The sequence below is a fragment of the Tachyglossus aculeatus genome, chromosome 16, assembly GCF_015852505.1.
Source record: "Tachyglossus aculeatus isolate mTacAcu1 chromosome 16, mTacAcu1.pri, whole genome shotgun sequence".
Lineage (NCBI taxonomy): Eukaryota > Metazoa > Chordata > Mammalia > Monotremata > Tachyglossidae > Tachyglossus > Tachyglossus aculeatus.
In genome coordinates, this window is record NC_052081.1 from 44695282 (window position 1) to 44765854 (window position 70573).

The following is a 70573-nucleotide window of genomic DNA, read 5'->3' on the forward strand; positions in this document are numbered from 1 at the left end:
GTAGACGCTCAATAAATATGATTGATGATGATGATGCTGTGGGACAATCCGATCACCTTGTATCCTCCCCAGCGCTTAGAACGGTGCTTTGCACATAGTAAGTGCTCAGTTCCCTCAGCTGTAAAATGGGGATGAAGACTGCGAGCCCCATGTGGGACAACCTGATCACCTTGTATCCTCCCTAGCGCTTAGAACGGTGCTTTGCACATAGTAAGTGCTTAATAAATACGACTGATGATGATGATGTGGGACAATCTGATCACCTTGTATCCTTCCTAGCGCTTAGAACGGTGCTTTGCACATAGTAAGTGCTCAGTTCCCTCAGCTGTAAAATGGGGATGAAGACTGCGAGCCCCATGTGGGACAACCTGATCACCTTGTATCCTCCCTAGCGCTTAGAACGGTGCTTTGCACATAGTAAGTGCTTAATAAATGCCATTGTTATGATGATTATAGAGGTTGCGCCCCTTTCCCCGAGCTTCCAGGACGGTGCCATCCCGACACTTGGGACACGAGGTGGAGAGGCCGAGGAGGGCCGGTGGGCTGCCGGGGGGAAGGGGCGGGGAGGAGGGAGGAGACAGGGAGGGGGTGGGCTCAGCCTCGGAGACCCTCCCCCTACCTCCCCCCCACCCCCGCCCCGAGGTGCCGAGCCCCGCAGCAGCCCGGCCCGTCGAGGCTCCGCTAGAAACCCGGGCCCGGGGCGGAGCGCACCGCACAGCCCAGACCCGGGGGGCCAGGGGGGCGGGGGGAGCCGGGACGGGAGGCGCCTCGCCTCTGCTTTGGGCAGTGCCCACCTGCCCCGGGGGCACAGCCAGCGGCTCCAGCCCCAGGTGGGTAGGGGGGCGAGGGGGTGAGGGGGCGGGCCCGGGGGGCCACAAGTTGCCCAGCGGCGGGGGAGGGGGCCGGGCCCCGGGCGGCACCGGCTCCACGCGGGTCCTTCCCTTTGGGGTTGGAGTGGGTGGGAAGGGATGGATGGAGCTGGCGGGGGTCCATCTCAGGAGTGGGGGTCCCGGGGCTCTGCCCCTGCCCGCCCCCGCCGCCCTGCCCGGGAGCTAGCTGCGGGGGGGCTGGGGATGCTTGGGGTGAGGGGCGCTGGGGATGCTCCGGTTGCCGGGGGCTGGAGATGCTCGGGATGCGGAGGTTGGAGATGCTCGGGATGCGGGCGTCTGGGGATGCTCGGGATGAGGGGGTCTGGGGATGCTCCCGTTGCGGAGAAGTGGGGATGCTCGGGGTGCGGGGGTGTGGGGATGCTCGGGATGCGGGGGGCTGGGGATGCTCGGGATGAGGGGGTCTGGGGATGCTTGGGATGCGGGGGGCTGAGGATGCTCGGGTTGCGGGGGACTGGAGATGCTCGGCATGCGGAGGTTGGAGATGCTCGGCATGCGGGGGTCTGGGGATGCTTGGGATGCGGGGGTCTGCGGGTGCTCGAGATGAGGGGGTCTGGGGATGCTTCGGTTGCGGGGAGCTGGGGATGCTCGGGATGCGGAGGTTAGAGATGCCCGGGGTGCGGGGGACTGGGGATGCTCGGGATGACGGGGGCTGGGGATGCTCGGGATGCGGAGGTTGGAGATGCTCGGGTTGCAGGGGGCTGGAGATGCTCGGGATGAGGGGGGTCTGGGGATGCTCCGGTTGCGGGGGTCTGGGAATCTGGGGATGCTCGGGATGAGGGGGTTTGGGGATGCTCGGGATGAGGGGGTTTGGGGATGCTCGGGATGCGGGGGGCTGAGGATGCTCGGCTGCGGAGGCTGAGGATGCTCGTGTTGCGGGGGGCGGGGGGCGCCCAGAAAGGGGCTTCCCCGTCTCCCGCGGCCCCTCCCTCTCTCTCGGTCCCCACCGCCCCTCTCACCCTCTCTCCTTCCCCCTGCCCCCTTCTGCTCTGCCTCAGGAGCGCGGGGAAGGACCGGAGCGGACCCCGGTGTCCCCCTCCGCCCGAGGCGGGGAGCGTGCGGGAGGAGACGGGGGAGTCCTCGGAGGGACCCCGCCCAGGGGAAGACGAGGGCGAGGGGGAGCGGGGGAAGCGGGGGGAGGGGGTCTCCCCTGGGCGGGGGGCGTCTCCCTCCTTCCTCCCGGGGCCTCGGGCTCCCCCCCGTCCCGCCCCTCCGGCCGTCCTCACCCGCCCGCCTTTCTCTTCGCAGCGCCTGCTGTCTCTGCGCAGTGTCTGCTCGCGCCTGGGTGAGTGGGGCCGCGCTCCGGGGGGGGCTGGGGGCTCCCACGGAGGAAGGGGCTTCCCGGATCCCGGGGGGGGGGGGAAGAGGCTCAGGCCCCCCGCAGCCTCCTAGCCCAAGCTCCGACTGGAGCCCGTGTCCCCTGTCGGGGCCGGGTCCCGGGCGCAGGGGGCTGCGGGATGGCTGGGCAGGTGGCGCCTGGGTGGGCGCGCATCCCGCCCCGGGGCTGGGGGCGACCCGCCTTGGGCAACCCCAAGATGCCCGGGGGGCTCTCCAAGATCCTAAGGGGAAGACCTTGGGGACGGGGGACAACGAGACCCGCGGTAGAAGTCGGATACAGCCCCCTCAAGACTCAGCATTGCGAGGACCAGTGGTGGGGGGCGGATCCTGAGGGGTTCCAGAGGGGCAAAGTTTGGGGGGCTGGGGGCTGAGCCCCCTTCCCTATCCCCACAGGGAGGGATGAAATCAAATCCTGCCGAGGAGGGAATGCTAGGGAGAGCCCCTGGGCCCCGTAGGGACCCCTCAGGTGTCCCTCTCATGCTCCCCATCGTTGTCCAACCAGTTCGCATCCTCAAGCGCAGGGAGACCCTTCCTTCCCTCCCTCCCTCCACGCCTCCTCTCCCGGAGAGGTTCAATCCCCTTACTGCCCAGCGGTTCCTGCCCCTCGATGGGCTGACCCAATTTGAGGGAGCCTGGCACGAGGCGCTCCTCGGAAGGGAAGGGGGGAGGCACTCTGCCTCCCACCCTTTAGCTGCAGCCTCATTCGACCCCTCCCCGCTTCTCCCAGGGGCTCCAGGCGGTGCCCACCCGCCCTCCCCCTTTCCTCTCCACCCCCGCTCCCGCCTGCGCTGCCCCGTTCAAATTTGTGCCCCCCTCGCCCTCCTCCGGGGGTACCCAGATACCAGGAGATTCTCCCCCAGGGAGAGGAGGAGCAAGGGAAAAGATTTCTGTAGCCCTCTGGCCCTTCCCGGTGGGCCCATAGCCATGGCTTTCCCAGAATCTAACTCTCCCAGATTGTCCTGTAAGGGACGTGGGCAGGGAGGGGGTCATTCATTCAATCGTATTGACTGAGCGCTCAACTGTGTGCAGAGCACTGTACTAAGCGCTTGGGAAGTACATAAAGAAGCTCCTCCAACTGTCAGCTATGTGACTTTGAGCAAATCAATTCACTTCTCTGTGCCTCAGTTCCCTCATCTGTAAACTGGGGATTAAGACTGTGAGCCCCCCGTGGGACAACCTGATCACCTTGTAACCTCCCCAGTGCTTAGAACGGTGCTTTGCACAGAGTAAGCGCTTAATAAATGCTACCATTATTGTTATTATTACACGTTGGCAACATATAGAGATGGTCCCTACTTATTATTATTACAACTTGGCAACATATAGGGATGGTCCCTACCCAACAACGGGCTCACAGTCTAGAAGGGGGAGACAGACAACAAAACAAAACGTGTGGACAGGTGTCAAGTCGTCAGAACAAATAGAATTAAAGCTAACTGCACGTCATTAACAAAATTACTAGAATAGTGAATATGTACAAGAAAATAGAGTAATAAATCTGCACAAGCGTATATACAGGTGCTGTGGGGAGGGGAAGGAGGTAGGGCGGAGCGGATGGGGAGGAGGAGAGGAAAAAGGGGGCTCAGTTTGGGTCAGGGTCTGGAGGTAGAGATGAGGGTTAGGAAGTACAGCAGACACTCCAGATACGCTTACTCAGGTTGACACCTGCACACACAACACACACACGCACTACCATGACTACAATAATCACACAGTTAAGCACACAACCTGCCCCCAGTCCCCCAAGCAAGTACACAATTTCATTCACTCCATGGATACACCAACGGCTGCAGACACTCTGCGCCACCCAGGGACACGGAGCCATGTTCAGGGAATCTCACACCCAGAATTATTCTTTCTGGAGTTCCAGATAATGTTGAAATGTGGCCTTTCTCACATGGGGAAACTGAGGCTCTAGGAGCTAGGCAGCTCTGGCTCCTCACGATGCCACACACATACACACACTCTCACACACATATTCCCATGTATGTGTGCTAACAGTCAGTGCTCGGCCCAGTGCAAATAATAGTGATTATTATTATTGTGGTATTTGTTAAGCACTTACTCTGTGTCAGGCACTGTACTAAGCGCTGGGATGGATACAAGAAGATGCGGTAGGAGACAGTCCCTGTCCCATATGGGCTCACAGTCTCAATCTCCATTTTACAGATGAGGTAACTGAGGCACAGGGAAATGAAGTGACTTGCCCAAAATCACACAGCAGACAAGTGGCAGAGTCGGGATTGGAAGCAGCATGGCTCAGTGGAAAGAGCCCGGGCTTGGGAGTCAGAGGTCAGGGGTTCAAATCCCGGCTCCACCGCTTGTCAGGTGGGTGACTTTGGGCAAGTCACTTAATTTCTCTGTGCCTCAGTTCCCTTATCTGTAAAATGAGGATGAAGACTGTGAGCCCCAGGTGGGACAAGCTGATCACCTTGTATCCTCCCCAGCACTTAGAACAGTGCTTTGCACATAGTAAGCGCTTAACAAATGCCATGATTATTATTATTATTAGAACCCATGACCTTCTGATTCCCAGGCCCGGGCTCTAGCCACTCTTCCTCCTCTGGGCCTGACCTCTAGTCACCCCTTCCCCCTGCCCAAATCCCTCTGGGTCCCTCTGGATCAGCAGGGAGAGACTAGGCAGAAAGCGGGGGGAAGAGTATGTCTGGCCACTCCTTGTCCATCTCAGTCCCTCAGGCCACTCGGCCCCACCCTGGACCCGGGGAGCGGCTTCCTGCCTTGGGAGAGACTTCCTGCCCTGGGAGTCCCCGGGACGGGCAGGAATTGGCCGTGGGGGGTGACAAGAGGCTGAACCGGAGTGGACGGGAGAAGGCAGAAGGGTGGAAGTCGGCAGGGAGGCTGGACACCACTGGTCCCACTGGGGCCTAGCCAGTCTCCCCTCTCTGAGATCCTGTCCCCCACCCGGGAAAGAGGGAGAGATTCCCAGAAAGGAGGCAGAGAGGCCGGGGGCGCCTTCTGTCCGTTTCCCTCATCCACCCACCCACCCTCGCCTCTCCTTGGGCAGCAGGCCGGGACTCTGGACCGACCATGGGGAAACAGAACAGCAAGCTGCGCCCGGAGATGCTGCAGGACCTGCGGGAGAACACGGAGTTCTCCGACCTGGAGCTTCAGGAGTGGTACAAGGGCTTCCTGAAGGACTGCCCCACGGGCATCCTCAACGTGGAGGAGTTCAAGAAGATCTACGCCAACTTCTTCCCCTACGGCGACGCCTCCAAGTTCGCCGAGCACGTCTTCCGCACCTTCGACACCAACGGGGATGGCACCATCGACTTCCGGGAGTTCATCATCGCCCTCAGCGTCACCTCCCGCGGCAAACTGGAGCAGAAACTCATGTGGGCCTTCAGCATGTACGACCTGGACGGCAACGGCTACATCAGCCGCGAGGAGATGCTAGAAATTGTGCAGGTGCCGGGCCCCACCCCCGACCTCTGACCTCCTCCGGTTACCTCCCCTGTCCACCCCCACCTTCATTCATTCCATCGTGCTTATTGAGCGCTTACTGTGTGCAGAGCACTGGACTAAGCGCTTGGGAAGTACTCTGAAACCTCCCTCCCCCGGCCACTCCTCGTTATCTCCATCTTCCTCAGCCTCCGTCTGCTACCTCCCTCCTCGGCGCTGCCAGCCTCTCGCCCAAAAGTGCCCAAGCTGTTGACTTAAAAGCAGATGCTCGTTTGCATTTCGCTCTTGCATATATTTGCATGCCATTCACGGACTGTCCAAAATCTTGGGTGTCCCGTCCCCCCCCAGTCCCCACCATCTCCCCCCACCAGCTCCTTCCCTCCTCTCATGGTCTCCCAGCTGGGTTGTGAGGCCGAGACATCCACCGTCCTTCGGACTCCCCGCTTTCTCTTCCCATTCCGTCATTCATTCAATCGTATTTATTGAGAGCTTACTGTGTGCAGAGCACTGTACTAGGCGCTTGGGAAGTCCAAGTCGGCAACATAGAGAGACGCTCCCTACCCAACAACTGGATCACAGTCTAGAAGGGGGAGACAGACAACAAAAGAGAACATGGAGACAGGTGTCAAAATCTGTAGATAGGTGTCAAACCGAACCCCCAACTTCCTGGGCCCCAAGAGCTCCTCCCCACCAAAGCCTTTAGGCTCCAAATCTCCCCAACGCCCTCCAGTCCTCGTCCTTTCCCGAGGGCAGAGCCGGGAATTGGGAAGGCCAACTGGGAATTCCGCCGCCCCCTTCTGGTGGCGGGCGGTACTGCAGGCTCCCATCCCGACCTCCCTGAGGTTTTCCCGCTCACTGCGGGTGTCCGAAAGAGGATGGGGAAGTGTCGGGGAATCAGGAGTCCAAAATCTGGGGCAGCCCCCTGTGCCTGCTGCAGGGGTGGGCGGGAGGGGCTCCGGGACAGACAGAACCGCCGCTAATCAGGTCAACGCCGCTGGCGCTTCACCTGCGGCTGGTCCGGAAAACGCCTGGGGACCCAACCCAGAGCTATTTTAAGGATGCTCTACCCTCCCCCAGGCCTCCAGACCCTTCCCCGCCCCCCGGGACTTTTCCCGGAATGACTCCGGGCTCCCTCCGTCTCCCTCCGGCAGCCCTGTCAGTTGGCTGACCTCCCCCAACTCTTTTTCTCCTTCCCACCCTTATCCCCCCCACTTAGGCCATTTACAAGATGGTCTCCTCCGTGATGAAGATGCCCGAAGATGAGTCGACCCCGGAGAAGAGGACGGAGAAAATCTTCCGCCAGATGGACACCAACAACGATGGTGAGAGGGGGAACCCGGGGAGTTGGGGGAGTCCAGGATCCCAGCCCCTTCGCCCCGGTGCGGGGAGAGAGGATGGGCCGAAAGCCGGGAGGAGGGGCTGGGGAAAAGATCTTCCACCGGCTGGAAACTGTGGTGGGGGCTGGGAATAAATAATAAATAAATAATAATGGCATTTATTAAGCGCTTACTATGGGCAAAGCACTGTTCTAAGCGCTGGGGAGTTTACAAGGTAATCAGGTTGTCCCATGGGGGGCTCACAGTCTTAATCCCCATTTTACAGATGAGGGAACTGAGGCCCAGAGAAGTGAAGTGACTTGCCCAAAGTCACACAGCTGACAATTGGCAGAGCCGGGATTTGAACCCATGAACTCTGACTCCAAAGCCCGTGCTCTTTCCAGTGAGCCGCGCAAGAGGGGGACGGGAGTGGGGAAGGCGTTTGAATGGGGAAGTTGGGCTCTGTCAGCTCACTGTGGTGCAGAGAACAACTGTGTTAATAGTATAATAATTATTATGGTATTTGTTAAATGCTTATTCTGTGCCAAGAACTGTTCTAAGGGCTGGGGTAGATACAAGGTGATCAGGTTGTCCCGCATGGGGCTCACAGTCTCAATCCCTATTTTACAGATGAGGTAACTGAGGCACAGAGAAGTAAGTGACTTGCCCAAGGTCACAGCAGACAAGTGGTGGAGGTTGCATTAGAACCCACGACCTCTGACTCCCAAGCCTGTGCTCTCGCCACTAGGCCTTGCTGCTCCACCACTTGTCTGTTCTGTGACCTCGGGCAAGCCACCTAACTTTTCTGTGCCTCAGTGACCTCATCTGTAAAATGGGGATAAAGACTGTGAGCCCCGTGTGGGACAACCTGATTCCCTTGTATCTACCCCAGGGCTTAGAACAGTGCTTGGCACATAGTAAGCGCTTAAACAAATACCATCCTTATCATTAGTGCTCTGCACACAGTAAGCGCTCAATAAATATGATTGATTGATTGAGATTGATTTTCCAAGGGCTTAGTGCACACAGTAAACGCTTATTAAGTATGATTGACTGATTGGTGCAGGAAATTGGAGGGGCTAAAAGTCATTAGTGAATGACATCCCCCTTCTCCCTCCCCTCCGAATTCCCAGAACGGACCCAGGCTGCAGATAGCGGGGTCGGGGTTGGGTTGGGGGGAGGGGGGTCTTGTTTGCGGGTGCAAGGGGAGGCTTAGCTGAGATCTGCTCTCCTTCTCCCACCCAGGCAAACTGTCCCTGGAGGAGTTCATCAAAGGCGCCAAGAGCGACCCGTCCATAGTCCGGCTGCTCCAGTGTGACCCCAGCAGTGCTTCCCAGTTCTGAGCCTCAGGGGGAGGGGTGGAGTGGGAATCCTCCCCCCTCCCCCCGCCGCCCCCCCCACGCCCCCTCCCCCCGCACTCCCCCGCCCCCCCGTCTTTGCTTCCCCTTTGCTCCCGGGGTCGCACGGCCCTGCAGCCGCCCCCCACGCCCCCCACCCCGTGGCTGTGATCGTGTCTCCCCCCCCCAACCCCCACCCCGGGGAGCAGGGGCCCGGATCACCAGGGAGAGGCCTGGGTGGGGGTCCAGCTGCCCCCCGGCTGGCTGCAGTAGGGAGGGGATCCAGGGTCCCACCTGAGGGGCCCACCCTGGGGGCGGGGAGAACCGGGGGTTGCACCTGGGCTCAGCTGGTTTGGGTCAGGCATCTGACAGAGAGACCCCCGCCCCCCGCCCCTTATTCCTCCATCCTGCAGTAGGCAAGGGGAAGGTGAAGAAGCACGGAGCTGGGCACCTCGGGCACAGTCTTCGGGGAGGACCATGGTGGGGAGAGGCAGGGGGGATCGGATCCTCGGGGCTATCAGGCTCCCCCCAGGCCAGGCCTCCACCTCGGAGCTGAGGAAGGGTAGGCGGGGTGGAGAGGAAGGGCAGAGCCGTGTCCATTGCAGAGGCCCGCCTACTCCTGTGTCCCTCAAGGCCCGGGTGTCCCATTTTGCACACACAAATACACAAACTCTCTCTCTCTCTCTCTCTCTCTCTCTCTCTCTCTCTCTCACACACACACACACACACACACACACACACACACACACACACACACACTTCCTTCCAGGACCCGGGGCCAGAAGGGAAGCAGGAAGAGAGCTACCACTGGTGGCTGAAGAGTCCGGCATTCCCAGTTAGACAGGATTCACCTCTTTGGCTTCCCGTCCACCCCCGCCCCTTGGTCGGAGGAGGGAGGGAAGCTCCCTGCAGGTCGCCCCCCCGCCCCCTTCCCCCCGACTCTGGGGGGCTAGGACACCCTGGAGCCCCGGAGGAGGGAGCGATGGGCGGCGGGGGGCGGGTGGGGGGCAGCCTCTAACCCAAATCCAGGCCTATGCCCACCCCTCTTCCCCCCACCCCACCGGGGCCTCCTTCTCCCCACCTGCCTTGTCAAGTCCCAAAGCTGCTTTTGCAGGGGAAGGTGGATTGGGGTGGGGGTGGGGGGCGAAGATAGTGTAAAAAGGGGAATAAAAGCCCACCAAGGAACTTGCGCTCCATCAGGGGGGACAGGAGAGTTGGGGGGGGGGGGGGACTCACTCAGGACAGCCCCTCCCCACCACCTCTGAGCACTTTGGCGCACGCACACAGACACACACACATGAAGATACACACACTCCCCAGCCCCAGTGTGTCTTGAGAACACACCCTCCCTAATCCCCCCGACCCGGCGTCCCTTTCTCCGTCCCCGGCCTCTGATTCCTCGTCTCTTTCCCCGGAGGAGCGGGGAGGCAGGCGAGCCCCCAGCCCCTTCCACGCCGCGCGCGTGCATGTCGACTCGGAATTTCTTTGTTCTTTTTAATAACTTCAGAATTAAAGTCTTGTTTCAGTGCAGCTGGCTGGGCGACCGTCTCTGGGGGCTCTGGGGGTCCAGACCAGTGGCCGGGCTGGGTCAGGAGGGCTGCGGGGCGGGATCCTGGGGGGAGAGGGGCCAGGGACCGGGGGAGCTGGCCGGTCAGTGCGGTGGGGTCATGGGGGAGCCTGGGGGTGGGGTGGGGGGCGAGGGAGGACCCTCAGAGGGCCAGTGGCTCTGAGCTGGAGCAGCTCAGCAGGTTTCGGCCTTCGCTGAGCTCCGGGCTATCCCCCACCTGCAGGTGATAAGAGTCCAGCCCCCCACCCCCGGCCGCCTGGACCTGAGCACGGGGCTCCCCCCAACCTGCAGGCCATTGCCTGGAAACCCATCCCTGCCCCATCACTTCTCCTTTTCCCACACTCTCCCCCGCCTTCCCACCCGCTCCCCGAGACCCTCCAGGGAGAACAGCAAGAGATGAAGGAGGGAGGGGGCTGCCCTCGGGGCCTCCGTCACCCCTAAGGGGTCCCCTGGGGTCAGACCCCAGGAAGGGGCCTACGACCTCACAGCCAGGATGGCTCCCGTCTCGGCTTCACCCATCCATCCCGGTGCCAACTCCAAAGCACCGAAAGCACCCACCCTGTCTCTCCTCTTTCCTTCGAGGGGTCGGGGCTGCCTCTCTCCATTTGGTACCGTCCAGGGGTGAGGCCTAAGAGCCAGGGGATCTGGGCTTAAGTCCCGGGGGGATCCATCACTGCCATTGCCGTGTGGCCTTGGGAAAGCGGCTTAACCTCTCTGAGCCTCAGTTTCCCCTGAGGAGTCTGGGTGCTGCAAACAGGCCGGGGAAATGATCAAAAATGGGGGCAACAGGGGCCTAGTGGGTGGTGAGGGCTTGGACGGGGCTGGCGGGGGGTGGAAGGGGAGGAGGTCTGAGGGGAGGGCTTTCTTACCATCTTGGTGCTTCTTTTGCCCCACCAGGGCTTCAGCTCCAGTAGCTGGTGGGTGAGCTGGGCACAGCGGACGCTGAAGACACTCTCCGCCACCTCGAGAACCAAGGAGATGCCCCACAGGCACAGCGTGGAGCTCTGTAGGAGCACACGGGGGGTGGATGGGGGGGGGGGGGTAAGGAGGGAGCTGCCAAATCCCCCATCAGCCTGTTGTTGGGTAGGGACCATCTCTATATGTTGCCAACTTGTACTTCCCAAGTGCTTAGTACAGTGCTCTGCACACAGTGAGCACTCAATAAATACGATTGAATGAATGAATGAAAGCTCAACAGCTCCCTGGAGCACAGCTCAGCAAGGACACCCAGTCTTGAAGGCCTGGTCCTGGTCCTGAGAAGTAGGGTGGCTTAGTGGATAAGAGCCCGGGCCTGGGAGTTCGAAGGACCTGGGTTCTAATCCCGGCTCTGCCACGTGTCTGCTGTGTGACCTTGGACAAGTCACTTTACTTCTCTGGGCCTCAGTTATCTCATCTGTAAAATGGGGATGAGTGTGAGCCCCATGTGGGACCTGATTAACTTGTGTCTACCCAGAGCTTAGAACAGTGCTTGGCATGTAGTAAGTGCTTAACAATTATCATAATTATTATTATTATCGTCCCTCCTCCTTCTCCACTCACCAGGCTCCCCACCTCTGGGGGCGGGAGGTGCCAGAAAGGTGGATGATGTCTAGGTGCTTCTGGGGCATGATGTCCACCTCCTGGCAGTGGACGCCTCTCCTGGCCTCCCTCCCAGCCTCTCTTCCTCCTCTTCCCCTCCTTCCTGGCCTCCCTCCCGGCCTCCCTTCCTCCGGTCCTCCCTCCCCTGCATCGCCGGGCACTGACATAGATGCGCGTGGGGTCGAAGGGGCAGTCGGGCGAGAACTGTGCCAGCTCTGGGCTGCTGAAGGAGCAGGTGGCCAGCAGGGATCGGCCCTCGTTGGCGAAGGTGATGGCGATGGAAGCCAGGAGCCCTAGGGCGCAGGTCACCGAGAAGAGGGCACTGGTGAGGCTCATGATGAACACCGCCCATCGCTGGGGGTAGAGGGGCAGGGAGACAAGGGGTGAGGAGAGGAGACTGGTCAACAGGGCTCCACCCTGCAGCTCACCGAAGCCCGAGCTTTCCTTCTTGGAGAGACCCCCCCCCCCCCCCATCCCTGATCCCACCCCTCAGGGGAGCTCCCTCCTGCAAACTCTAGACTGTAAGCTCATTGTAGGAAGGGAATGTGTCTGTTTATTGTTGTACCGTACTCTTCCAAGTGCTTAGTACAGTGCTCTGTGCACAGTAAGTGCTCAATAAATCTGACTGACTGACTGAATGAATGAATGCAAGCCCAGCCCAGGGCCCGAGGCCTGCAAGGATCCAAGCCACAGGGGCTCCATCATGAGACCTTGCCATTCCTGACACTTTACACCCTCCCCACAGCCCCTCCTTCCTTCCCCTGCCCAGCAAGTAGCAGAAATACCCTCAGACCCCACCCTCGCCCCCCAGCCCTCACCCTGATCCCAGGTCTGACATCACCATTGTCTGCAAGAACTTTAAAGCAAAGCTCCCTCCTGTTCTCCACCAGATCCACAGGCTCATGCAAGCTCGGCCCCGACCCGCCACCCCCTCGTAGGGGCCCAGCCCGCCCCTAGTCCACCAGAATCCCTCGGACAAAGCCACCGCCCATGCCCCAAGCCCTATCCATACCAGGGGGGAGCGGGAGAGGTAGCGGGACAGGACGATGGCTGTGATGCCACAGGAGATGATCTGCAAAGGAAGCCCATAGTGGGGTCTTCTCTGGGGTGAGATGAGCACCAGAGGCAAACCCAGTTCTCCCATCCCATAAGGGGCTCCTCACTCACCCCCTGGGGCCCAGTGGTTGGAGGGCCAGTAACCCCCTTCCCCATCCTCCTTACATTTCCCTAAACCCTTCCCAAGGGATATCGGGCTTCAACACCAAAGACGACCCTCTCCCCCTAACCCAAGACCCCCTCCTGGAGATGGTACCTTCCCACCCCAAAATAAAAATTATATTCGTGGCCCCTTGCCCAGTGCTTACTCTGGGTCACGAGCTGGGTTAGATACAGGGTAATCGGATCGGACCCAGTCACTGTCCCGCTTGGGGCTCACGGTCTAAAATGGGAGAAGATCTGGTATCTTAGCTCCATTTCCTAGACGAGGAAACCGTGGCCCAGAGGAGATCGAACCCTGATTTCGCAACTCCCAGTCCTATGCTCTTTCCCTTAGGCCGCGCTGCATCTCAGCCAGGGCCCCCTGACCAGCCTCCCCAGCCCCAGATGGGCGGGTACCAAGAGGGCAGAGGTCACGGCGAGGATATTGGAGATGCAGTACTGCAGCGTGACGGCGTCATGCGCATCCGTCATGTAGCGTAGCACCATCCCGTGGACCAGGGTCCCCGCGATGAAGCTGATGTGGCCGAGGACGATGAGCACCAGCCCCGTCTTCATCAGGACCTTCTGGTAGCCCCCGAGGCTCAGCCCGCCTGCGGGGGGGAGACAAGAACAGGGCTGGAAGGAAGGAGGGGTCCTGAGGCCAAGGGGGTTCTCCCATCCCGGATTGGGGGATGCGTATGAGGGAGGGAAGGGTCGCTCGGCCATCAGAGCCTCCCTGCATGGTGTGGGGGTGTGGGGCAGAGGGTTGAAGCAGGTGATGCGGACGGGAAGATGGGGGTGTCAGGCGGGGAGGCCATGTGCAGCTGGACATTGTGCAAGCAGCAGATTCTTTCAAAGATTAACCAGTCCTCAAACAGCAGGGCGCTCTCTCCCCCGGCCTGCCCCCACTCCCACATTCCAGCACCCCAACGTTCCCGCCACCTCCTTCCCCACTGACCAGAGCACTGCCCATCCTCGGGCCCCCCGGACCCTTGTCGCTCGCAGGTCCGGCCTGCTCCTCAGCAGGGCTGGGTCGGCCCACTTGGGTTGCCAGGGTGGCACCCACCCCGCACCCATCGCTTTTTCCTGCCGCGGCTGTCAATCGAGGGTGCAGCGGTGACAGCGACGTGGGAGAGAGGCAATGAAGGGAACGGCAGCTTTGTGTCACTTCCCCACGGTGCACACGCTCCCTCCTTCTCGGCCACTGCCACAGCTCCCAGCTCAAAGGCGGCATCGGCAGGGGGAGGGCAGAGGGAGCTGACAGCAGCTGAGATCTGCAACCCCCCCCAGCCCCCCAGCACTGATCGCTTCACGCAACGCCTCCCCCTCACAGCAGCCAGGTTCGGGGGGGGCCCGTGACTGCACCCCCACACCCAGGGTGTGCTCCTGGTAAGCCCCATTGTTGCTTCCGCACCCCTCCTCTCCACAGGATCCTCTCCCACTTCCTCCCTCCCTGGATTCTCCTCGTGCCCGCCTTCAAGAGGAAGTGGGGGCCCGGAGACGAGATTCCCAGGGGCCATGTCTCCCCAGGGCGCAGTGCCCTGTCCCCCACAGATTTGCAGGTTGGTGGTGGCACCTGGACCGGCCCTGGGGAAACTGTCCAGGGAGTAGCTCAGAGGGAACATTGCGGAGGATGCCAGGAGGTCACCAGGACGCCTGACCCTCCTGGAACCCCTAAATTCTCCCTCTCCCAACTCCTCCTCCCCAAGTTTCTAGCAGCGCCCACGTCGTCGGCTATTGGTGGGGGGGCTGAGTCAAGTGGGCCTCCCAAGCCCCAGGCTCCCGCTCCCCAACTCTGCCCGCCCTTCCACCGGTCCGCCGGCCAAGCCAGACCCGGCCGGGGGGGAACAGCTCACCCAGACGCAGACACATCCTGACTCGCCCGGCGCCTGTAGGCCGCTGCTCCTCCCAAGAGGGTCCCAGTTAGCAGGCCTCCTCTCTCCCGGGGCCTGTCCGGCCTTCAGCGCCCATCGTCCCCGAATCCCGAGGGCCCAGAGCAGGACTCGGTCTCCCTGGCCCAGCCCGCAGCCCCTGACTCTCCCATACGCCGGGGTCCCCACGGCCCCGGTGGCTCCTCTCCCATGGACCTCCTGCTGCCAAACCCTGGTGGCTCAAAACCTCCTTTGCATCTCGGGTTCCTGTTTGACCAGCTCTGCGGGCCGCGACACAAAGGGCCCGACTCCACCTTCTCCGGCCCCTAGGAGGAATGATTCACGGCTCAAACCCCACCCACGGCGCTTCAGTCACCCTGTTCCAGTTATCTAGGTATGTCAGCCTCTCCCAGCCTTTCCTGGGCTTTCCAGCCTGCGGGCAGCCCACTCCTCTCCCATCCACACTGAAGCAAGTCTCCTCTTTCCCCCAACTTTCCCTTGTGTGTGTACGTGTGTGTGTGTCTATGTGCTAAGCTCCCCCTAGGCCCACCTGTTCCCCATTGCCTTCTGGGCTCCCCAGGATGCCCCGACCAGGAGCCAGAAACAGCACCTCTGAGGGGACACTCTTGTGCATCTTGGGGGTAGAAAGGGAGTCGCCCCAGCCTATCTGAGGTTATCCCTATGGATTCGTGAGAAATATATGGGACCAGGAGCCAGGAGACTTGGGTTCCAGTCCCAGCTCTATCCCCAGCTAGCTGCGTCACCTTGGGCAAATCCCTGAACCTCTCTGGGCTTCCGTGCTCTCACCTGTAAAATGACAAATGAAATACTGGCTCACCTTCTTAGACTGTGAGGGTCATGTGGGGCAGAGAATATGTCAGTCAGTTGAATTAGGGAAGCAGCTTGGTTCAGTGGAAAGAGCACGGGCGGGGAGCCAGAGGTCGTGGGTTCTAATCCCAGCTCTGCCACTTGTCAGCTGTGTGACCTTGGGCAAGTCTCAACTTCTCTGGGCCTCAGTCCCCTCGTCTGTAAAATGGGGATGCAGACTGTGAGCCCCACCTGGGACAATCTGATTACCTTGTATCTACCCTAGCGCTTAGAACAGTGCTTGGCACATAGTAAGCACTTAACAAATGCCAACATTATTATTATATTTATTGAGTGCTTAGGCCAATCTGATTATCTTGTATCGACCCTAGCGCTTGGCACAGTGCTCGGCCCAGTTAGCGGATGTTAAATACCGTAATGGGTGGTGTTGTTGTGCCTATCCCAATGGGGAAGGGACCCAAGGGTCGCAGAGGAGGCCAGGGTGGTCTGCCCCAACACTCTTGCCATGCTTCTCCAGAGTTGGTGTCCTTGTGACATGGCTGGGGTCGGGGGAGACCCCAGGGTGTCCCGGACCGACCCTCAATCTGGGGAACAGAGAGCCAGACCCCCACTTGACTGATGAATCTGGGGCCTTCGGTCCTGGTCTGGATCCCAGGGAACTGCCGCTAATGGACCGGTCCTCTCCGGGGGACTGGCCCCAGAGAGGTCGACACCAACCTCCCGGCTCCCACTTACGTCTCCGGGCTGCATCCCCAGTTCCCCAGCGGGGCTGCATTCAAGCCTGAGAGGAGCCGACCCGAGATGGCCACCTTCTGCCCAGTAACAGGGAGTTGCGGGGTGAGGCAGGAGCCATCGAATCCAGTCCCTCCGGCCTCCAGCCACCCAGTCGCCCAGCTCGGCAATTTGCATTTGGTGCCTGGCGGCTCCAGGACCACTGCTCTGTCCTCTATGGCGCTGCTCCCACGCTACTGTCTACCGCTCAGCTCGGCTCTAATGAGGTTTCACATTTCCCCGGGCCCTTCCTGGAAGGGGTTTGTGAGGAATCAGACCTCAGAAAGAGGGGAGAGGGTGAGGTAGCCCAGTAGATGATCTGGAAAGAACACCCTGGCTCTCTTCCCCCTTCACAATATTTCTACTGTGCTTTCCCCATCTCTACAATCCGTTGATTCTATTGTGCTTTATCCTCCCAAATTCCCAGGGGGAAGCAAGGAAGGGCAGGGATTAAGGTTATGATCCCCATCTTACAGCTCGAGAAACTGAAGCCCAGAGAGGTTAGGTGACTCATTGAAGGTCACGCAGGGAGTCGGGGTTGAAAGTTCTGTGACACTCATCTCTTGGCTCTCAGCTGGATGCTGGGCTCCTCTCGTGTCCTACGCTCGCCCGGCTGGGCTAATCTCTGCCCCTCCCAGCCTGGCCTCCGCTCTCTGCTGGGCTCGCTAAAAGAAGTCTGGAGCCTGACTTCCAAACCCAGTGGTACCCGTGCTGAGTCTGAGCCCATTATTCTGTGTCTGTGTGAGTGTGTGTATGCGTGTCTATGAATGGGGAAGGGGCACCCGGAAGAATCACCTCAGAGAATCAATAGCTAATGGGCCTTAAATCCCTCCCTGTTTCCATCTGGCAGCAGATTTTGACTCTTAAATGTCTGTCTTCCCCTCTAGACTGTAACCTTCTTGAGGGTAGGCATCATGTCTTCTTATTCTAATGTACTTTCCCAAGCGCTCAGTGCAGTGCTCTGTGCACAGTGTTCAATAAATACTATTGATTGACTGAGAGAACTGGAATCAGTAGAGCAGCATGGCCAAATGGAAAGAGCACACACCTAGGAGTCCAAGGACCTGGGTTCTGATTCCGGCCCCGCCATTTACCTGCTGTGACACCCTGGGCAAGTCACTTAAATTCTCCGTGCCTCAATTCCCTCATCTGCAGAGTGGGGATACAATACCTGTTCTCCTTCCTACTTAGACTGTGAGCCCTATGTGGGGACTGATTGGCTTGAATCTGCCCCAGCACCTAATACAGTGCTTGACACAAAGTAAGCGCTTAACTCACTGTGGGCAGGGAATATGGCTGTTATACTTTCCCAAGCACTTACTACAGTGATCTGCACTCACTAAGTGTTCAATAAATATGATTGACTAATTATTATTATTATCGTTATTAGTAGTAGTAGAGCCTGAGTATGGCCACAACCCAGGTCTTGCTGTCTTGGGCCCTGAGACTGAGATGGAGGTAGAAGGGGAGAACAGGGGGACCAGAGTCCAGAGACCCTCCCCATATCGTCCAGCCGAGCCTGGCTCACAGCACTTATGCCCATATCTGTTATTTATTTATTTATATTAACGTATTTATTTATTTCCATTAATGTCTGTCTCCCCTTCTAGCCTGTAAGCTTGTTGTGGCCTGGAATTGTGTCTATTATATTAATCAATCAATCAATCATATTTATTGAGCGCTTACTGTGTGCAGAGCACTGTACTAAGCGCTTGGGAAGTACAAGTTGGCAACATATAGAGACAGTCCCTACCCAACAGTGGGCTCACAGTCTAGAAGGGGGAGACAGAGAACAAAACCAAACATATTAACAAAATAAAATAAATAGAATAGATACGTACAAGATAGAGTAATAAATATGTACAAACATATAAACATATATACATATATACAGGTGCTGTGGGGAAGGGAAGGAGGTAAGATGGGGGGGATGGAGAGGGGGGCGAGGGGGAGAGGAAGGGGCAATATTGCTATATTGTTATGTTGTACTCTCCCAAGAGTTTAGTATAGTGCTCTGCACACAGTAAGCACTCAAAAATACAATTGACTGACTGGGGTCTCAAGTACCTAAACCAGACTGGCAGGGGAGGGGAATTGGGCCGAGGTGGGGGGGATGGCCAAACAACCCCTAAGTTTGGGTCATCTGTAGAACAGGAGCTTGGCCTGGGAAAAGCGCTTAGTCAATGCTCTGCACCAATAGGTGCTCAATAAGTACCTTGGCTGATGGACTGACAAGCCGGCCAGACCCCAGAATTTCTTCCCTCCCAATAACCAGCCCTTTGCTTGAGCAGGCCAGGGGGATTGAATATCACCCAAACATCCGGCAGGCTGGGGCCCACTCTCCTGCTGACCTACTAAATACATCCAAACCGGCTCAAACCCCTATTAGCGAGATCACACCAGCTGCTGTTCCGCCTGGCCACTGCTGGTTCAGACCCGGCTAAATCCGCGGGTTTAGGGTGCTTCTCCCTGCTCCAGGTTTGGCAGGCTACCTCCTCACTTCCTGCACCTTCTGGATCTCAATTCTGGGCCTCAATCCCTGCTTCTCTCCTGCCCCGCTCACCCCTCTCTCCCTAAGACCACCTCACACTTCAGGGGGTGCCACAAACCCTTCTCAATATTATTCATTCAATCGTATTTATTGAGTGCTTACTGTGTGCAGAGCACTGTACTATGCGCTTGGGAAGTCCAAGTTGGCAACATATAGAGACGGTCCCTAACCAACAGCGGGCTCACAGTCTAGGAGGGGGAGACAGACAACAAAACATATTAACAAAATAAAATAAATAGAATAAATATGTACAAACAAAATCAATAAATAGAGTAATAAATACGTACAAACATATATACTAGGAGCTATATTAGGGAGTTGTACACCTCTGGCCTTCCTTGAAAAGGTAGCTCCCACCTTGGAAGGGTCTGTATTATCGCTTAGACTCAGCTGGTGGCCTCTCCGCTTGCCCAACCTCCCGGAATCTGAAGGGAATTAGCAAACATTCCAATCGTTCCTCCAGCCCCTAACTTCTCTCCCACCACTTTCACTCAGGACTGCAACAGTTCCCTCTTGTCTTCTAGCTGTGCCTCACCCCACCTCTCTCCAATGCAGTAGCGGTGGCAGGGTGGAAGAGAGGGGGTAAGATGAGCTCAGAGCTTTGGGGTAGCATAGCAGGCCTCTGGCTCAGCCAGTCCTTTTTTTTCTTTTCTTAAATGGTCTTTACTAAGACTTTGTGCCAGGCCCTGTACTAAGCACTGGGGTAAGCCAAGCCTGTTGTCTCCTGGCCATCTCACCTCTTCGGTCACTCAGAATTGACCATTCAGCACTGGGGCCACGGCATGCTCCTCCCTTTTAATCACCTCCCAGTTAAGCTCTTTCCCGTCTCCCAGCCTCGAGATCCCCTAATCACTAAGCCTAGGCCTTCCACGATAATCTCATTGCTAAATCAAGACTGAGGCTTTCCCCTGATTAAGGGATTTTACTTCGAGTGAAAGTATTCGCTCCACTAGGGAGTCTCAGCCCCTGAAGCCAGCATCCAGTGGGGCCGGAGAACTAATCGGGCTGGAAATGTTTTAAGGAAATTTTCTGTCTTAAAAGCAGTAATGATATCTGGCTCATTAGCTGACTGGTGATAAGGAGATTTGCCGGTGGCTCTTTGCTTTTCAGTTCAGTGGAGTCGGGAGGCTGGAAGCTCAATGGGGGGCTCTCATCTGCCCAACACCATTCATTTTTGACCTACTTCCACCTGCCCACACCAGGGTGGCAATGGGGTGGAGAAGGAGCTCGTTTGAAATCCTACCTCCACCAAAAGAGGAGATACATCTGTCCAGATCTTAGCCGATGTAGACTGTAAGCCCCCGGAAGGCAGGGATCGTGTCTGCCAACTATCCGAAGCACTTAGTACAGTTCTCTGCCCAAAGGGCACAATGAATATCATTGATTTCCTCCCAACTACCACATGAGCACTTCTGTATTCACAATCTAATCAATGGTATTTATCAAATGCTTACTGTGTGCTGACCTTCTAGACTGTAAGCCCACTGTTGGGTAGGGACCGTCTCTATATGTTGCCAACTTGTACTTCCCAAGCGCTTAGTACAGTGCTCTGCACACAGTAAGCGCTCAATAAATACGATTGATTGACCACTGTGCTAAGCACTCAGGAGAGTACAGAGTTGGTAGACACCCACTCTTAGAGCTTCTGTACATGACAACTTACCTATCCTGCTATGAGCAATTACTCATCCACCAATTCATCTTCCCATTCTCTTCTTGTTCCTCCTGTAATCGTCATCATCATCATCATAAGAATAGTGGTATCTGTTAAGCACTGTGTGTCAATCAATGTACAAAGCGTTGGGGTAGATACAAGATAATCAGGTGGGGGTCACAGGGCTCACAGTCTAAGTAGGAGGGAGAAAAATCCTCATTTTGCAGATGAGGAAACAGACGCAGAGGCAGTAAGTGACGTGCCCAAGGTCACGCGGCTGGCAAATGGCAGAGCTGGGATGCAACCCAGGTTCTCTGACTCCTGGGCCCATGCTCTTTCCCCTAGGTCACATCGACTTTGAGCCCATTTCATTTGTTTATGTCGTGTTTTAATGTTTCATCACTCCTGCCGAGTCTGTCTCTAATCTCCTCTCTCCACTTAAAATTTCAGGCTGTGAACCCCACGAGGGGCAAGGAACTGTGTTTAATTCCCACCTGGATATTTTCTCCAAGGGCTTAATCAAGTGCTTTGCACACAGTAGGTGCTTAATAAATACTAATACTACTACTACAACACTGCTTCCCGTAATCTAGTCTGTCTTCCCAGCAGGATTGTTAGCTGGAGCATTTCGTCTAACTCCATTATACTCTTCCAAGCACGTAGAACTTGCCCCAGTGGGATGTCCAAACTATTGACTGATGAACTGGGAGGAGTCTAGATGTGTAAATTAGGCTGCTGATCAGTTGAAGTGTGAATGTCAAGATTCCTAGGCAGGCTCCTTGTTTGCACGGCTCTTCATCCCATGCAAGTTAATCTTGGGCATTAATAATATCGGCCTTGCCCTGTGGCCAAACGAGAATGAAAAAAAAATCTGAAAATCTCTTCAAGTTGCCCATGCTCCACTGCCTGGGACCATTAATATTTGCATGTATTGCCCCTGTCCTCAGCTTTTTATATTCATGGATATATCCTTCGGACCAACTTGCATAAATTATTCATCAGCCTGGGGTTGCCGCATGCTTTTAAATTCCTGTTCTCTTGAAAATTAAATGGCACATTGGTTCTCAGTTTTCCCTTCTCCTGTCAGCCACGCACCCCACAGTCACTGCCCTAGTTTATTCTCTGATAGATTCTATCCTCTTACCCCATCACCCCCCTCAGAGCATGTTCCTAAACACCTGACCACTGCACCCAGTGATTCCAAACTGTCGGTCGGGCAACGGACCTTTCATCACTCTGTACCCATCCAAGTGCAGATGCGGGGGTGATGCAGAACCTCAACTTCTCCTCCAGCTCCGGGATAATGGTAATAATGGTGGTGTTTTTTTAAGCACTCACTATGTGCCCAGTACCATCCTAAGTGCTGAGGTGCATACGTGATAATCAGGTCAGACACAGGCCCTATCCCACATGGGGTCTACAGTCTAAGTGGGAAGGAGTACAAGCATTGGATCCTCATTTTACAGATGAGGAAACTGAGGCAGAGAAACGCAGCAACTTGTCCAAGGTCTCGAGGCAGGCAAATGGCAGAACCGGGTTTGGAATCCAGGTCCTCTGACTCCTAACTCTGTGCTCTTGCCACTAGGCCACGCTGATTTTCAAAAATGGCCAAAATGTACCACCTTGTCCCAGCTGGTGCCATCCACCGCATTGCTTCAATCAATCGCTCGTATTTATTGATTGCTTACTGCGTGTAGCGCACCGTATTAAGCATTTGGGAGAGTATAATACAACAGAGTGGGTAGACTTGTCGTTGCTCATGAGCTTCAAGTCTAGAGAGCGAGACATACATTAAATAAATAATTTATAGTTATGTTCTTAAGTGCTGTAGGGATGAAGGTGGTGTGAATACTCAGCTGTAAATATGGCTAGTCCATCAAGCAGCTCTCTCTTCCACGCAAGCTCTCTTCCGGATCCCTGATTAGCTCGTACCTCCCCCGGCCCTCAGAACAGAGCCTGGCACATCACAAGCATTTAACCAATGCCACAATTATTATTATTATCCCCACGCCCTCTCGCTAAGCGGAAGCCACCCGGTAACTTTCCGGGGGATGCATGTACTTCCCTTGACGACGGCAGACTCTCACTGCAGAGGAATGACATTTTTCTGCTCTTCGGCCTTAGGCGGCATCCCTACCTTTCAGAGGGAGACCAGCTTGGGGGTGGTTTAGGAATGGCTGTGTACGACCCCCTCGCTTCTTCTGGAGAATTCAAGCCAATGTTTTCATGATGACAGGATTCTCTCAGTTGACGGATACACTTCACCAACAGCAGCATCATCTTCAAACACTGAGGATACTGAGCACCGCCCTGCACCTGGGGAGAACGCAGGGATGGGTGTTACTCCTGTTTGACACTCCTTCCGCCCCCCGCCAGCCCACTGGTGAAACCAACCCCTACTTTGCAACTGCCCAGGCAACGTGGGCTCAAAGTGGGGAGACCGAACATCCCAGCGCGCTCCAAACGAGAAGTACCACTCTGGTTTTCACAAACCAGAGGCTCCCCAGTGGTCCCCGAGTAGTGAGACGCCTTCAAATACACGGTTGCAGTTTGTTCGATCCTCCCCTGCTCCTCACCCTCGCTCTGCAAAGTTCCAACCCGGCCGGATGCAGGCGGCATAAATCAACTGGCCCCGCTAACATGAAGGACGCTTGTCCGTTTCCCCGGCTTTGTAAATTTTCCAGACATCAACCGGCCCACCTCGGTGGTCGGCCAGAGGAGGCAGGGGTTCAAATCCCAGAGCAGGACGGAGGAGAAGTGGTGTAGGAAGCAGACTGGATTCCAGGGTGATTCTGGCTTGGTGCCCATTCCGCGTCCAGGCTTCGTGCTTCCTCCCACCAGCAGGGAATGCTTATTTCTCTCCCCCAACTTGCTATTCCTCAATGCGTCCATGCAGGGATCTTCTGCAGAGCTGCACGCCAGAAACCCACCCCCTCCCTCTGGCACACATGATCGTGGTGAGGTGAGGTTCGGCTTCTCTCGGGAAGATCAAAATCCATCTCTAGAGGGCAGGCTATGCCAAGCCTGATTCCTCATCGTTCCTCGGCCGGCCCTGGTGTTTTCCTTCATCTTGGGGTAACCAAATGGCACTATCAAAGCAACGGAGCCAGGTTCACGCCCCCAATTCCATACTCCCAGACATTCCCTTTTCCTTGGGAATCACTCCTTCCCCGGCTCCAATTCGCCCATCTCCCAGATGGCATGGACCTGTGTAGGCACCATGTTTTCCATGAAGCCCTGGGCTCTGCAACCACCGCCGCCGCGGAAAATGCAACGAACAGTCGAAATACGACAGAAATCTTTATTAAAATGTGTCCTTCGGTAATATGTTTGCATACGTACGATACACACACATACATATGTACACTCTTACACACCTTCACGGATCACCACCAGCAGTTAACCAATAAATTAAAAAAAGGGGGGGCTGAGGGGGAGACCGGGGAGGGGGAAGAGGGGGAGGGGGCAGAGGAGAGGGATAAAATTTTCATGTGTGATCTCATCGGCAATAGCATCTTTCTCAGATTCACACCGGGCGGAGCTTGTGACCACAGGATATTTGAAATAAAATAGTATGAACCGTAGCTGGGGGTAGGGACAGGAGAAAAAGTGTCCGAAAGATGCAATTACGATAAGTGTGCTTCTCGGAACGGTGGAGTTCCACTTCATAGTCTGCCTTGGCTCTCCTCTGCCTTGAGCCCTTCTGCCTGGGCACCTTGGGCCCTCGGGCTCTCGGCCCCTCTGGCCTTTGGACTGAGGGGGTGGGCTGCAGTCTGAGAGCGGGGGGAGCCGCATTCGTCGGAGGTGAGGTCGGGCACGTCGTCCGACTGGGTGTCGGAGCTTTCCAGGTCGCTGCGGATGCTCTCGGGCTGGGCCAAGGTGATGTCCCACGTCTTGCTGCCGACACAGTCCTTTCGGTCACAGCTTTGGTGTTTGCAGGCCGGGGGGCCCTCCCCGGCCGCCGCCGCCGCCTCCTCCTCCTCCTCCTCCTCTTCGTTCTCTGCCATCTGGGCCTGAACGTGCAGAGAGTCCTCGGTGCTACTCCCGCTAACTAGCTGGTAGTGACTTGGCTTGGCTTCAATGTCCACTTGGATCTCCATATTGGTGCACTCTCTGAGGAGACAAAACCCACCTTGCTGAGTCAGGAACCGGGGCGTCTGAGTCACGTTTCGGTGCCACCCACACCGGGGGTCAGGGACGGAGCAGACGGTTATTCATAAAGCAGCGCCTTTACTGAAGACGGGAAACGAGGCTGGGTTTCTATTTCAGAAAAAACTTTCACCGTTACAGGATGTAAACACGTGGGCCGACGGAGTCCGACCCCGCACTTGAAAGGAAGGGCGGTGCCTGTGATGAGTGGGGGAGAGCCTGGAGAGGGCTAGACTAGCAGGAGAAACTCACTCAATATCTTAAAGGCTGGAAAGGCCAGCCGAAGGAATCCCAGATGTCTGCCGGGTAGCTCGGAGAGCTCTAAAGGGGAGACCGACATCTGCTCCGTCAAAGGGAAGCAGCGTGGCCTAGTGCAAAAGAGCACAGGCCTGGGTGTCAGAGGACCTAGGTCCTGAGCCCGGTTCTGCCAATTCCTTGCTGGGTGACCGTGGGCAAGTTACTGTACTTCTCTGTGCCTCATTTTCCACAACTGTAAAATGGGCATTAAATCCTCCTCCCTCCAATCTGTGAGCCCCATGTAGAACAGGGATTGTGTCCAACCTGATACACTCGCGTATCTTCCTCTGCGCTTAGAACAATTCTTGACACAAGTAAGCACACAACCAATACGATATACATAAACGGCTCAGTGCAAAGAGCACGGGCTTGGGAGTCGGAGGTCATGGGTTCTAATCCCGGCTCTGCTACTTGTCAGCTGGGTGCCTTTGGGCAGGTCACAACTTCTCTGGGCCTCAATACCTCATTTTTAAAATGGGGATTAAGCCTGTAAGCCCCACGTGGGACAACCTGATTACCTTGTGTCCTCCCCAGTGCTTAGAACAGTGCTTGGCACACAGTAAGCCCTTAACAAATGCATTATTATTATTATAAATAAATAAAAGACGGGGCAGAACCAAGAGATGTGTTCTAACCCCACTGTTTTATTGAACTGCATTCCCTCCTCCCTGGAGAGGAGGGCTATGGACCTGTTATATGAATTCGGGCCTTCTGTTGGCCGGAAGTAAGTAGCCTTGAGCTAAGGCCAATGAGACTCTGACATCCTGGATTTTAATCAATAGTATTTACTGAGTGCTCACTGTGAGCCGAGCACTGGACTAAGCACGATCCCTGCCCGTGAGGAGTTTACAGGGAAACAGCATGGTGTAGTGGATAGCGCATGGGCCTGGGGATCAGAAGATCATGGGTTCTCATCCTGGCTCCTCTACTTGTTTGCTGTGTGACCTCAGGCAAGTCACTTCACTTCTCTGTGCCTCAGTTACCTCATCTGTAAAAGGGGGATTGAGACTGCAAGACAACCTGATATGCGTGTAACCAGCCCAGTGCATAGTAGAGTACCTGATACATAATAAGCACTTAAATACCACATTTATTACTATTATGAGGGGAGGGGAGGGGAACTCAGTGCCTTGAGAACCACGTGGCTAAAACAGCTTTACTTCACTGCCAAATTCTGCTACAAAGCTCCCCCCCCCCCCCCCACCCACCAAAAATACAAGAGCTAATGAGAAAAGCAGAGAAGTCTGAGTCCATGGGACCCCTCTCTGGTGCCCATGACTCCCAGCTCAATTTGGTGAGCAAACCCAGGAGGTTATAAGCAATATTGAGAGTTTCACCCGGGCACCGTCACCGCTCCGCAGGAGCCCAACGGGTGCTGCCCGCTCCCCGATCCGCATACCTGTCCTGCGGGTTGTAGGAACTGATTATGGAACCGGCCATAGCACGAGTGCTCGCGTTGTCACTGATTGCGCCAAGGCTGGCCGTGTCTTTGGGGAACACCTCCTTCTGAACGTCGGCGTGAACTTCTAACCTGGGGAGATGGCGAAAGGACCGAGGTAAGGCCAGAAACGGGAAGCCCGGGCCACGCCACCTCCGAGGCTCCCTCCCCGTTTCCTGCCAACTCTGTTATCCCGGTCTTCCCCTGGCTCTCAGTTGGGGGAGCGGAGCTACTCTTCCCTCCCCGCACCCGCCACCGCTCTGCTGAGCTGGAAAGGTTTGGACAGCCTGACCTCCTCAGCTGCCTCGAGGCAAACACCCACTAGGCAAGTGGAAACCACCCCCTTTCTCGACTCCGGCACCATTTTGTGGAACAATCGACTCCACTGTTGCTATTTCCCCCTGATGGGTTTCACGGTCAAACCCATCTGACTCATCTGCTTCCTCTCCGGGGAGGATTTCCATGCAACTGGAACAGCTGGATTGGCTGAGCCGTACTCCCTCTCCGCCTGGAAGTCGGTCTCCAATTATGCGCCTGTCTGCCGATTTCCAGGGGAGGTTTAAGGAAACCCGGCAGTAGACATTCGCGACTGTGGAGGCGGGCTCCCCTGCCACTAAGAGCTCTCAGCAAGAGGCAGTCGGTGCCGGGAAACACTAGCTGGGTCAGCAGGGGCCCGAGGTACCACGCTCCTGCCGCCTCCAATGGCTTTTCTTCCCCCTGCTTTGGCCACACCCCCCAGCCCCTTTCCTCCCGCTCCTTCCCCTCTGGGTTTCTTTTTAAGGCACTGGGAAATGCACCGATTCCTTTCGGGAGACGAATGCTCTGAGGATGAAGAGCAGAGCAAATTTAGGTCAGCTTAAGGGCCCCGGGGGCCAGGCCCGGCTGCAGTCCCCCTCCCGCTTGCGGCCAGCTCACTCACCTGCTATACTTCCCTTTTCCGCCCGACAGGACCCCGCCACTCAGCGTGCCCCCGGAGAGGGCCACGAAGCTGGCCGTCTCGCTGTAGTTGCCCTGCATGACGCTGAGCCCGTCGGTGGGGCTCCCGCTGGTGCTCAGCACGCTGGTCAGCCCCTCGATGCTGCTCTCCCCGATGCTTGGGTTCTTCAGGGCTCGCCAGGCATCTGCCACTGGGATGGGGACCAAAACATTTCAGAGTTTGCAGTTTAATCTGGGGAGGTGAGAACTTCATCCTGGAGATTCCAGATGGAAGCATCTCTCTCTCTCTCTCTCACCCACACCCCCACATACACACACTTTCTCTGCTAAATTCTATGTGTGGGCACATATACACACAGTGGCTTGAAAGTGCTTTAGGCTCTGTGCATTGCAATTAAAAGGAGGATTCTAGTAACAAGCTTAAAAAAATAAGCTCAGGATCTTCCTAGGCTATAAGCTGCAGGTTATTAGCTTAATTGGTCACACTTTTAACCATTATGTGTTCACACCAGTTTGCTCCTGCCACAATGTAGCAGGTGACAGAGGAATTAACCTACTAACTCTGGCACGTGCTCACACACACACACAATCTCAAAGCTAAAAATACTTTCAACACCCTTTAGAGCTCATTAGCCAGCCCAATTAATCCCACAGAAATTTGTCCAAAGATGGCACTGGATTTTTTAAAAAAATCAAGCAAGTCTGAGTAAAACCAAGCTGTGACAAGGTGATTTCCTTACCTGTGATTGGTCCATCATCCTCATCAAACTCGATTTTCACTCCCTTTCCATTGGCAGTGCTAACGCCACAGCCCCCTCCACGACAGAGAGAAATGGGCACAACCCCATAGACATATGCCAGCATGATAGGGACACCAATACCTAATCAAGAGAGGGTGAAACATCAAAAGGTTACCTGACAGTAGTATAGGTGCGCTTGAACTCATACTCAACTCGAGAGCAGAGACCCCTTTTCTTTCAAACTGCATTAGAAGAGAACCACCATCTCCAAAGGCTATATTACTGAAGGTCACGTAACCTCCCCAGTCACTCGACTGATAGTATTTATTCTGTGCTGGACACTGTACTAAGCGCTTGGGAGAGTACAACAGAGTTAGTAGACACGATCCCTGCTCTCAAGGAGCTGACCGCTGAGTGGGTCTAAGAGAAAAAGCAAGGAACTGGGTCTGCCACTTGCCTGCACACCCTTGGGGAAAAAAAAATCACTCAACTTGCTAGGCCTTAATTTCCTCCTCTGTGAAATGGGGAGGAGATACCTGTTCTCCCTCCTCCTAGACCATGAGCCCCATGTGGGGTGGGCTCTGAGTCCGATCCGATTACCTGGTACTCGCGCCAACACTTTGCACAGTGCTTAGCGGAAAGTAAGCCTTGGATAAATCATCATCATCATCAATAAATTAAACTGCATAATAGTAAATTCAAAGGTGCCCCTCCTTGGGAGATTCTGATCCCATTTTGCCAGAAATTTAGAAAATCGTCGCAGGCCTCATCTTTAAAACTGGAAGAAATGACCTCCCCTGGCCACAATGCAAGCAGTCTCTCGCTTCAAAGAGCTTTGGGTGGCCCTCTGGTACCTGAATTCATTTAAACTAGAGATGAGGCACATGTAATACCCCAAAACCCAGATTACAGGGAAGGGGCATTGCCAAGCAGGGGCAGGTAAGAGAAGGAGCTCACAGGTCCCGCCGGCTTACCGACACTGACAGCAGCAATGACTGGGGACGCAATGACCGACAAGGTCACCCCGCCAGTGATGGCTAAATTCCTCTTGTGTTTGGAGGTTTTCTTTCCCTCATATCTACTGTGGATCTAAGGAGTGAGAAGAAAATCCAGGTCAGGAAATGGATCTTTCTGGGAGAAGAAAGAAGAAGGAACACAGGAAGGGATAGCAGCGCTCGTGCGTGTATTTTTGAGAGGGGCAATGGGACAGGACTCTCCAGATCTGCACTGCTTCCCTGAGATAAGGGCCACACCTCATGTTGGCCCCCGGAAAAAAAGGGACAAGGCATCACTAAGAGGCAGGAGAGCTCAGAGGAATGGCCTCTGCAGCACTGTCTCAAACTTGGCCCAAGCTGTTTAGTAAGCACTTGAAATCCACTTGAGTGTTAACAAAAAAAAAGGGGGGGGGGGGGGAATCCACTTAAGAAATTGGTGTTATTTTTCTTCAAAAACCAGCCAGACTCACAGCTTCCCTGTCACACCTCTCTTAACCCTTTATCCACCAGGCCTCGGGGCCTTTGCTTACCTTCCTGCCCACATAAACGGGGATGCCAATGACCATGGCAGGGATGGCGATGCCAGCAATGAGGGAAATGCCTACTGGAGCGCCGATCAACGTGCCCAGCTGCCAGAGGATCTTCTTCTTTCGGCTCCATGGCTTTTTGCCCCAGAAGGTGCAGCCAGAGGGACTGTGGAGAGATCAAGTGGGGCGATCAATTGAAGGCCAAATATATCAGAGAGGAATCGCTCACCGAACCGCCTATTTTGCCAGTCTTCTGGGCCAAGGCTCAGGGGGAGCAGTGTGGCCTAGGGGAAAAGGGCACAGGCTTGGGAGTCAGAAGACCTGGCTTCTCATCCCAGCTCTGCCAGCTGCCTGCTGCGATCTGGAGCAAGTCGCTTAACGTCTCCAGGATGTAACATTTTACGTAAACTGTAAAATGGAGATTCAATGCCTGTTTTCCCCTCCTACTTAGTGAGCCCATGCGGAACAGGTTCTTTGCCATACCTAATCAACTTGTATCTACCCCACCTTGACATGTAGTAAGCACTTAAATACCACAATAATAAAAAACAACAGTAATAATAATAGCAATGGGAGGTGAACAGAGACCTCCCAAACGGCAGCTTGGACTGCCTCCCCTTCCTGCTCCAGCACAGTGTTTTAATGTCTCAGGGGAATGAGGCCTCCCTGGGCCTCGATTCTACTCTCCCCCTAGTGCCACCCAACCCCACGAGCACAGGGAAAGGAAAAACATCCACGGGGCAATTCTCTGCCATCCCGCTCCCTCTCACCTGAGGTAATGCAGGTCGGAGATCTCTTTCATACACAGCCAACAGAATTCGCAGCCGCACACGGCGCAGGTCATGTGGTTACAGCTCCCATCGTTCATCTTGATGATATAAGCACTGCACCGGGGGCAGGGCTTGATGTCATCTGCTACAGGGAGAGAGAAGAGAAGTGGCAGTCGATGCCCGGAGAAGTCCATGGCCCCTATTCCGGGGGCGAGGGGGCAGGTTCCGGGCAGAGAAACACCCTGCCATGGAGGACTGGCTGGGCCAGGTTTCAGGAAGAGCCGCTCCATTAAAACAAAAAAAAAAAACAGTACTCTGCCACTTCAGACAACGTGAACCGCTCGGGGCCTGGGGACTTTCTTGGAGAGAGTAGGAAAGTCCCTAGAATTGCAGCTTCCTCTTGCAAACGGGCTGGAGAAGATTAGAAGCCCAAAGGAAGAACAAACAGTCTGTTGTATGGAACTGGACTTCCTTGGTTAGGAGAAAGTGTACCTGAAGGGCTTATTTTAATACAATTTCGGCCTCACTCAGCAACAGGATTCTTGTTCGCGGAACAAAGGGTCTTCAGCAGGCCGCCAAGCCGCTATCGATTTCAAATTGCAAACTGAACGGGAGAAACAAAGGGACCATCCACCGAAATGCCACCGGCAGCCAATTCCTGGTGGTTACGTACAGAGCGAGCCAGGAACTAGCACTACAGCAAAGGCTACGGGTGGGATTGCCAGGAAAAAGTGAACGCTGAAATCTTTCCTTTGAGTTTCCCCCAGATGACATCGGTGAAATAAAATCTGTTTTTCTAACCAGCAAGTCCTTTTCAGCCTTTAAATAGACTCCTGCCTCTTACCTGTCAAGGCTAGATTTGGATGCGTGGCATTTTGCATACTAAATTAATAACTAACACTAGGTTAGAGAAAGGAATCAAACTCCCGGCATTCTCTTCACCGCTTCAGAAGTCAAGTGGTACTCTGGACTCCAGCAAGAACAACAGAACCCGGGGTTCAGATTTCGCTTGGGTAAATCCCTTTCTGTTCATCTTGGCAATCAAAAATCAGCTCAGCGGTAGAACCAGAGAGTCCGACCCTCAAAGAATCCGATTAGATGCCAAGCCCTTATGCCAGATGGGGAGAGCCAGTCTTGAGACAAAAAAGCCTCAACTTTTCCCTGGGCTGCACACTACTTGACAGGGGAGTGTGTCGGTATTTAACAGAACTGATTAGCTGACACGGGCTTCGAAGGAGGTGGTGGAGGAAACTGATCCCCGGGGGGCGGGAAATGCATACCCACTTTGATCCCAGGGCATATACTAAGAGATGGGTACTCTTTTCAGGCTTGAAACTAATATTTCTGTATGGCTAACTGGAGGGAGGTAGAGACACACAGAGACGCTGCGGGGGTCCCCACGCCAGTCATACCTGGTCCAGATTCCTGTCCATAACTGAGGCCTGAGGTATGCTTGGTCCGAACGCGGAGAGATTGGGCCCTCTGTTGACGGGCCATGTCGCACGTTTGGTTTGGGTGCCATATTTGCTTGCAGTGGTAACAGAACTCCGTCTGACAGCCTTCCCTCTCACAGGTCAGCTTTGGGCAGCTGGCACAGCCGTAGGCAATAACAGCATAACTGGGGAGGAGAAGAGGAACGGACAGCGGAAGAGTAAGACTGATCTCGTGAGGACAGGCGGCGGGGGGATTCCCGTTGTCGAACCAGATGGCCCCCCACATAGGCAGAGAAGGAAAAACCTTTATCCGACACGTGGGGGCCAACTGTCTAACAGCCGTGCTTTAAGGAGAAGGGCCAAAGACTTCTTCTTACCCCGGCCAGAGTCCCAAACCATTCATTCATTCAATAGTATTTATTGAGCGCTTACTGTGTGCAGAGCACTGTACTAGGCGTTTGGGAAGTACAAGTCGGCAACATATAGAGACGGTCCCTACCGAACAGCGGGCTCACAGTCTAGAAGGGGGAGACGGACAACAAAACACATTAACCACTGAGGATAAATGTTGTATTAAGCCTAGATATTTCCTGACACCTCTCACCCCCTGCCAAAAAATTGTAGTTTTACTTTACTTCAGGAGCACCCTGCTCCACGGGAGTCTCACAAGCTATATCAACAAGGGGAACACTGATTTTCTTCTCCTCGTCATGCTAGGTTTTCCATGGGCTCGAGATTCCGCAGCATGGGATGGAACATCTATTCCCTTAACAGCCACAGGGGAGAACTGAATAAATCACCGCCATCTCAGTCAGCCGCGTTTCCTGGTCTGGGAGGGAAGACCCTGCTAGTCATTACTCGGGGATTGATGGGCGCTACTTCTATCAGAGGAAGCGAAAGCCAGCTAGGTTGCTATCCCAATTATTTCCACCAAAAGAAGTCCCTCCATTTTTTTTTTAATGGTATTTGTTAAGAGCTTACTCTGTACCAGACACAGTACTAAGTGCTGGGATAGATACCCGCTAATCATGTCGGACACAATCCAGGCTCCACATGGGGCTCACAGTCTTAACCCCCATTTTACAGATGAGGGAACTGAGGCACAGAGAAATTAAGTGACGTGCCCAAGGTCATACAGCGGGCAAGTGGTGGAGCCGGGATCAGAATACAGCAGGTCCTTCTGACTCTCACACCCACGATCTATTCGCTAGGTCACGTTGCTTCTCTTCCCTGCTGCCTTTCTCTCAGGGGTGCAGATGGAAATTGGCCACGCCTAGGAGGGGAGGAGTATTTTTTCAGGCACCGGCAATAATAGATTACTGTGATGTTTGTTGAATGCCTCTTATGTACCTAGGATTGCCCTAAGCCCTGGAGTAGACATAAGATAATTCATTTGGACTCTGTCCCTGTCCCACTTGGGACTCTCAGTCTCCGGATGGGGGAAGAGAACAGATATTGACTCCCTATTTTATAGATGGGAAAACTGAGGTGCAGAGAAGGGAGGTGATTGGCCCAAGGCTGCACGGCAGGGACGTGGTGAAGTCAGGATTAGAACTCGGGTCTCCTGACTACCAGCCCTGTAAACCTACCATGGCAGAGAACATCAGTTCATCAAGTCTGAGGTTTTATTCTTTAGATCTATTTTCTGTTCCTGACCTACAAAGATTCTTGGATTGCTCTTAAAACAAACAAACAAAAACCAAAGGAAAAAAAAAATTCAGAACCCACCGGCATGTGTGATTTTCACTTGCCCCTTCCCAATAAAATCAATGGTAAGCACTGAGCACTTACTGCATGCAGAGCACTATACTAAGCCCTTGGGAGAGTACGCTATGACCCAGTTAGTAGATACAATCCTTGCCCACAAAGAGCTTTCAGTTTAGAGTTCTGTACCTAGTACTGCAAAGTATCAAGAATTGTTTCGCAGATCCTCTCTAGTTGATGTTCAATTACTCGGCCCAGTCAGACCCCCCCCTCACCCCCAAAGATCTCCATAACTTCTGAAACATGCTGAACTAAATCCCTCATCAGCAATTTGGGTGCCTCACCTAAGCCAAACTGGTGCTTAAAATCCTAAAATCCAATAAGGATTGTTTGAGGGAAAGGCTAGGAGAAAGAGGAGGAAAAAATGGTAAGATGATGATGGTGGTGATGGCAACTGGTGAGTCTATTTGGCCAAAGTAGGCACCTGGCTCTAATCTTCGGGGCACCTGGGCCATCACTGGTTCAGGTGGCAAGAATCTCAAAGGAAGAATCCTCCATGCTGCTTGGATGCATTTTTTCCATTTTGGTTTCAACACACTGGCACAATTAGGGAGTGTTCTTCCGACCACCCGCACCTATCCGATACGTTGTGACGCACGGGTCGGAAGACCCTGCCGTGCCTGTGGGTGGAAAGAGTTGGAGTCCCACAGCGCACGTGCTCCTCGACCCAGGGAAACCTGCGGGGACCCAAATCCCCGGGTGTTCCAGGGGAACCAGGTGCACCCCCAACCCGCCAGCCAGATCGCGCACGGAAGCTCCTGTCTGGATTCAAGTCAGGGGTTCAGATTCTCGGGTTCAGATTCAGCCTCTTGTTCAAGGGTCTCGGTGGCAGGGCTGAAATGAGAAAGTGTCCTTACGGCTTTATTCGTTTATGGCCACCCCACTGCAGAATTCGGGTTTCTCAAAGGCAGCAGGGTGAGAGTCCTGGGGAATGTGTCACCCTGCAAATGATTCATATCCGGCGGGAGCTTGGGTGCAGCTTCCCCACCTCCGCGCAACACAGTTGCTTAAATCAAACACGGCCACCTTGTGTTGGAAAGGAGGCAGGAGAAACCACCGCAGATACCTGCCCGTTGGAAAACCCGCATCTTTCTTTTTCCTTCTTGTGAGAAGGGAGCAATGGGATGCAAATCAGCGCTGCCCACCTTCGGGACTAGGAATTTTAGGTAGATTTCCCAGCCCCATGGTGCTCCACCATCGGAAGGAAGGAATTCCCAGGGCTCGGCCCATTAGAGAATTTTAAAAAGTGAAGCATGTAGTTTTCTTTTGCTTGTTTGCTTTTTAATGGTATTAGTTAAGGAATTACTATGTGCCAGGCACTGTACTAAGCGTTGGGATAGATACAGTATAATCAGATCGGACATGGTCTGTCCCACAAGGGGCTCACAATCTAAGATGGAAGGATGAAGATTTAGTCCCCATTTTACAGAACAGATAACAGGCACAGAAGTGAAATGACTTGCCTAGGTCACGCGGCAGACAAGTAGTGGAACCAGGATTAGAACTCAAGTCCTCTCTTTCCACTACACCAACATGGTGTGCTGGGTATCAACAGAAGCAGCATAGCTTAGTGGAAAGAGCATGGGTTTGGGAGTCAGAGGTCATGGGTTCTAACTCCGGCCCCGTCACTTATTAGCTGTGTGACTTTGGGCAAGCCACTTAACTTCTCTGTGCCTCGGTTCTTAATGGGGATTAAGACTGTGATCCCTCACGTGGAATAACCTGATTACCCTGTAACTACCCCAGCGCTCAGAACAGTGCTTGGCACATAGTAAGCGCTTAATATTATTATTATTATTATTATTATTATTATTATTATTATTATTATTACCTGAAATGGGGACTTTAGCCTCTGGAGTGTAAGCTCATCTCTAGACTGTAAACCTGTTGTGGGCAGGGAATGTATCTGTTTATTGTTATACTGTCCTCTCTCAAGGGTTTGGTATAGTGCTCTGCACACAGTAAGCACTCAAATACAACTGAATCAATGGGATTAAGACTGTTCGCCCCTTGTGGGTCATGGACTGTGTCCAACCTTGTACCCTAGTGCTTAGTACAGTGCCTGGCACGTAGTAAGGGCTTAGCAAATGCCATTAAACAGCAATAACAAAAAAGTTCTCTGGTAGAAAATGATGTAGATTGACTGCAAAGAAAAGTTGCTGCAGAAGTGCAACATATTACAACTACCCTATCTCTTCTAATCTGACCTGACAACCTGGTGGAATCTGATAAATCTTCTCTGTACAAGATCCCAGCCTGGGCTGAAAAACCAACATATCAATCAGTGGAATTTATTGAGCTCTTACCATGTGCAGAGGACTGTTCTAAGCGCTTGGGAGAGTACAATGCAAGAGAATAAGCAGCTAGGTTCCTGACCCATGACGAACTTACAGTCTAGAGGGTCTGGAGCTAGCGCGCTCTCCCATGTGCCTTGACTTCTAACTTCTTGTCTCAGACAGAGGGGCTATGGAGTTTTAAGTCAGACCCATGTGTGCCTGGAGAACGGCTGAAGCACCAACCCACCCTGCCCGCAAGTTAGCCTGCAGGCCGGGCTGGGCCCAGAGAGGACACCCCAGCTCAAAGAAACACCCATCACCCTCAAACGCCTGCGAAAAACCCTTTCTAAAAATGAACCGACCCTTATCACTGAACTGCCAATACATTTCCCACATGGCCGCTCTTGGAGACCAAATGGACACTGAAGATAAAATAAATGAATGGGGCAATTATTGGCTACCTCAGCCACACTAATCCCCGGCCTTGAAAAACCAAATCCATCAACCACGAGCAATTACTGAGGGCCACACTTCCCCGTGGTACTTAGGCAAGGACAACAGAATTTGGAAGGCACCATCCCTGCCTTCACGGAGCTGGGGAAGACAGGCTCAAAATAATTACAGCTAGACAGAATAAGGGAATGGAAAGGTGACTACGTGGAGAAGAGTCAGAAAAGAACAGGTTCTCAGTGTCCCGCTCGGCTTGGAGAAGCACAGTAGGCTCTTTGGACTGCTCTGCCTCCGTGGCAAAGCATGCTTTGTGGGAAGCCCACATTAGGTCAGAGTAACATGTTTTCCTTTTCAGTGACTGTGTCCAAATCCTGGTAAATCATCAATGAGTCACTGCTTTCCTATTTCCTGTGCTCGCCCCAGCTATTGAACAACAACCGTGGTGCCCCCCCATCGCCCCCCCAAAAAGCTAGGCTTCCTCGCCTCGTCCACTGCTGTTCGAAACCACCTCCCTACATCGCAGACTGGGCCGAGCACCTCGGTCACTTGATTCACGCCCCACCGGTCCACCCTGTCATGGCCAGACAGCTGTCCTGCCTGCCGTCCTCCCACCCTCTTTAGTTCCGTTCTGGCCAATTGTTCGGGTCTGCTGCTCGTCAGGAAGCAGTGAAGGAGGCGAATCCGGAGGAGCGTTGGTGAGAGCCTTGCAACGAATCTCCACACGCATCCATTTTTAGAAAAGACTTCTCTCCCCCCCGTCTCTCCGGTGAAACTGCTAATTTTTCCCTCCTTTTGTGTAGCAATTTTCTAAAGCTCTACGAAGGCTACAACGTGACAGGCACCAAATAGCGGCACTGGCTGGTTTCAGCCCGGTTCAGGGGATGGGGGGGGGGGGCGCGGGAATGGAGAAAGTCAGAATTAGTAGGAAGATCTCCATTATGCACCAAAGGACTGCCGTTGTCAAGGAAACGTGCCATGTCTGTACTTTCCTAGGCGGTGTCACACTAAGCCACCCATTTAGGAAGGGAATCAAGAGCCTGGGAAAGAGCAAAGGGGTGTGGCCTGACGCACTGCCGGTCCCCTGGTCTGCCCCATGGAATGCACCTGGGCCCAAGTGGCCAGGCTGCAGCTGCTGCACTGCAGAAACTGCACGGCTCAGAATCGGCGGAAAGTTCTCAGCGTGCGTTCGACGCAGTTCGATTCAGGTGCTGGCCCCGTTTACAGCCCATCGCCATGTCACAAAAAATCTGGCCCTGTCTAAGGCTTGCCACATCCTGCTCTGAAACCAGGATTAAAGAAAAAAAAAAAGAAACATCACTAAATTCTGAGGATAGCGTGGTCGGACGTCTTAAAAACCGACGCTAAAATGGGATGTCTGGCTGTACAATGATACTACGCAGGGTAGCCTGCAAAGGGCAGTACGACGCACCCACTTTCCCCAGCCACGGCTGGTCTGGAAAAACAGACATATGGTTGCAAAGGTTATTTAAACACTTCAACAAACTGAAAATGCATCCACACCGTCTCTAGCCTCTCGGAGCCCTAGAACCTGGGTTCTAATCCCGGTCCTGCCACTTGCTTGCTGTGTGGTCTTGGGCACATTACTTCACTTCTCTGCACCTCAGTTTCCTCAACTGTAAAATGGGAATTCAATACCCGTTCTCCCTCCTAATCTGTGAGCCCCAAGGGGGATAGGAACCCGGTCTGACCTGTTCATGCACCTATCCTAGCGCTCAGAACAGCGCTAGATGCATAGTAAACATTTAAGAAATACCACAGCTATTATTATTATTATCAGTACCACAACCACCATGTAGGAGACACCATCCCTAGCCCACTTTACACATGTCCTGTGGGTCTTATTTAACACTAGTCTAAGACCCTGTCTAGTGAGGGGGCGAAGGCAGTAGTCGGCTAGGGGCTGCACACGGGGGTGGGGGGTGGAGGGAGAAGGGGGCACAGCAGACAAAGCACAACCGGGGGAACAACCTGAGGGGAGTCAGGGGGAGACCGAGAGTGCCTTGTCATGGCCAGATCCTATCCCCAACTCCTCTCCTGCTCCATTCTCAGGGTAGAGCTCTGCCCAGCTCTTCTGCCAATCCTCAAACAACAGTATTTATTGAGCGCTTACTATGTGCAAAGCACTGTCCTAGGCGTTTGGGGGAATACTCCACAACGGAGTTGGTAGACAATGCTGCCTGTCCTCTAATCTGTAAGATCCTTGTGGGAAGGTACTGTGATTACCAACTCAATTGTACTGTTCTCTCCGAAGCACCTGATACAGTGCTCAGCACACAAAGTTCAGAAGCTATTACTGACTGACAGATTGATATCCTGGCATGTGCTGAGGCCTTTCTGATACGTGATATCTTGGCTGGACTACTACGGTAGACACTTGTTACACCATAAATCCATGCTTGCTTCCTCAATCGAACCAGGCCTTCTCCACAGGCAGTACGGCGGAATTATTCTTTCCTCTCAAAAGGAAGAACAATTTAGTTTTGAAGTGTTTCTGGTTTGGAGGGGTGTACTGGTTTTGCAGTGCTTCCACTGGAGCATTACACTGTATTTTAGTTTGGGTAAGTGCAAGTTGCTCCATTTAATTTCTCGGTCTCTACTGACTTGGATTCCTCAGAGGCGGTAGGGGTCATCACAGTATTCATTCCTTCATTCCAGCATATTTATTATGCACTTACTGTGTGCAGAGCACTGTACTAAGCGCTTGGCAAAGTACAATACAACAATAAACAGTGACATTCCCTGTCCACACAAGCTCACAATCTGCAGGGACGATTCAGCACCTACTGAGGGCAGAGCACTGCACTTAAATGCTGAGAAAAAGCATTCACTCATTCATTCAACCATATCTGTTAAGCGCTTACTGTGTGCAGAACATTGTACTAAGCACTTGGGAAAGTACACTACAACACTAAAGAGTGACAATCCCTGCCCACAACGAGCTTGCAGTCTAGAGCACAAAAGGTAGAGTCAGACAACACAGTACTTGGTCCTCAAGGAGCTCAGAAAGAACCCTGCCTCAAGAGATTAGGATTCAAGTCTGAGTTGACTGTCCCTAAGTTCTTAAGTCCTTGTTCGCATTTTCCTCAATTTTTATAGATGAGCTCCCCGCGCTCCAACACACACACATCCTCTCCACATTTCACTACAAAGTTCCAAGAATAATGTAATTTTCAGGGAAGCCTTGGCACAAAGGCACTCCATAACTTCAAGGAGTCATTCCTCCCATATAGAATTCCATCTTGTCAGCAGACGGGACCTTGGAAATGTCCTCGGGAGGTGGCTAAGAGCTCTTGACCCCTAATCTTGATAAAGCTGTGCTCTCCATTTCCAAATTAATAGGTTTAATAGAGCATTTTATCTTCCGGTTCTGGTGATTCACACTGACTTCTCAACTCACGTCCAAACTTAAGTACAAACCAGAGGGGATTCTCAAAATGAAATAACGGGCTTTAAAGTATCAAGACCCGCCATGGTGAGAAAGTACAGAACCAACGGGAGAAAGATTTCAATCTCTGCCCTTGAACAGAAATTATTACGTAAGATAGGGACAGGTAGCTTTTGGCCTCCTAGCTCCGACACTGAAGCATACAGGACTCCCCACAATGACTGAAAACAGGATCCCCCTAATTTATGAGGGGGACTGGACCGTTAGCAAGCAGTTCCCAAGCAAGATCAGGAGAGAGAACGGCACTAAACAGCAGACCGACTTTCAACCCTGGGTCCGAAGCAGTCATTAAAACTCTAAGGAGCAAACGGACAAAACACAGAATACTGCAAAGGGCTTCTCCATATGCCTACCTTCCCAACTCTGGACAGGATGGAGAAGGCCAGTAATTTGTCCACTGTGGAGCTGGGTGGCCAGGAGGGCCTCGAGCTGTGGCTCGACATTCTGGACACAGAATGCGGTTCAGTGGTTTATCAATTGATCAGTCGTATTTACTGAGTGCTTGCTGTGAGCAGAGCACTGAATTAGGCATTTGGGGGAGTACAATATAAGAACTGATAGACACGTTCTCTGCCCAAAGCAAGTTTACAGTCTAGATGGGTCAAGACATAAGGTCTGTCTTCTATTAATTCGTGCTTTCTGGTATTTGGGGCTTCATCCTTACCAGAACCGGTAATGAAGGCCAGATTGAGTCTGCACGATTACTGGGGAAAAAAAACAAGGAGTCACTCTGATCCAGAGGAAACTAAGGCAATTATGACCTAGGACCAGACTTATCTTTTTGCACCTGAAAGACAGGGGAAGGACTGTATTAAAGAAGCAGCAAGACCCAGGGCCAAGTCCCCAGGGAACTCTCTGCTCCAATACTTCTCTTCAGGAAGTGACAAATTTTTACTACTGCTTACTTGGTATTTACATAACACCTTCCACTGAAGAGCTCCACACACTTTTTTTGCAAGCGTTAATTAAGCCTCACATTCCGGAGTTGGAAACTAGGCCCAGCTGTATTTTAAAGGAAAAGAAAAGCCAACCAAGAGGTTGAGTGCAAGCCAGCGATAGGTGATAAGTCAGGTCCCCACACGGGACCAGAACCAAATTCTGGAAGCAACTAATGCAACAATAGGGCACTCTTTATGTGCCCATCGTGTGGAAAGGTTTGTCAGACCCATATTGGTCTCAGCCACTGGACCCGCACTTGCTAATTAAAAAAAATTAATAACCAAAAAACAAACAAAAAATGGAAAAAGCCGCATTAACAGTAGTAGTAATGAAGATGATGGCATTTTTTTAAGCATTAAGGTACGTGTCAAGCACTGTTCTAAGCACTGGGGTAGACACAAGCTAATCAGGTTGGACACAGTCTCTGTCCCCCAGTCTTAATCCCCATTTTACAGATGAGGTAACTGACGCCTGGAGAAGCTACGTGACTTGCCCATGGCCCCGCCGTAGACAAGTGATAGAGCCGACATTAGAACCCAGATCCTTTCCACTTCCAGGCCTTGCTCTATCCACTAGGCCTAGCTGCTTCCTGTTGCTACCCTGATGCTACTGTCTGTAGCATCGTCTTGTAACCCGAAGGGCGGCTATACATCAAACCACAGTCTTTCTGAATCAGTCAGTCAATAGTATTTATTGAGCACCTACTCAGAGCACTGGACTAGGTGTTTTGGAGCATGCAACATAATTAATAAGACATGAATCCTGCTCTCAAAAAGCTTACAATCTAGGGGGGGGGACACTGACACTAAAGTTCATTATAAGTAGGCAGTAACTGAATGTATAAAATACATGCAAAAGTGCTGCAACAGTTCCACTTTCTAAACTCTTGCTGAAGCACCAGATAATCCACCCCAAACCTTTCTCTGAGATTTACAAAAGAGATGCTTTTAAGCGGGTTATTCAGAAATTGCCCAATTTAGTAAAGAGATTTTCCCCATCCCAGGGTGACACCTGATGCATAAAGACAAAGTCTTTCCTGAGGAAAGCAATTAAGTATCAAATCAATTGTGATTCAACTTATTTTGCTACCAAGCTTGACAAAGTTACTGTAGGCTCACTGTCGATTTTCACCAGTGAGATGGGACGTCAATATGTAGAAGTTGTCCTAGGAGAGAAAAATGGCCCTTGGAGCCATGAAGCACTTGGTCAGCATTGACAACCCACTGACTTGCAGCCAAGTTCCTCAATTCCTTGCCTGGAAATACCAGACAAGAAAAAAAAAAAGTCTCAGCTCCTATGCCTCTGACAATGGCACATTCTCCGAACCAAAAGTAGGATAATGAAGAGTTCCTGGGAACTTTGTCACAGAAAAAGTGTAACCTCCCTCCCCAAGCCTCAAAACCCCTTTTTCCAAGGCAGTAGACCCCAAAACCCTACGAACCTGACTCGATCCCAGGGGATGTCTCCTATCGCAACGGTAAACGGATGAGGTCAGACCCAGATAAGCACGGTACCTTTGACCACAGTGCCTCAAAATACTTTTAAACCACTCTGACAGGGAGAGGAACTTGAGAGGAGGCAACACGCCTGACTTTAACTGGTCAGGTGAAGACAGAAGGGGAAAAGCCCCACATCAGACAACTCAACAACTTCCTGTCTTTGTCATTACTTCTGCTTCTTTCGGAGGTGACAGAATGCTACTAGAAACATGGAGGAATTCCACTCCGTTCAGTTTTGACACTACTCAGGGTCCCCTTCTCACTCTCTCTCCAGTAAGAATCAAGTAACGTCTGGCCAAACGTCTCACTTGACCACCGCCAAGGACCCGGGTCGGGGCTGGACAGAGACCCGAAATGATGACGCGATCTGCCCCAGGTCGGGGCATACCATCGACTCCAATCCTGCACTCTGATCACTCAAGCCTCTCTCTGCTGCAGAAAGCAGCAGCGACTGATGGCAACATATGGGGAAGAGGTGAGTACTCCTTCACAGGCCTAATGCACAGCTGCATCCAGTGATGTCACTCCCGCCCATTTTTACCCACGAACCTTACACAGAATGAAGCAGGTGTTGAGCTTTACAGGAAAAAGCACTTCCTGTATGTAGGGCCCTCAACACCCAACCTCGGCAGCAACCTGGAAGGAGATAATTTCCACTTCTTTAGAGCCACTTAGCATCCCTCCTCCTCTTCCGTGTAACTTCATTCCAGGGAGGTAGCATTTCCTCCCCCATAAGAAAGGGATGAATGTCTTACTCCTCCACTCCCATCCCAATGACAGCCTACGGCATCCGGCCTGCCTGGCTGAGGGAAAACTGGGGGAAGAGTTTATTTGGCTAATGGGATCGTCTAATGGGGGCAGGGAATGTGGCTACCAACTGTTACTTGTATTTACCTGAATTAACATCTGCCTTCCCCTCTAGACTGGAAATTCATTGTGGGCAGGGAACATGCCTACGGACTCTGTTATACCGTTCTCTCCCAGGCGCTTAGCACAGAGCCCTGCACCCAGTAAAGGCTCAGTAAGTACGACTGATATAGTGTACTCTCCCAGGCGCTTGGCGCAGCGCCCTGCAGAAAAGACTCAATAAGTACGATTGATATAATATACTCTCCCAGGTGCTTAGGACAGTGTCCTGCACCCCATCAAGGCTCAATAAGTACGACTGACATAATATACTCTCCCAGGTGCTCAACACAGTGTCCTGCACTCAGTACGTCTGGTAAGTATCCTCTCCCAGATGCTTAACACAGTGTCCTGCACCCAGTGAAGGCTCAGAAAGTACGACTGATATAGTATACTCTCATATATTTATATAGTATATGAGTAACTATAGTATAGTATACTCTCATATATAGAGTCAGCTGTGTGACTTTAGGCAAGTCACTTGACTTCTCGGTGCCTCAGTTACCTCATCTGTAAAATGGGGATTCAAACTGTGAGCCCCCGTGGGACAACCTGATCACCTTGGAACCTCCCCAGCGCTTAGAACAGGGCTTTGCACATAGTAAGCACTTAATAAATGCCATCATTATTATACAGTATACTGTCATAACCCATAAAGAATGCTTTATGGGTTAGATGATTTGTACTTCCCAAGCACTTAGTACAGTGCTCTGCACACAGTAAGCACTCAATAAATACAACTGAACGAATACTCTCCCAGGTGCTTAGCAGAGTTTCCTGCACCCAATAAGGCTCGGTAAATACGACTGATATAGTATACCTGATCACCTTGTACCCTCCCCAGCGCTTAAGAACAGTGCTTTGCACATAGTAAGCGCTTAATAAACTGCCATTATTATTACATGTACACACTCAGTAAGTATGAATTAATGGTGTACTCTCCCCCTACACAGTGCTTTGCACATAGTAAGCGCTTAACATATGTATGTATATGTATATATGTTTGTATGTATTTATTACTCTATTTATACATATTTATTCTATTTATTTTATTTTGTTAATATATTTTGTTTTGTTGTCTGTCTCCCCCTTCTAGACTGGGAGCCCACTGTTGGGTAGGGACAGTCTCTATATGTTGCCAACTTGTACTTCCCAAGCGCTCAGTACAGTGCTCTGCACAGAGTAAGCACTCAATAAATACAATTGAATGAATGACTGAATGGTGTACTCTCCCCCTCCACAGTGCTTTGCACATAGTAAGCGCTTAACATATTCATTCATTCAATCGTACTTATTGAGCCCTTACTGTGTGCAGAGCACTGTACTAAGCGCTTGGGAAGTCCAAGTTGGCAACATGTAGAGAAAGTCCCTACCCAACAGTGGGCTCACAGTCTATTTATTGAGTGCTTACTGTGTGCAGAGCACTGTACTAAGCACTTGGGAAGTACAAGTTGGCAACATATAGAGATGGTCCCAACCCAACAGTAGGTTCACAGTCTATCTATTGAGCGCTTACTGTGTGCAGAGCACTGTACTAAGCGCTTGGGAAGTCCAAGTTGGCAACATATAGAGACGGTCCCTACCCAACAGTGGACTCACAATCTCTGACTCCAAACTCCGTGCTCTTTCCACTGAGCCACGCTCATTGTTGTTATTGTTGTTATTTCATTCATTCATTCAATGGTATTTATTGAGCGCTTACTGTGTGCACAGCACTGGACTAAGCGCTTGGGAAGTCCAAGTTGGCAACATATAGAGGCGGTCCCTACCCAACAGTGAGCTCACGGTCTATAAGGGGGAGACAGAGAACAAAACAAAACATATTAACAAAATGAAATAAATCGAATAAATATGTACAAGTAAAATAGAGTAATAAATCCGTACAAACATATATACATATATACAGGTGCTGTGGGGAGGGGAAGGAGGTAAGGCTGGGGGGATGGAGAGGGGGAGAAGGGGGAGGGGAAGGAGTGGGCTCAGTGTGGGAAGGCCTCCTGGAGGAGGTGAGCGCTCAGTAGGGCTTTGAAGGGAGGAAGAGAGCGAGCTTGGCGGATGTGCGGAGGGAGGGCATTCCGTGCCAGGGGTCGAAGGCGGGACAGGCGAGAACCAGGCCCGGTGAGGAGATTCGCGGCCGAGGAGCGGAGGGTGCGGGCTGGGCTGGAGAAGGACAGAAGGGAGGTGAGGTAGAAGGGGGCGAGGTGATGGACAGCCTTGAAGCCCAGGGTGAGGAGTTTCTGCCTGATGCGCAGGTTGACTGGTAGCCACTGGAGATTTATTATACTTACTGTATATATGTATATATGCTTGTACGTATTTATTAATAATAATAATAATAATGACGGCACTTATTAAGCGCTTACTATGTGCAAAGCACTGTTCTAAGCACAGTCCCCCTTCTAGACTGTGAGCCCACTGTTGGGTAGGGACCGTCTCTCGATGTTGCCAACTTGGACTTCCCGTGGGACAACCTTGTAACCTCCCCAGCGCTTAGAATCAATCAATCGTATTTATTGAGCGCTTACTGTGTGCAGAGCACTAGTCTAAGCGCTTGGGAAGTCCAAGTCGGCAACATATAGTGACAGTCCCTACCCAACAGTTGGCTCACAGTCTAGAACAAAACCAAACATACTAACAAAATAAAATAGAATAGAGATGTACAAGTAAAATAAATAGAGTAATAAATCTGTACAAACATATATACATATATATAGGTGCTGTGGGGAAGGGAAGGAGGTAAGATGGGGGGGATGGAGAGGGGGACGAGGGGGAGACCACCCCAGTGTCCAGTGTCACATATGGGGACCACGCTGACCCACCCCAGCGCCTGTTATCAGACGGGACCAGCCTGCTTTGGGAGAAGGAGACCAAGAGATGGGAAACTTCGAGAGATCAGAGAGAAGCAGAGAAGCGGAGGGAGAAGCAGCTTGGCCTAATCAATTGTATTTCTTGAGCACTTACTGGGTGTAGAGCACTGTACTAAGCGCTTGGGAAGTACAAGTTGGCAACTTATAGAGACAGTCCCTACTCAACAGTGGGCTCACAGTCTAGAAGGGGGAGACAGAGAACAAAACCAAACATACTAACAAAATAAAATAAATAGAATAGATATGTACAAGTAAAATAGAGTCATAAATATGTACAAACATATATACAGGTGCTGTGGGGAAGGGAAGGAGGTAAGATGGGGGGGATGGAGAGGGGGATGAGGGGGAGAGGAAGGAAGGGGCTAAGTAAGTGCTCAGTAAATATCAAATCAATCAATCAATCGTATTTATTGAGCACGTACTGTGCGCAGAGCACTGTACTAAGCGCTTGGGAAGTACAAGTTGACAACATAGTGAGACAGTCCCTACCCAACAGTGGGCTCACAGTCTAGAACAAAATCAAACATACTAACAAAATAAAATAAATAGAATAGATATGTACAAGTAAAATAGATAGAGTAATAAATACGTACATATATACATATATACAGGTGCTGTGGGGAAGGGAAGGAGGTAAGGCAGGGGGGATGGAGAGGGGGACGAGGGGGAGAGGAAGGAAGGGGCTAAGTACGAAAATAAATAAATAAATAAAGTAATATCAATCAATCAATCGTACTTATTGAGCGCTTACTGTGTGCAGAGCACTGTACGAAGCACTTGGAAAGTCCAAGTTGGCAACATATAGAGACAGTCCCTACCCAACAGTGGGCTCACAGTCTAGAAGGGGGAGACAGGCAACAAAACCAAACATACTAACAAAATAAAATAAATAGACACGTACAAGTAAAATAAATGGAGTAATAAATCTGTACAAACATATACATCTATACAGGTGCTGTGGGGAAGGGAAGGAGGTAAGATGTGGGGGATGGAGAGGGGGACGAGGGGGAGAGGAAGGAAGGGGCTAAGTACGAAAATAAATAAATAGAGCAATATGTACATATATACAGGTGCTGTGGGGAAGGGAAGGAGGTAAGATGGGGGAATGGAGAGAGGGACGAGGGGGAGAGGAAGGACGGGGCTAAGTACGAAAATAAATAAATAGAGCAATATGTACATATATACAAGTGCTGTGGGGAAGGGAAGGAGGTAAGATGGGGGGATGGAGAGGGGGAGGAGGGGGAGAGGAAGGAAGGGAATAAATAACTACGATTGATATTGACCTGTATATATGTATATATATTTGTACATATTTATTACTCTATTTATTTTACTTGTACCTATCTATCCTATTTATTTTATTTTGTTAGTCTGTTTGGTTTTGTTCTCCGTCTCCCCCTTCAAGACTGTGAGCCCGCTGTTGGGTAGGGACTGTCTCTATCTGTTGCCAACTTGGAGTTCCCAAGCGCTTAGTCAATCAATCAATCAATCGTATTTATTGAGCGCTTACTATGTGCAGAGCACTGTACTAAGCGCTTGAGAAGTACAAATTGGCATCACAGAGAGACAGTCCCTACCCAACAGTGGGCTCACAGTCTAAAAGGGGGAGACAGAGAACAGAACCAAACATACCAACAAAATAAGTAGGATAGAAATGTACAAGTAAAATAAATAAATAGAGTAATAAATATGTACAACCATATATACAGGTGCTGTGGGGCAGGGAAGGAGGTAAGACGGGGGGATGGAGAGGGGGACGAGGGGGAGAGGAAAGAAGGGGCTGAGTGTGGGAAGGCCTCCTGGAGGAGGTGAGCTCTCAGCAGGGCCTTGAAGGGAGGAAGAGAGCTAGCTTGGCGGATGGGCAGAGGGATTGGGGGCATTCCAGGCCCGGGGGAGGACGCGGACCGGGGGTCGACGGCGGGACAGGCGAGAGCGAGGTACGGGGAGGAGTTTAGTGGTGGAGGAGCGGAGGGTGCGGTGCTGTACACGCAGTAAGCGCTCCCTAAATACGATTGATCGATTGCCGGATTTGGGGGTGCGGACTCACCCGCAGTCCGGGGCCGGGCACCAGCGGCAGTCGGGGTCGGAGGCCAGGTAGCGCCGGAGCATGAACTCCTCGTACTTGTGCATGAGCGGCGGGTCGCCGAGCAGCAGGCGGATGTCGTGGGGGTTGAGCCTTTCGCTGCACTCGGGGCAGCTGATGGGCACGCGGCTCTCGCTGATCTCCAGGCGCAGGTAGTGGCGGAGGCAGTCGCGGCACGAGCGGTGCGGGCAGCTCAGCAGCCGCGGGGCCCGCTCCGGGGGCAGCCGCACCAGGCACAAGGGGCACTCCACCTCCTCCTCCTCAGGGGCCGGGGCCGGGGCCGGGCCCTCCGACGACGACGACGACGACGACGCCTCCTCGCCCACCGGAGCGGGCGGAGGGGATGGAGGAGGGGGAGGCGGAGGGGGAGGGGGAGGGGGAGGAGATGGGGCGGCGGCGGCGGCCGTTGGCGGCGGCGTTGGCTCGGCCTGGGGCTTGGCGCGGGCCCGGCGGGCTCGGGCTGAGGCGGAGAAGACGCTCTGGAAAGACAGGCGCCGCCGCCGCCCGCCCCCGCCGCACTTGGGGGCCGGCCCGGAGAACGACGGGGATCGCGGAGACTCGGAGTCCTTCTCGGAGCCCATGGCGACGACGGTGATGATGGCGGCGGTGGCGGCCTGCTTCTCCTCAGCGCTGGCGGCGGCGGCGGACTCCCGCCCCTCCGCCCTCCTCACACTGAACCCGACGCGCCGCCGGACAAACGGCTAAATAGCCGCCGCCCCGCGCGCCTCCCGAGCGCCTCCCGAGCGCGCTGCGCACGCGCGGGCCCCGAGTGCGCTGCGCACGCGCGGGCCCCCAGAGCGCTGCGCACGCGCGCCCGCTCCGACTCTGCGCCCCCTCCTTCCTCTCATTCATTCATTCATTCATTCATTCATTCATTCATTCATGCATGCATTCATGCATTCATGCATTCATGCATTCGTTCGTCCGTTCGTTCGTTCATCCATCCACCCATCCATCCATCCATTCATTCATTCATTCGTTCATCCATCCACCCATCCATCCATTCATTCATTCATTCATTCGTTCGTTCATTCATCCATCCACCCATTCATCCATTCATTCGTTCGTTCGTTCCTCCACCCATCCATCCACCCATCCATCCATTCATTCATTCATTCATTCGTTCATTCATCCATCCATCCACCCACCCATTCATTCATTCATCCATCCATCCATTCATTCATTCATTCATTCGTTCCTCCATTCGTTCATTCATTCATTCATTCATTCCTCCATTCGTTCATTCATTCATCCATTCAATCAATCAATCGTATTTATTGAGTGCTTACTGTGTGCAGAGCACTGGATTAAGCACTTGGGAAGTCCATTCATTCATTCATTCAATCGTATTTCTTGAGCGCTTACTGTGTGCCGAGCACTGGACTAAGCACTTGGGAAGTCCATTCATTCATTCATTCATTCATTCATTCAGTCGTATTTCTTGAGCGCTTCCTGTTTTCAGAGCACTGGACTAAGCGCTTGAGAAGTCCATTCATTCATTCATTCATTCAGTCGTATTTCTTGAGCACTTACTGTGTGCAGAGCACTGGACTAAGCGCTTGGGAAGTCCATTCATTCATTCAATCGTATTTCTTGAGCGTTTACTGTGTGCAGAGTACTGGCCTAAGCGCTTGGGAAGTCCATTCACTCATTCATTCAATCGTATTTCTTGAGCGCTTACTGTGTGCAGAGCACTGGACTAAGCACTTGGGAATTCCACTCATTCATTCATTCATTCATTCATTCATTCAATCGTATTTCTTGAGGTCTTACTGTGTGCGGAGCACTGGACTAAGCGCTTAGGAAGTCCATTCATTCATTCATTCATTCAATCGTATTTCTTGAGCACTTACTGTGTGCAGAGCACTGGACTAAGCGCTTGGGAAGTACACATTGGCAACATCTAGAGACGGTCCCTACCCAACAGCGGGCTCACAGTCTAAAAGGGGGAGACAGACAACGAAACACTTAACAAAATGAAATAAATAGAATAATAAATGGGTACAAGTAGAATAGAGTAAAAAATCTGTATTCATTCATTCATTCAATCGTATTTATTGAGCGCTTACTATGTGCGGAACACTGTACTAAGCGCTTGGGGTGTACAAGTTGGCAACATTCATTCATTCATTCAATCGTATTTCTTGAGTGCTTACTGTGTGCAGAGCACTGGACTAAGTGCTTGGGAAGTACAAGTTGGCAACATATAGAGATGGTCCCTACCCAACAGTGGGCTCACAGTCTAGAAGCGGGAGGCAGAGAACAAAACAAAACATATTAACAAAATAAAATAAATAGAATAAATATGTACCAATAAAATAAATAAATATTTCTATTCCTCCCCCCACAACACCTGTATATATGTATATATGTTTGTACGTATTTATTACTCTATTTATTTTATTTGTACATATTTATTCAGTTTATTTCATTTTGTTAATATGTTTTGTTTTGTTGTGTCTCCCCCATCTAGACTGTGAGCCCGCAGTTGGGTAGGGACCGTCTCTAGATGTTGCCAACTTGGATTTCCCAAGCGCTTAGGACAGTGTGCTGCACGCAGTAAGCGCTCAATAAATACGATTGATTGATTGATTGATTTTGTTAATATGTGTTGTTTTGTTCACTGTCTCCCCACTCTAGACTGTGAGCCCGCTGTTGGGTAGGGACCGCCTCTATCTGTTGCCAACTTGGACTTCCCTAGCGCTTAGGACAGTGTGCTGCACACAGTAAGCGCTCAGTAAGTACGATTGAATGAATGATTGAATGATTGAATGAATGAATGAATGAATGAATGACACCTCACCAACCGCACCTCCGAGAGGAAGGGGCGGGGGAGGGCTTCGCGTCACGTGATCTCCTGGCCCCGCCCCTCACCAATCGCCATCCGGGTCACGTGGTCGCCTGGCCCCCGAGCACGCTGCGCAGGCGCGCCCGCCCCGACACCTCACCAACCGCGCCTGCGCGAGGAGGGGGCGGGGGAATCCTCCGGGTCACGTGGTCGGCCCTGCCTCAGAAAGGCCATCTTGAAGGCGGGTATCTCTGGGCCTGAAGTCAGTCAGTCAGTCAGTCAGTCAGTCAGTCAGTCAGTCAGTCAGTCAGTCAGTCAGTCAGTCAGTCAGTCAGTCAGTCAGTCAGTCAGTCGTCAGTCATCATCAATCGTATTTATTGAGCGCTTACTATGTGCAGAGTACTGTACTAAGCGCTTGGGAAGTACAAATTGGCAACATATAGAGACAGTCCCTACCCAACAGTGGGCTCACAGTCTAGATGGGGGAGACAGACAACAAAACAAAACATATTAACAAAATAAAATAAACAGAATAAATATGTACAAATAAAATAGAGTAATAAATACGTACAAACATATATACATATATACAGGTGCTGTGGGGAAGGGAAGGAGGTAAGATGGAGGGATGGAGAGGGACGAGGGGGAGAGGAAGGAAGGGGCTCAGTGTGGGAAGGCCTCCTGGAGGAGGTGAGCTCTCAGCAGGGTCTTGAAGGGAGGAAGAGAGCTAGCTTGGCGGATGGGCAGAGGGAGGCCATTCCAGGCCCGGGGGATGACGTGGGCCGGGGGTCGATGGCGGGACAGGCGAGAACGAGGTACGGTGAGGAGCTTAGCGGCAGAGGAGCGGAGGGTGCGGGCTGGGATGTAGAAGGAGAGTAGGGAGGTGAGGTAGGAGGGGGCGAGGTGATGGACAGCCTTGAAGTCAGTCAGTCAGTCAGTCAGTCAGTCCTCGCCCCCCCCCATTCAATCACATTGCGCTATTACTGTGTGCAGAGCTAAGCACTTGGAAAGTGAGCCCGCTGTTGGCTAGGGACCATCCCTATAGGTTGCCAACTTGTACTTCCCAAGCGCTTAGTCCAGTGCTCTGCACACAGTAAGCACTCAATAAATACGATTGAATGAATGAATGAATGAATGAAAGTACAGTTCGGCAACAGATGGAGACAATCCCTACCCAACAACAGGCTCACAGTCTAGAAGGGAGGAGACAGACAACAAAATAATAATAATGGCATTTAATAAGCACTTACTATGTGCAAAGCACCGTTCTAAGCGCTGGGAAGCTTACGAGGTGATCAGGTTGCCCCACGGGAGGCTCACAGTCTTCATTCCCATTTGACTGATGAGGGAACTGAGGCCCAGAGAAGTGAAGTGACTTGCCCAAAGTCACCCAGCTGACAATTGGAGGAGCTGGGGTTTGAACCCATGACCTCTGACTCCAAAGCCAGGGCTCTTTCCACTGAGCCACGCTGCTTCAAAACAAACCAAATAGGCATCAATATAAGTAAGTAGAATTATAGATATATACACATCATTAATGAAATAAATAGAATAATAAATATGTACATAATGAGAAGGGAGGGTCGTGATGGTGGTGATGATAATAATAATAATGATAATAATAATAATAATGATGGTATTTGTTAAGCACTTGCCAAGAGAACTTTGGGCCTCAGTTCCCTCATCTGTAAAATGGGGATGAAGACTGTGAGCCCCATGTGGTACAACTTGATGACCTTATGATGACCTTATAATGATGGCACTTGTAAGCGCTTACTATGTGCAAAGCACTGTTCTAAGTGCTGGGGGAGATACAAGGTGATCAGGTTGTCCCACATGGGGCTCACAGTCTTAATCCCCATTTTACAGATGAGGTAACTGAGGCACAGAGAAGTTAAATGACTCGCTCAAAGTCACAGAGCTGACAAGCGGCAGAGCAGAGATTAGAACCCATGACCTCTGGCTCCCAAGCCCGTGCTCTTTCCACTGAGCCATGCTGCTTGTATCTACACCAGCATTTAGAACAGTCCTTAGCACATAATAATAATAATGATGGCATTTGTTAAGCACTTACTATGTGCGAAGCACTGTTCTAAGCGCTGGGGGGATACAAGGTGATCAGGTTGTCCCATATGGGGCTCACAGTGTTCATCCCCATTTTACAGATGAGGGAACTGAGGCCCAGACAAGTTAAGCCTATGATAGGGGAGATGTTAGCCCAACTGGGAATTCTCAGCCTCCTGCTTGAGAGGAATTTTTTTCCTCCCTTTTTCTTTCAGCTGTATTTATGGTTGCTTTATTGTGTGGCGAGCACTGTACTAAGCTCTTGGGAAGTACAATACCACAATAAACAGACATATTCCCTGCCCACGACGAGCTTACAGTCTAGAGGTGGGGAGGTAGATATCTTACAGGCTTACCTCTTTCATTCATTCACTCATTCAAGCAGCGTGGCTTAGTGGGAAGAGCCCGGGTTTGGGAGTCACAGGTCATAGGTTCTAATCCCGGCTCTGCCACCTGTCAGCTGTGTGACTTTGGGCAAGCCACTTAACTTCCCTGGGCCTCGATTTCCTCATCTGTAAAATGGGGATTAAGACTGTGAGCCCCACATGGGACAAACTGATGACCTGGTATCTACCCCCGCGCTTAGAGCAGTGCTTGGCACATAGTAAGCACTTAACAAATGCCATTATTATTATTATTATTGTTACTGTGTGCAGAGCACTGTATTAAGCTCTTGGAAAGTACAATTCAGCAATGGAGACAATCCTACCACAGGAGGCTGCCCTTAATGCAGTGGACTATTATTATTATTGTTATTTATTTTTATTGAACATGTGGGACAAGGGACTGTGTCCAACCTGATAATCTGGTATCTACCCCAGTGCTCTGAACAGTGCGTGGCACATAGTAAGCGCTTAACAAGTACTATAAAAAATTATTTACATTAATGTCTGTATCCCCCTCTAGGCTGTAAGCTCCTCGGCGACAGGGAACGTATCCCCCAACTGTGTTATATTGTACTCTCCCAAGTGCTTAGTACAGTGCTCTGTATACAGTAAGAACTCAATAAATGTGATTGACTGGTAAGGGTGGGACGAGAGACAGACCGAGGGACAGGAGAGATCAGAGCAGAAGAAAGCCACTTTTCTTGGCGGTCGCTGAATCCGTTCCCACCTCCCGGAGAAGAACTGAGTTGCCCCCACAATGGGACACGCGTCCCTGTCTCTCTCACCTGGTGCTCATGTTTGGTGTAACCTCTGTTTCCCGGAATTTAGGATTCAGGATTTAGCCGTGCCCTGCTCAAAAGTTTCCACAAAGCCTCCCTATTCATGTTGTGTCCCCAAATTCTCTTCATCTACAGTAATTTGACACCTTGCTGCTCTAGGCTACTCCTATCTTCATCTCTGGCAAGGCGACCCTTATTTCTGACGGTACAGAGAGTTCAGGAGGAAGTCTGAAACTATTAACCCACAAGAAGCCCAGAAAATTCCAAGCCTTGCCCTGGAAATTCTGACTTGCCTTCTGCAGAAAAACCAATTTGTCCTAAGGCCTGTTTGCCTGAAAAACTGAACGAGCAAAATATGCTTCCTTGCCCTGGCGTGTACTTAGAAACGAGCACAGTAACTGCTTTACACTTGCTCAGAGCCTCGGATGACAAAGCTTTGACCTGAGCATTTAACCCACATTGTTACTGCCTTACTGTACTAACTGCGGAGCACCAACCCAGAAACTCACACCCCGCCCAGCTGCTAATGTGCTGTCTATTCCTTTTCCTGCTGCAAAAAGGTTAAACAAGCAGAGATGCAGTGCAGGGCATGGCAGAGAGAAGATGACCCCAAGAATTCCTTTGTGCTGAGGAAGAAGCAATGAGCGTGTTGCTTTGTGTCTATAAATTGGTTAGGAGCACCTGGCTACTGTCAAAAGATACACTAAGCAGGAGCTGGTGTGGTGTGATCCTTACCAATCTCACTAGTGACTGTAAGTCACATATTAAGCTTTCCCTCCAACAGACACATATTTGGTTTTTCTCAGCACGTCTGGATGCGTATCCCGGGAGCTGGTTGTCCTTTCCGATTCATCTGCGTCTTTCCAGGAAAAGCAAGGGCATCCCTCGATGCCCTCCCTCACTGGAGTTTTCTCCCTGCTTTGTCACTCAACTCTGTATGCACTGCAGCAGCATCCGAGGCAGCGCTAAAAGTCACGACCGGCTCCAGCCTCCCTCTCGGAAGCGCTCACCGCAGGCCTCACCATCTGGGCTTCCCTGCCCTCAACGCAGCTTTACCTTAGATTCTGCTGTTAACTCGCCCGTAGAGCTGCGAGAAGGAGGAGGGGAGTTGGAGGAGCCATTTCTGATCCTGCCTAACAAAAAAAGAGAAACACAATCCCCTCCTCCTCGCCATCACATCTCAGCATTCAAAGTGTGAATGTGATGAGGGTTTGGAGCTGTGTTTTCTAAGGCCAGTTACTACTTCCTTGAGGAGAAATGATTTGAGGAGGGGGAGAGAGAAAAAGAGAGAGGGAAAGAGAGAGAGAGAAAGAAGGAGAAATGGTCTGGGTAGGAGAGGAGACTTTTCCCTGTGTATAGTGTGCCCTAGACTGAACATAAAGTCAGAGGCAGATTGTCTCTGTATAAAGGACTCATTCAAGAATAAAGATGGTCCCTATGTCTTGTCTCTAATCTGGGAGTCAAGATGGTTGCCCAGACAACTAACATAAATATTTACGAGTCACTATACTAATTGTGAGAATGACTTGAAAAGGAGCAGGTCAAAATAAGTAAATAAATAATGACATTTATTAAGCGCTTACTATGTGCAAAGCACTGTTCTAAGCGCTGGGGAGGTTATAAGGTGATCAAGTTGTCCCACGGGGGGTTCACAGTCTTAATCCCCCATTTTACAGATGAGGTAACTGAGGCACAGAGAAGTTAAGTGACTGGCTCAAAGTCACACAGCTGACAATTGGCAGAGCTGGGATTTGAACCCATGACCTCTGACTCCAAAGTCCGGGCTCTTTCCACTGAGCCATGCTGCACCTACTCAGCTATCACATCTACCTCACTAACCCCAACCTCTCACCTGCTCTTCAGTTTTACATTTTCCTCTTGCCTTCAGGACTCCACAAGTAAATGACCCATTGGCACCCCGAGTTAAACGTAGCTAAAGCTGCACCTCCCTTCTTCCTTTCTAAAGCCAGGCTTCCTCTCAATTTTCCCTTCACAATCAGCAACATCAACATTCTCCCTGGCCTGAAATCCCCGTCTTGGCATCACCTTCTACTCCTTGCTGACTTTTAACTCCCACATTCAGTCTGTTGTTAGATCCTGCTGTTTTTTTCTCCCCTATATTTCCAGGACCTGTTCCTTCTTCTCCACCCAAAGGCCACCATCCTGATTCAAGCTTGAGGCATCGACTCAATTACTCCCTTAGCCTTCTCGCTACTGGTCTTTCAACTTTCAACCTCTCCCACTTTCTATCATCTCTGTTGTGTTGTACTCTCCCAAGCACTTAGAACAACACTTTGCACTAGTAAGTGCTTCATAAATCCCATTGATTAATTGATTGATTGATTTTCATTCTATCCTATATTCTGCTTCCCAGGTCATCTTTGTAAATACTACTCAGTATGTCTCTCTACTCTTTGAAAAACTTCAATAGCTTCCCTTTCATTCCATCAAGGAGAAACTCCTGACCGATGGCTTCAGTGTACTCCATTAACTCTCTCCCTCCTACATATCTGCTCTCTTTCCCAGCTACTTTCCAGCTCACATTCTTCACTCTTCCCTTAGCTGATCGTCTTCATCAACTCACCCTTTCCCTACCTTTGACCTCTTGTTCACGCCCTTCCCTTACCTGGAATTCCCTGCCCCTTTAAACTACCAGACTGCAGTGCCCTTTGGAAATCTCACCTGTTCTAGGAAACATTCCCTTTTTCATTTTCAGCACAGCGGGTCAAGTCAAGCCAACAGCCTCTTAGGACTCACGTGTATATGTACACCCTTATGTAAATACCTTTCTACTATTCCACCTATTAACCCAGTTTTTTATTCATCTATTCATCAGTGGCTCTTTCCACTGAGCCACGCTGCTTCTCTATCTACCCCAGCAGTAAATGCAGTGCTCAGCACAGTAAGCGCTTAACAATTATTTATTATTAATTACTAAATGAGGCCAGGAAAGCTTATATAAAGTTCCACCCCCTCCCCCTCCCCCCACCTTACCTCCTTCCCCTCCCCACAGCACCTGTATATATGTATATATGTTTGCATGTATTTATTACTCTATTTTATTTGTACATATTTATTCTATTTATTTTATTTTGTTAATATGTCTTGTTTTGTTCTCTGTCTCCCCCTTCTAGACTGTGAGCCCACTGTTGGGTAGGGACTGTCTCTGTGTGTTGCCATCTCTGTGTGTACAGTGCTCTGCACACAGTAAGCGCTCAATAAATACGATTGAATGAATGAATGAATCTTCCCCTACATTTGCTCTTACCACTTATTTCTATGCTTACCTTCTGTTCCCGTTATTTGGGACCGATTTGCTTCTGCCTCCCTACCCTATTAGACTGCAAACTCCTTGAGGGCAGGACTTGTCTTACAATACAGTGCCTTGCACACATAAGGGTCTCAAAAAAAGCTTCCGATTGATTGATGGTTGCGCTGACAGATTGGAGAATGATTGAGATTAATTAGGGAAAACTTCTTGGAGGAGGTGGCCTTTGGACTGCTCTTTAAAAGAGGAGAAAGAGGTGTTATGGTGAACGGGACGGGTGCTCTTGAAGTTCAGGAAAGGCTTTTAACCTGAAGTCACTTGGAGCACCTTCAGCCTGGCTTCCTTCAAAAGGGTGACTCATGGGACCGTCTCTATATGTTGCCAACTTGTACTTCCCAAGCGCTTAGTACAGTGCTCTGCACATAGTAAGTGCTCAATAAATACGATTGAATGAATGGGCCAGGCTCATTAATACAAAATGTGGTGTTGGCTCACAGTGGTGATTTCTTCACGACAGAGGAAGTCCCTTTCTTTTGTAGAAGCTGCCCTCAGTCACCGTGGGGAAATCAAGCCGGGTCGGCTCCTTCTCAGGAACCACAAGCTGTCCTGCTTCAGGAGATTCCAATTTTCATCTGTCCTATTGAGAAAAGCATTTTTCCCATTGTTCTCTCCTCCTTCCAAGGAGCTTCTGACTCCAGCGGTGTGAGGAACATGTCTGGATTTTGGAAATAAGAAAGAGCACAACCATGGCATTTTTTGAGTGAGAGCTCCTTGAGGGCAGGGAATGCATTCTGGCCTATTTCCCAAGCGTTTAGTACATTGTGCTGCATTCATTCATTCATTCAACCGTATTTATTGAGCACTTACTGTGTGCAGAGCACTGTACTAAGCGCTTGGGAAGTACAAGTTTGCAACATATAGAGACGGTCCCTACCCAACAGCGGGCTCACAGTCTGGAAGGGGGAGACAGACAACAAAACAAAACATATAAACCAAATAAAATAAATAGAATAAATATGTACAAGTAAAATAAATAGAGTAATAAATATGTACTAACATTTATTGAGCGCTTACTGTGTGCAGAGCACTGGACTAAGGGCTTGGGAAGTACAAGTTGGCAACATATAGAGACGGTCATTCATTCATTCATTCATTCAATCGTATTTATTGAGCGCTTACTGTGTGCAGAGCACCGGACTAAGCGCTTGGGAAGTCCAAGTTGGCAACATATAGAGATGGTCATTCATTCATTCATTCAATCGTATTTATTGAGCGCTTACTGTGTGCAGAACACTGGACTGTTCAGCAATAATAATAATAATACTAATTGTGGTATTTGTTAAGCACTTACTATGTGACAGGCTCTATACTAAGCGCTGGGGTAGATCCAAGCAAATGAGGTTGAATACAGTCCCTGTCCTACATGAGGTTCACAGTCTCAATCCCCATTTTACAGATGAGGGAACTGAGGCCCAGAGAAGTGAAGTGACTTGCCCAGGATAACACAGCAGACAAGTGGTAGATTTAAAACCATGGCCTTCTGACTTCCAGGCTTGTGCTCTATCCACTGTGGCATGCTGCTGCTTAATGAATCCTAACAAATTTTTATGGCTGAGCCCAGAAAGATACTCAATCTACCAATCAAAGGTATTTATTGAGTGCTCACTGGGTGCAGAGCACTGTACTAAGCACATGGGAGAGTACAATACAACAAAGTTGGTAGATGCGGTCCCTGCCCACAGGAGCTTAGTACAGTGCTCTGTACACGGTAAGCGCTTAATAAATACGATTGAGTGAATAATTGAAGGAAGGAGTTTGCAGGGGAGACAGACTTTAAAGTGGATTAGGAATAGGGGATAAAGCAGAGTAACTCTGTCGGAGTGAAGGAGGTAAAATGCTCCATATTATTATACCAGAGAGGGGCTGCCAGGGTCTCTTTCAGACAATGTGAAACTTAATCCTAGAGTAAAACCACTCCTCGCACCCTGCACTCATGGGTTCTAATCCCTGCTCTGCCAAGTGTCTGCTGTGTGGCCTTGGGCAAGTCACTTCACTTCTCTGTGCCTCAGTTACCTCATCTGCAAAGTGGGGATTAAGATTGAAAACCCAATATGGAACAGGGACTGTGTCCATCCGCATTTGCTTCTAACCACCCAGAGCTTAGTACAGTGCCTGGTAAGCGCTCAATAAATGCGACTGAATGAATGAATGAATGGTACATAGTAAGAGCTTAACAAACACCATAAATATTTTTATTATTATTATCATTATTAAGAGACCTCCCGCAACAAGACAGAGTCATGGCCAAGTTGTCTTTAAAAGCCATGTTTTTAAAGGTGTTTGTTAAGCACTTACTATGTGCCAGGCACTATAGTAAGCGCTGGGATAGATACAAGATAATCAGGTTGGACACAGTCACACGGGGCTCACAATCTTACTCCCCATTTTACGGATGAGTTTACTGAGGCACAGAGACTTAATAATAATAATGGTATTTGTTAAGCATTTACTATGTGCCTGGCATTGTTCCAAGTGATGGGTTAGATACTAGCGAATCATATTGGACACAGTCTCTGTCAATCGGTCAACTGTATTTATTAAGTGCTTAGGTGTGTAGAGCACTGTACTAAGTGCTGGAAATAATAATAATAATAATGGCATTTATTAAGCACTTACTATGTGCAAAGCACTGTTCTAAGCACTGGGGAGGCTACAAGATTATCAGGTTGTCCCTCATGGGGCTCACAGTCTCAGTCCCCATTTTACAGATGAGGTAACTGAGGCACAGAGAAGTGAAGTGACTTGCCCAAAGTCACACAGCTGACAATTGGCGGAGCTGGGATTTGAACCCATGACCTCTGACTCCAAAGCCCGGGCTCTTTCCTACTGAGCCACGCTGCTTCTCTAAGAGTACAATATAACAATGTAACAGACACATTTCCCTGCCCAAATGAGTTTACTGCCCAGTGGATGAGCTTCAGTCTAGAGGTTGAATTTACAGTCTAGAGGGGCTCACAGTCTTAATCCCCATTTTACAGTTGAGGTAACTGAGGCCCAGAGAAGTGAAGTGACTTACCCGAGGTCACCCAGGAGCTGGGGTTAGAACCTAGGTTCTTCTGACTCTCAGGACGTTGCTCTATCCACTAGGCCTCACTGTCTCTCATCAGCCATGCTGCTTCATATTCAGAAAACCATTCTGAATTTCTTCTCTGGGCCTTCCTCCGACTTTGAAAACACAAGCCGGGGATTTGGCTTTTTCCCTATCCCAGCCCCAACTCCACTCCCCGCTTCAGATGCTCATCCACTGTGGATGATGACCTTCCCCCCTTGCTGTCTGGAACCCCTCAGACTGATTCGGCAATCGGCCTCACCCACCCGAAAGGACGCGGCTGCAGCTGCGGGGATGGGTAGTGGAGCTCAAGTCGCTGATGATAAACGATGGACCCTGGCCCCTTCTCCGGGAGCAATCTTCTCCACCGCTTTCCTCCTAAGTGACCTGACATCCCAGCCCGGAGTCATCATCTACTCCCAGGGACAATCTAGTCATCTGAGGGTCAAACAGGGCTTCCCATAATAATAAAAATAATAGCAATTGCGGTTGTTGTTAAGCACTCACTATATTCCAGGCTTAGTCTGAGGAGGCCTCTTGGAGGAGATGTGATTTTAGGAGGGTTTTGCTGCCTTCAGGCCCGAGTTTACGGTCGGCCAATTACCAGATCCCCGCAGGCCTCTGAAAGGACTGAGGAGGTCCACGCTGTGAGAACCGGTGTGTCTGATGGCCGCTCTGGGCAAAACCTTGCTACGTGAGTTCGACTACCTTACTAAAAAGCCAGATCCAACTGATGTGGAAGAGATGGCTCAGGGGGTCAGAGGGGAAATTTGTTCTCTTGCCGGCCTTAGCTCTCAGCGGGAACCCTGGTCCGAGCTCACGCGCCTCTGGGAACGAGGGATATCCCTCAAGTCTGGACACATTTTTTCTTCGCCGGCCTGGATCCCAGCACGAGGAGGGGTTGGCTTCACCTCCAGGGACAGCCACACACATTAACCCGAGAGACGGATAGAGAAAACATCTGGAGCCTCTGTGAAAAAACAAAACAAAGAGAAAACACAACCCCAAACGGCTTACAATCCGCTGACTCGGCAGCCCGGCCTGAGAACCAGAACATGAGGGAGAGGGTCCAGCGTGGAGCTAAGGGAACGCCCAAGGGAAATGAAGCATCATGTGGGCCAAAGTTCAACCTCTCGGCCCTCCTTCTCCCAGCTTTTGATGAAAATGATGGTATTTATTAAGCACTTACAATGTGTCAGGCACTGTACTAAGCACTGGGGTGGATACAAGCAAATCAGGTTGGACACAGTCCCCGCCCCACGTGGGACTCACAGTCTTCATCTCCATTCTATAGATGAGGTAACTGAGGCTCAGAGAAGTGAAGTGACTTGCCCACGGTCCCACATCAGACAGAGCCGGAATTAGAACCCAGGTCCTTCTGACTCCCATGCCCATTCTCTACCCACTAGGCCACGCTGCTTCCCTCCCAGCCTTTTCCTGAGCTCCAGAAGAGCCTCCCGGCTTCCAGGCCCCTCTTTCCCGGCTTCAGTTCAGGGAAGGGGCCAGACATATTTGAAGCCTCAAGTCTGAAAATCAGCCACCGAGAGGCTCCAGATTTTTCGTGGTGGAGAATTTCCACAATGCTTGCCAAAGGGGAGTCCAAGGGGATTGCGTGCCGACGAGCACATTTTTGATCAAAGAACTTTCAACTGTTTTCCTACAGTCAGAGTTCCAGTCAAAAAGGTGCTTAAAAATAATAATTAATAATATTATTATTACTACTATCATTATGGTATCTATCAAGCATTCATTTGAAAGCGGTGGGTAACAATAATAATAAGTATGATTACTATTATTCTGGTACCTAGTAAGCATTCATTCATTCAATTATTCATTCAATAGTATTTATTGAGCGCTTACTGTGTGCAGAGCACTGTACTAAGCGCTTATATTTATTGAGCGCTTAATGTATGCTGAGCACTGTACTAAGTGGGAGAATACAATATAACAATAAGCAGACACATTCCCTGCCCACAACGAGCTAACAGTCTAGAAAAGTGCTTACTATGGGCTGAGCGCTCGGAAGATAGATTAACAGTTTACGTACAGTACTAGTACTATAAAAAGGCTCACAACCAGAGAGGGAGAGAGGGCTAGCAGAGATGGGCGTTAATGATAGTAATTGTGGCATTTCTTAAGCAGTTATTACGAGTCAAGCACTGTACTAAGCGCTGGGGTAGATACAAGACGATCAGGACCCAGATGGGGCTCACGGTCTAAGTAGGAGAGAGAACAGCTATTTTTTTTAATTTTTTTTTAATGGCATTTATTAAGAGCTTATTATGTGCAAAGCACTGTTCTAAGCGCTGGGGAGGTTCCAAGGTGATCAGGTTGTCCCACGTGGGGCTCACAGTCTTAATCCCCATTTTACAGATGAGGGAACTGAGGCACAGAGAAGTTGAGTGACTTGCTCAAAGTCACACAGCTGATAGGTGGCGGAGCCGGGATTTGAACCCATGACCTCTGACTCCAAAGCCCGGGCTCTTTCCCACTGAGCCACGCTGCTATTGAATCCCCATTTTGCAGATGAGGGAATTGAGATGCATGCAGAGAAGCAGAGTGACTAGCCTAAGGTCACCTAGCAGATAAGTGCTTTATCCTCAGCTCTTAGTACAGTGCTCTGCACAGAGTAAGCACGCAATAAATACGACCGGTTGATCAATCAATCGGATTTATTGAGCGCTTGATAGATAAGTGGCGGTTGATAGATGAGTGGCGGAGCTGGGATTGTAACTCAAGCCCTCTGACTCTTAGGCCCGGGCTCTTTCCACTAGGCCACGCTGCCTTAAAGCAGATGTGAGCCCACTGTTAGACTTTTAGCCCACTTTTAATCAATCAATCAATCAATCGTATTTATTGAGCGCTTACTGTGTGCAGAGCACTGTACTAAGCACTTGGGAAGTACAATTTGGCAACATATAGAGACAGTCTCTACCCAACAGTTGGGCTCATAGTCTAAAAGGGGGAGACATTAGACTGTGAGCCCACTGTTGGGTAGGGACTGTCTCTATATGGTGCCAATTTGTACTTCCCAAGCGCTTAGTACAGTGCTCTGCACATAGTAAGCGCTCAATAAATACGATTGATGATGATGATGTGGCAAGATGACCCCTTTGGCTTTCTTTTTCACCCTAATGCCCACTTCCCTTTCCTGCCCCTGTGACCGACTGCCTCCCTGGGCAGAGGAGGGCTTCTATTGCAAAGAAGATGGAAGCATACGAATTATTCGTATGAATGCCAGCTCCGTTCTTTTCAAGCCTGTTTTCCGGTTCTTCCTCAGGGGGCTTTCCCGGCCCTCTTCCCTCAGCCTCCTGTCCTTTCTTTTTCCAGGCTTGGAGGTCACTCTCTCCTCTCTTCTCCACCCAAGCCCAGTAAGTGTCTTCTTCGGATGCATTGCCCATCTGCAGGGTCAGCCTTTGGGGCAGAGGGTCTCATGAGTCTGGACTGCCCAGGATCTGTCCAGCCCGGAGTACCTCTGGGGATTTTATTTTATTTATTTATTATTTATTTTATTTATTTTATTTTGTTAGTACGTTTGGTTTTGTTCTCTGTCTCCCCCTTTTTAGACTGTGAGCCCGCTGTTGGGTAGGGACTGTCTCTATATGTTGCCAGTTTGTACTTCCCAAGCGCTTAGTACAGTGCTCTGCACATAGTAAGCGCTCAATAAATACAATTGATGATGATGATGATGAAGATGAAGAGGATTGGGGGAAGGGAGTGTCCACAGTGCCTTGCCTAAACCCGAGGCACAAGAACGATAGCTTGACTCAGCCCCTCTTCTGGTGCATCTTTCCCAGACGAGGGTGGAGTCCTAATGCCGTCACCCAACCACTTCCCTACAAATGACAGCTCTGGCTGCCAAACGCCACAGAACCAGAGGAGAGATGAGTCCCTCCTCCCCCTGGGGGTTGGGACCCCATTAAAAATGCTCCACGCCACCTCAGCCAGTTTGGCAAAACCCCTTGCCCCCCATAATAATAATAATAATGATATTATTATTATTAATATGATATCTCCTCACCGTACCTCATTCTCGCCTGTCCCGCCATCGACCCCCGGCTCACGTCATCCCCCGGGCCTGGAATGCCCTCCCTCTGCCCCTCCGCCAAGCTAGCTCTCTTCCTCCCTTCAAGGCCCTGCTGAGAGCTCACCTCCTCCAGGAGGCCTTCCCAGACTGAGCCCCTTCCTTCCTCTCCCCCTCGTCCCCCTCTCCATCCCCCCATCTTACCTCCTTCCCTTCCCCACAGCACCTGTATAGATGTATATATGTTTGTACATATTTATTACTCTATTTATTTTACTTGTACATATCTATTCTATTTATTTTATTTTGTTAGTATGTTTGGTTTGTTTTTTTTTTTCTCTGTCTCCCCCTTTTAGACTGTGAGCCCACTGTTGGGTAGGGACTGTCTCTATATGTTGCCAATTTGTACTTCCCAAGCGCTTAGTACAGTGCTCTGCACATAGTAAGCGCTCAATAAATATGATTGATTGATATTTGTTAAGTGCTTACTACGTGCCAAGCACTGTTCTAAGTGCTGGGGTCGATAACACGTCCACGTGGGGCTCACAGTCTTCAACCCCATTTTTCAGATGAGGTAACTGAGGCGCAGAGACGTTAAGTGACTTGCCCAAAGCCACCCAGCTGATGAGTGGTGGAGCCGGGATTAGAACCCACGACCCGTGACTCCCAAGCCTGGGCTCTTTCCACTAAGCCATGCTGCTTCTCAACTCTGAACGGCGAAGCAGCGGCCTAGTGGGAAAGAGCATGGGAGTCAGAGGATCTGGACGTACTCTCCCAAGCGCTTAGTACAGTGCTCTGCACACAGTAAGCGCTCGATAAATAATGATGGCATTTATTAAGCGCTTACTATGTGCAAAGCACTGTTCTAAGCGCCGGGGAGGTTCCAAGGTGATCAGGTTGTCCCATGGGGGCTCACAGTCTTAATCCCCATTTTACAGATGAGGTAACTGAGGCACAGAGAAGTTAAGTATGATTGATTGATGGATTGATTGACTCTAATCCTGGCTTCACCTGTCTGCTGTCTGCTGTGTGACCTTGGGCGAGGCACTTCATTTCCCTGGGCCTCAGTGACCTCATCTGTAAAATGGGGACTTAGAGAGTGAGACTGTATTCAAACCCATTTCTTTCGTATCTACCCCAGCTCTTAGTACAGTGCCTGGCACATAGTAAGCACTTTTATACCACCGTTGTTATTAGTGTTATTAACAAAGAGTGACAGCTGTCCCTGCCATGGAGAGGATGTGGACTTTGCCGGGCATCGGCTTTCCCCTCCCGAAGCGTGGCAGGCAACTCCAAGCGCTTAGTACAGTGTTCTGCACACAGTAAGCGCTCAATAAATACAATTGAACGAACGAATGGATGAACTCCTGCATTTCACGATCACCGCGGGTCCGAAGCTAAACTGACCTAAGGAATCTCTGAATCAACTCCGAGCCAGACTGCTTTCCATGTGGAACTTAGACAAACAAGAGGGAGGAAAATAGGGCAGCGAGGCTGTTGCCGCTGCTTAAAACACAAACCTCAGAAAACTGGCCTTCTCCTCCCTGTCTTCTTCCAAATCATCCCGCTCCCAACCGGAGAGGTGGGAAATGTTATCGTGTGTCCTGTGCTCCCTCTGCCAAGGATTGGCCAAGACTCTTTTTCTTCTTTTATGGTGCTTGTTAAGCCTTTGCTATGTGCCAGGCACTGTACTAAGCGCTGGGGTAGAAACTAGGGCTCACAGTCTTAATTCCCATTTTACAGATGAGGTAACCGAGGTCCAGGGAAGTGAAGTGACTTGCCCAAGGCCACAAAGCAGGCAAGTGGTGGGGCCAGGATTAGAAGCCAGGTCCTTCCGATTCCCAGGCCTGTGCTCTATCCACTAGAAGATCCATCATTACCTCCTCCAGGAGGCCTTCCCAGACTGAGCCCCTTCCTTCCTCTCCCCCTCGTCCCCCTCTCCATCCCCCCATCTTACCTCCCTCCCTTCCCCACAGCACCTGTATTTATGTATATATGTTTGTACATTTTTTTTTTACTCTATTTATTTATTTATTTAATTTATTTGTACATATCTGTTCTATTTATTTTATTTTGTTAGTATGTTTGGTTTTGTTCTCTGTCTCCCCCTTTTAGACTGTGAGCCCACTGTTGGGTAGGGACTGTCTCTATATGTTGCCAATTTGTACTTCCCAAGCGCTTAGTACAGTGCTCTGCACATAGTAAGCACTCAATAAATACGATTGATTGATTGATTGATTGATTTCGACTGTAAACTGACTGTGGGCAGGGAATGTGTCTGTTCATTCATTCATTCATTCAATCGCATTTATTGAGCGCTTACTGTGTGCAGAGCACTGTACTAAGCGCTTGGGAAGTACAAGTTGGCAACATCTAGAGACGGTCCCTACCCAACAGCGGGCTCACAGTCTAGAAGGGGGAGACAGAGAACAAAACAAAACATATTAACAAAATAAAATAAATGGAATAGTTTCAGGAATGCCTGATGTGTACTTATTTTGTCTTTATCTTGTCTGTTATATTTTATTCCCCCAGGTGCTCAGTACAGTGCTCCGCCCACTGTAAGCACTCAATAAATATGAATGACTGACTGATGGATTAATGGATTGATTGATTCATTCATTCAATCGTATTTATTGAGCACTTACTTTGTGCAGGGCACTGTACTAAGCGCTTGGAAAGTACAATTCGGTAACAAATAGAGACAATCCCTACCCAACAGGCTCACAGTCTAGAAGGGGGGAGTCAGACAACAAAACAAATCAAAAGCAAGTAGACAGGCATCAATTGCATCACTGTAAGTAGAATTATAGCTATATACGCTTCATTAATAAAATAAATGGGATAATTAATATGTGCAATATACATAAGTGCTGTGGGGCAGGGAGGGGGTTAGAGCAGAGGGAAGGAGTGGGGCGATGGGGAGGGAAGGAGGAGCAGAGGAAAAGGGGGTTCAGGCTGGGAGGGCCTCCTGGAGGAGGTGAGCTTTCAGTAGGGCTTTGAAGGGAGGGGAGTGTGCCTCCTCCATTAGATTGAAAGCTCTTTGAGAGCAGGGAATGTATCTTGCTTCTGTTGTAGCTTCCCAAGCCCCACTCCCGTAGTTTCTCCGTAAGTTCCACTAATGGAAAAAGCTCAGACTCAGTATTTCTGCCAACCCCAAGGCCGAGGGTTGGGGCTATATTCGGAGAACATTCCTGAGAAGGGAGGAACTCACTAATTCCGGGATTCAGTTTGGACGGCTCATTCTCGATATGAATTTAGACCCAGACAAGAAGGGGGAAAGGGCGATTTTGGGGAAGGAAATGCTGATGGTGACACATTGTGATGACTTTGGGATCTTGTGGAAAGCCCCGTGTCTAATGCTCTTGATTAATTGATCAGATTACGCAGCTCCTTTTCTCTGAAGAGTCCAAGGCCCTCGTTTAAGGGAACAGGGGTTCTCAAGCAACCTCAGTCATGAGGATGGACGGAAAGACGAGGAGAAGGGAATAGAATTAGAAACAGAAACTGTGCTTATGTGTCATTTATATCAAAACTCAGCATTCGGGTGTACGTACATGTATGTTCATTTGAAAAGGTATTAATGATTTATTCTGATTCCATTACTTGCAGATATCTGTAGGTGGGTCCCCCCACATTAGAGTGTAAGCTCCTCGGGAGCAGGGAACATGACTTGAGTTTTTGTTGTACTTTTCCAAGCGCTTAGTACAGTACATTAGCGTGGCTCAGTGGAGAAGGGCACGGGCTTTGGAGTCAGAGGGCATGGGTTCGAGTCCCGGCTCCGCCACATGTCTGCTGTGTGACCTTGGGCAAGTCACTTAACTTCTCTGAGCCTCAGTTACCTCATCTGTAAAATGGGGATTAAGACTGTGAGCCCCATGTGGGACAACTTGATCACCTTGTATCCACCCCCAGGGCTTAGAACAGTGCTCTGCACATAGTAAGCGCTTAACAAATGCCATCATTATTATTATTATTATTATTATTATTGTCATTACATTGCACTCAGTAGAGAAGCAGCAGGGCTAGAGAAGCAACGTGGCTTAGTTGCTAGAGCACGGCCCTGGAAGTCAGAAGGAACTGAATTCTAATCCTGTCTCCGCCACGTGTCTGCTGTGTGACCTTGGGCAAGTCGCCTAACTTCTCTGGGCCTCAGTTACCTAGCTGTAAAAATGGGGATTAAGAGTGTGAGCCCCACCCCGGCTCCGCCGCTTGTCAGCTGTGTGACTTTGGGCAAGTCACTTAACTTCCCTGTGCCTCAGTTACCTCATCTGTAAAATGGGGATTAAAATTGAGAGCCCCATGTGGGACAACCTGATCACCTTGTATCCCCCCCAGCGCTTGGAACAGTGCTTCACACATAGTGTGCACTTAGCAAATACCATCATCATCATGTGGGACAGGGACTGTATCCTCATCATCATCATCATCATCATCATCAATCGTATTTATTGAGCGCTTACTGTGTGCAGAGCACTGTACTAAGCGCTTGGGAAGTACAAATTGGCAACATATAGAGACAGTCCCTACCCAACAGTGGGCTCACAGTCTAAAATCCAACCTGATTGACTTGTATCTACTTCAGGACTTAGAACAGTGCTTGGCACATAGTAAGCACTTAACAAGTACCATAATTAGGAGTAGTAGTAGCCGCTCTATAAATACTATTGCTGTTGGCCAGGGGAATCAACCCAGGCTGGTTCCAACCTCGACACTAGGGGTTTGGGCTAGTAGTTAGAGCACAGGCCTGGGAGTTAGAAGGAAGCGGGTTTTAATTCTGACTCTGCCGTTTGCCAGCTGTGTGGCCTTCGGGAAGTCACTTAACTTCTCAGTTACCTCATCTGCAAAATGGGGACTAATGCTGCGAGCCCCATGTGAGACACGGACTGTGTCCAATCTGATCCGCTTGTATCTGCCCGAGTGCTTAGAACAGTGCGTGACACGTAGTAAGCGTTTAACAAATACCATTATTATTACTATTGTTATTATTATTCAGCGCTTAGAACGGTGCTTTGCACATAGTAAGCGCTTAACAAATACCATCATCATCATTATTATTATTATCTAGGGCCTTTTATGTGATAGGCCGAGTGGCTGAACTATTCCCATGGTTGTCACTGATCTCTAGGACTCCTTGACTCTTTTTTTTTTTAAGTGGCACTTGTTAAGCGCTTATTATGTTCCCTCTTCACTGTAACCTCATTGTGAGCAGGGAATGTGTCTACCAACTCTGTTATATTGTCCCCTCCAAGCGCTTACACAGTAAGCACTGAATAAATGCAGTTGATTGAGACTGATTGCCAGGCACTGTTCTAAGCGTTGGAGTCGATAATATCAGCTAATCAGTTTGAAGACAGTCCATGTCACACCTGGAGTTCACGGTCTTAATCCTCATTTTTACAGTCATTCATTCATTCATTCATTCAATTGTATTTATTGAGCGCTTACTGTGTGCAGAGCACTGTACTAAGCGCTTGGGAAGTACAAGTACAAGATCAATACAAAAAATCTATAGGTATGTATATAAGTGCTGTGGGGTGGAGAGTAGGGTGAATATCAAATGTCCAAAGGTCACAGATCCAAGAGGAACACAGGAAGGAGAGGGAGCCGGGGAAAGGAGAGCTTAATCAGGGCAGGCCTCCTGGAGGAGATGTGACATTAACGAGGCTTTGAAGGTGGGGACAGCATATATGGAAGGGACGGGTGTGTCAGAGGGAGGATGTCGGAAGATGTTCAGTGGTAAAATAGATGAAATCACAGCACAGTGAGTAGATTCGCATTTGGGGAGAGAAGTGTGCGGGCTGGGTGGAAGTTCGAAATCAAAAGGCAATGTTGCAAGTCACTTCACTTCTCTGTGTCTCAGTTAGCTCATCTGTAAAATGGGGATTATCACTGTGAGCCCCATGCGGGATAGGTACTGTGTCCAACCTGATTGGCTGGTCCAAATGAATGAATGAATATTCACCCCAGCGCTTAGTATAACGCCTTGCACACAGTAATGCTTAAGAAATACCATTATTATTAGGAGGAGAAGAACTGATCGAGTGCTTTAAAGTCAGGGGTGTAAAGAGTTTCTGTTGGATGTGCAACCACTGGAGGTTCTTGAGGAGTAAGGGGACCTGGACTGAATGGTTTAGAAAAATGACCCAGCAGTAGAGTGATGTTTGAACGGGACTGGGAAAAGACGGGAGGCAAGAAGGTCAGCAAGGAGGCAAATGCAGCAGTCAGTCGAGTGAACTGAGGCGCACAGAGAAGTGAAGTGACTTGCCCAAGGTCACACAGCGGACGTGGCGGAGCTGGGATTA

The 70573-nt window shown here is 51.0% G+C and overlaps 3 protein-coding genes across 6 annotated transcripts; 1 reads left to right on the forward strand and 2 right to left on the reverse strand.

Moving 5' to 3' along the window:
* The first annotated feature begins 653 nt into the window (after positions 1–653).
* Positions 654–8304, forward strand: HPCA (hippocalcin). Of its 2 annotated transcripts, none has more exons than XM_038758199.1 (5): positions 654–830; positions 2136–2172; positions 5251–5651; positions 6862–6967; positions 8207–8304. In XM_038758199.1, the coding sequence occupies exons 3-5, from the start codon at positions 5274–5276 to the stop codon at positions 8302–8304; spliced, it is 582 nt and encodes a 193-aa protein (XP_038614127.1). In that variant the 5' UTR covers positions 654–830; positions 2136–2172; positions 5251–5273. The 2 variants fall into 2 exon arrangements, with proteins under 2 accessions (XP_038614127.1, XP_038614126.1); XM_038758198.1 differs by having other exon boundaries at positions 5254–5651.
* Positions 8305–9968: 1664 nt separating this feature from the next.
* TMEM54 (transmembrane protein 54) lies at positions 9969–22763 on the reverse strand. The gene is given in 9 exon segments (XM_038757746.1): positions 9969–10082; positions 10735–10869; positions 11609–11797; positions 12456–12515; positions 13058–13251; positions 22453–22504; positions 22506–22621; positions 22624–22660; positions 22662–22763. Coding segments are annotated over 9 exon segments (960 nt in total). The 3' UTR covers positions 9969–10007.
* An 839-nt stretch (positions 22764–23602) lies between these two features.
* RNF19B (ring finger protein 19B) lies at positions 23603–48497 on the reverse strand. Of its 3 annotated transcripts, none has more exons than XM_038757744.1 (9): positions 47815–48497; positions 31580–31785; positions 30168–30309; positions 29401–29563; positions 28850–28964; positions 27876–28016; positions 27119–27326; positions 26161–26292; positions 23603–24428 (listed from the first exon to the last, which is right to left on the reverse strand). In XM_038757744.1, the coding sequence occupies exons 1-9, from the start codon at positions 48429–48431 to the stop codon at positions 23981–23983; spliced, it is 2172 nt and encodes a 723-aa protein (XP_038613672.1). In that variant the 5' UTR covers positions 48432–48497; the 3' UTR covers positions 23603–23980. The 3 variants fall into 3 exon arrangements, with proteins under 3 accessions (XP_038613672.1, XP_038613671.1, XP_038613673.1); XM_038757743.1 differs by having other exon boundaries at positions 30168–30312; XM_038757745.1 differs by lacking the exon at positions 23603–24428 and adding an exon at positions 24435–24548.
* Between the last annotated feature and the right edge of the window lie 22076 nt (positions 48498–70573).

Bases quoted from the DNA above. Each gene is read 5' to 3' on its own strand.
- HPCA (XM_038758199.1), top strand. From the start codon at position 5,274: ATGGGGAAACAGAACAGCAAGCTGCGCCCGGAGATGCTGCAGGACCTG. The intron at 5,652-6,861 runs GTGCCGGGCCCC...CCCCCCACTTAG, and splicing joins AGATGCTAGAAATTGTGCAG to GCCATTTACAAGATGGTCTC. The intron at 6,968-8,206 runs GTGAGAGGGGGA...TCTCCCACCCAG, and splicing joins GATGGACACCAACAACGATG to GCAAACTGTCCCTGGAGGAG.
- RNF19B (XM_038757743.1), bottom strand. From the start codon at position 48,431: ATGGGCTCCGAGAAGGACTCCGAGTCTCCGCGATCCCCGTCGTTCTCC. The intron at 28,017-28,849 runs GTAAGCCGGCGG...TCTCTTGATTAG, and splicing joins CATTGCTGCTGTCAGTGTCG to GTATTGGTGTCCCTATCATG. The intron at 24,429-26,160 runs GTATGCGGATCG...TTGTCTCCTCAG, and splicing joins TCCTACAACCCGCAGGACAG to AGAGTGCACCAATATGGAGA.